This window comes from Arachis hypogaea, chromosome 1 (assembly GCF_003086295.3).
Source record: "Arachis hypogaea cultivar Tifrunner chromosome 1, arahy.Tifrunner.gnm2.J5K5, whole genome shotgun sequence".
NCBI classification, from domain to species: Eukaryota; Viridiplantae; Streptophyta; class Magnoliopsida; order Fabales; family Fabaceae; genus Arachis; species Arachis hypogaea.
This window is the reverse complement of record NC_092036.1, coordinates 85,065,108-85,137,196: the sequence shown is the minus strand read 5'-3', so window position 1 is coordinate 85,137,196 and position 72,089 is coordinate 85,065,108. Positions and strand designations below refer to the sequence as shown.

General features: G+C 39.7%; 1 non-coding gene across 1 annotated transcript; it reads left to right on the top strand.

The window, feature by feature from the left end:
* The first annotated feature begins 38,520 nt into the window (after window positions 1–38,520).
* On the top strand, window positions 38,521–38,624 carry LOC112714254 (small nucleolar RNA R71). The gene has a single exon (XR_003159198.1). It is a non-coding gene; the product is annotated as a small nucleolar RNA R71 (small nucleolar RNA).
* Window positions 38,625–72,089: the final 33,465 nt, after the last annotated feature.

The window sequence follows — 72,089 nt, the reverse complement described above, 5'->3', positions numbered from 1 at the left end:
CCTTGTGTTTAAGGCTCAAGGATATCTCTCTGTAATCATGGATAGGAAGCATGAAGAGCTTTTCTCAAAACAGAGTCAAACAGAGCCTCCACAGTCAAACTCTAAGTTTGGTGTTGGGAGGCCACAACCAAATTCTAAGTTTGGTGTTGAACCCCCACATTCAAACCTAAGTTTGGTGTTGGGAGCTTCCAACATTGCTCTGAGTATCTGTGAGGCTCCATGAGAGCCCACTGTCAAACTAATGACATTAAAGAAGCGCTTGTTGGGAGGCAACCCAATGTTATATTTATTTATTTTTCGTTGTTATTTTATGTTTTCTATAGGTTGATGATCATGGGAAGTCACAAAATCAATTGAAAAAGCAAAAATAGCATGAAAAACAGAAAGAAAAATAGCACACCCTGGAGGAAAACTTGCTGGCGTTTAAATGCCAGTAAGGGCAGCAAATGGGTGTTTAACGCCCAGTCTGGCACCATTCTGGGCGTTTATCGCCAGAAAAGGGCACCAGACTGGTGTTAAACGCCAGGAAAGGGCAAGAAGCCGGCGTTAAACGCCAAAAATGGGCACCAGCCCGGTGTTTAACGCCAGAATTGGCATAAAGAGCATTTTTGCTCGCCACTTGGTGCATGGATGAATTTTCCTTGACACCTCAGGATCTGTGGATCCCACAGGATCCCCACCTACCCTACCACCCTCTCTCTTCTTCACCCATTCACCAATCACCTCAACACCTCTTCCCCAAAACCCCTCACCTATCAAATCCCACTATTCTCTTTACCACTCACATCCATCCTTCATAAAACCTCACCTACCTCACCATTCAAATTCAAACCACTTTCCCTCCCAACCCACCCTCACATGAGCGAACCCTACCCCTCTCTCCACCCCTATATAAACCCATCTTCACTCCTTCATTTTTAAACAACCTAAACACTACTTCTCCCCCTTGGCCGAGCCACAAAGCCACCTCCATCTCCTCTATTTCTTCTTCTTATACTCTCTTCTTTCTTCTTTTGCTCGAGGACGAGCAAACCTTCTAAGTTTGGTGTAGTAAAAGCATTGCTTTTTGTTTTTCCATAACCATTTATGGCATCTAAGGCCGGAAAAACCTCTAGAAAGAGGAAAGGGAAGGCAAAAGCTTCCACCTCCGAGTCATGGGAGATGGAGAAATTTATCTCAAGGGTGCATCAAGACCACTTCTATGATGTTGTGGCCAAGAAGAAGGTGATCCCCGAGGTCCCTCTCAAACTCAAAAAGGGTCAACTTTGATCAAAGGTTGGACCAAGTCCTCATAGACATTTGTGAAGAGGGCGCTCAATGGAAGAGAGATTCAAGAGGGAAGCCGGTTCAACTAAGAAGGCATGACCTCAAGCCCATCACCAAGAAAAGAGTGGAGCAAATAAGAGAACCTCATCAAGAGCATGAGGAAATTCCTCATGATGAAATCCCTGAGATGCCTCAAGGGATGCACTTTCCTCCACAAAACTATTGGAAGCAAATCAACACCTCCCTAGGAGAATTGAGTTCCAACATGGGACAACTAAGGGTGGAGCATCAAGAACATTCCATCATCCTCCATGAAATTAGAGAAGATCAAAGAATCATGAGAGAGGAGCAACAAAGGCAAGGAAGAGACATTGAGGAGCTCAAGCACTCCATAAGATCTTCAAGAGGAAGAACAAGCCGCCATCACTAAGGTGGACCCGTTCTTTAACTTTCTTGTAACTTATTTTCCTATTTTTCGAAAATTATGCTTATGTTTATCTATGTTTGTGTCTTATGATCATTAGTGTCTTAGTGTCTATGCCTTAAAGTTATGAATGTCCTATGAATCCATCACCTTTCTTAAATAAAAAAATGTTCTTAATTGAAAGAGAGAAGAATTGCATGAATTTTAAATTTTATAACAGATTAATTATTTTGATGTGGTGGCAATACTTTTGATTTCTGAATGTATGCTTGAATAGTGCATATGTCTTTTGAATTTGTTATTCATGAATGTTGGCTCTTGAAAGAATGATGAATTTGTTACTGAGGATCTGAAAAATCATACAAATGATTCTTGAAGCAAGAAAAAGCAGTAAAAAAAAGAAGAAGAAAAACGAAAAAACAAAGAAAAAAAGAAAGGAGAGAAAAAGAAATAATAAAGTTGTGATCCAAGGCAAAAAGAGTGTGCTTAAGAACCCTGGACACCTCTAATTGGGGACTCTAGCAAAGCTGAGTCACAATCTGAAAAGGTTCACCTAGTTATGTGTCTATGGCATGTATGTATCCGGTGGTAATACTAGAACACAGAGTGCTTTGGGCCACAGCCAAGACTCATAAAGTAGCTATGTTCAAGAATCATCATACTTAACTAGGAGAATCAATAACACTATCTGGATTCTGAGTTCCTAGAGAAGCCAATCATTCTGAATTTCAAAAGATAAAGTGAGATGCCAAAACTGTTCAGAGGCAAAAAGCTAAAAGCCCCGCTCATCTAATTAATACTGATCTTCATAGATGTTTTTGGAATTCATTGCATATTCTCTTCTTTTTATCTTATTTGATCTTCAGTTGCTTGAGGACAAGCAAAAATTTAAGTTTGGTGTTGTGATGAGCGGATAATTTATACGCTTTTTGGCATTGTTTTTAGTATGTTTTAGTTAGTTTTTATTATATTTTTATTAGTTTTTAGTTAAAATTCACTTTTCTGGACTTTACTATGAGTTTGTGTTTTTTTTTGTGATTTCAGGTATTTTCTGGCTGAAATTGAGGGACCTGAGCAAAAATCTGATTCAGAGGCTGAAAAGGACTGCAGATGCTGTTGGATTCTGACCTTCCTGCACTCGAAGTCGCTTTTCTGGAGCTACAGAAACCCAATTGGCGTGATCTCAACTGCGTTAGAAAGTAGACATCTTGGGCTTTTCAGAAATATATAATAGTCCATACTTTTCTCGAGATTGGATGGCCCAAACAGGCGTTCCAAATCAGCTCAAGAATTCTGGCGTAAAACGCCGGAACTGGCACAAGAATGGGAGTTAAACGCCCAAACTGGCACAAAAGCTGGCGTTTAACTCCAATAAGAGTCTCTACACGAAAATGCTTCAATGCTCAGCCCAAGCACACACCAAGTGGGCCCGAAAGTGGATTTTTATGCCATTTACTCATCTTTGTAAACCCTAAGCTACTAGCTCTCTACAAATAGGACCTTTTGCTATTGTATTATCATCTTTTGATCAATTTAAATCTTAGGATCATCTTTGGACGTCTAGTTCTTAGATTATGGGAGGCTGGCCATTCGGCCATGCCTAGACCTTGTTCTTATGAATTTTCAACGGTGGAGTTTCTACACACCATAGATTAAGGTGTGGAGCTCTGCTGTACCTCGAGAATTACTATTGTTCTTCTATTCAATTCGGCTTATTCTTGTTCTAAGATATCACTTGTTCCTTAACTTGATGAATGTGATTATCCGTGACACTCATCATCATTCTCACTTATGAACGTGTGCTTGACAACCACCTCCGTTCTACCTTAGATTGAGTGGATATCTCTTGGATCCCTTAATCGGAATCTTCGTGGTATAAGCTAGAATTGATGGCGGCATTCAAGAGAATCCGGAAGGTCTAAATCTTGTCTGTGGTATTCTGAGTAGGATTCAAGGATTGAATGACTGTGATGAGCTTCAAACTCGCGATTGTGGGGCGTTAGTGACAGACGCAAAAGAATCACTGGATTCTATTCCAACATGATCGAGAACCGACAGCTGAATAGCCGTGCTATGACAGAGTGCATTGAACATTTTCACTGAGAGGATGGGAGGTAGCCACTGACAATGGTGAAACCCTACATAAAGCTTGCCATGGAAAGGAGTAAGAAGGATTGGATGAAGACAGTAGGAAAGCAGAGAGACGGAAGGGACAAATAATCTCCATACGCTTATCTGAAATTCTCACTAATGAATTACATAAGTATCTCTATCTTTATTTTATGCTTTATTCATAAATAATTCATAAGCATTTGAATCTGCCTGACTGAGATTTACAAGATGACCATAGCTTGCTTCATACCAACAATCTCCGTGGGATCGACCCTTACTCGCGTAAGGTTTATTACTTGGACGACCCAGTGCACTTGCTGGTTAGTTGTGCAAAGTTGTGATAAAGAGTTGAGATTGCAATTGAGCGTACCATGTTGATGGTGCCATTGATGATCACAATTTCGTGCACCAGTAAGCATCTTGTCTATCTTTTCCTAATGAATTTGCACTTAAATTGTGTAGTTTAATTAAGAATTAATTATATTTTAGCCACTATGGATGCTGTTTTGAGTTTTGGGCAATTTTATTTATTTTAGGTAGCATTTGGCGGAATTTGACGGAGTTTCTGCAGCACAAGAATCAAAGGAGATAGCGGCGAGAAGCGACGCGCACGCGTGCCTGACGCGTGCGCGGGATTTGGAGGTATCCACGGCGACGCGTGCGTGTGACTGACGCGTACGCGTGATTTGAAGATTTGCTCAGCGACACGTGTCCATGACCGACGCATCCGCGTGACTTGTGAAGAAGACTAGCAACGCGTATGCGTGACTGACGCGTATGCGTGACCTGCGCCACGTGCAGAAAACGCAGAAAACGCTGGGGGTGATTTCTGGGCCCCATTTTAGCACCCAAGTTAGGCGCAGATCCAGTGAAGCCAAGTGGTCCCCACGTTACAAGACGCGGAGTAGTTAGTTAATTCTGATTTAAATTCAAATTTGATTTAAAATAGGAAAAGATATTATCTTAATTTTAAATATTAGATTTTAAAATTAATTAGGATTAGTTATAAAAAGGGGAGACTTCTCTTCTATTACATGACATTAGGGGGATTCCATTAGGGAATTCTATACAAATTTACATTCTACATTCTATGAGCAACTAAACCTCCACTGTTAAGGTTAGGAGCTCTGTCTATTTGTATAGATTGATTTTATTACTTTTTCTATTTTAATTTATGTTTTGGATTTATATTTAAGAATTGTTTTCGTTCTTTATCTTATGAATTTGGGTGGAACGGAAGTATGACCCTCTTTCTATTTGAGTTCTTGTATAACTTGGAAAAGCTCTATACTTGAACAACAGCTTGAAAACATATTCTCCTAAATTCTAATTATCTGGATTTAACGGGATACGTGACATATAATCCTTTTATTCTTTGGGTAATTAGAGTTTTTGTGGCATGCAAACTGGAATTTGATCATGTACCCTTTAATTGGAATTAATTGACCAAGGAATTGGCAGTTAATGAATTTTAGAGGAGACTAGGAAGGTCTAAGGAATTAGGGTCTAGTCACATATAGTTTGCCATAAATTAAATCCTACATAATTAAAATAGTTAGTAAGAAAAGTTAATCCGAAAAAATAGATAACTCTGAAGTCTTAACTGTTTATCCATATTTCATTCCCAATTTATTTAATTGTCGATACTTTTGATATTTTGAATTCGAACTTAGACCTTTTGAATATCTCAAAACCAATTTCTGTTTGCCTAACTAATCCAATCAATCAATCATTGTTGCTTGATCCATCAATCCTCGTGGGATCGACCCTTACTCACGTAAGATATTACTTGGTACGACCCGGTGCACTTACCGGTAAGTTTGTGGATTGTAAAATATCGCATCAAATTTTTGACGCCGTTGCCGGGGATTGATTGTGATTGACAACTATTAGTTGTTTGACTGCTTAGATTAGACGTTTTTGTTTTAATTTTATTTAAAAATTTTGCTTTAAATTTTCAAAAAAAAAATTAATTTTAATTCTCTTTATTTCACTATTTTTTTTTTCTCTTTCTTCCCGGATTTTGCTTTAAAATTATTTTTTCTTACATTAACTTTTCTTTTTTCCTTTCTTTACGTTAAAAAAATTAAATAAATAAATAGCACCAATATTTTTCTTAATTTCTGAAATTAAGTTTGGTGTTTCCTAGTTAGTTTTATTTTAATTCTTAGAATTCTGTTCTTTCTTCTTTGCTTTCCTGTTTACCACATGGTGCGTTTAATCCTTTTTAGTGTTTTATGCTAAGGAAAAATAATGGAGAGAGATCACATGGGTTGCTACTCAAACCCGATTAGTGATTCATATTATGGTGGATGGAGGAACTATCCAGATTTTGGTTGGCAAAGTCAAAACCAAAGGAACATCAATGCTCCATGTTCCAACTATCAAGAGCCACCACCTCCATATTCATACCACGAACCACCATCTCCATATTCATACCAAGAACCACCACCTTTCTACCCATATCAAGAACCACCATCTCCCTATTCATACCAAGAACCATCCTCTTTTTACACTTATCAAGAACCATCACCTCCTTCTTATGCATATCAAGAGCCACCATATCCTTATTCATCTCAAATACCATCAGATCTTGAGCTCCTCATGAAAGAATGCCTACATGATATAAAGACAAGTGTCAAAAATATAGAGAAACATGTGCAGTCAATTATCAAGTCACAGGAAGAGGAGCAAGCAAATTCCTTCCCGAGAGATATAATGCAAGATCTTATGGAAGAAAGTGAGGAAATCAATTAAAGGAGTTTATACTCCAATGAACTAGAGAACTTTCCATCCTCACACATGGAAGAAAAGGAAGATGCAAAAGCAAAAGAGGAAGATGCACCCATAAAGGAGGAAGATGCACAACCTCACATACCCTTGGGAAGCAATGAAGAAGAGATTGAATTAGAAGACAGCTACCAAGAGGAAGAGGTTGAAATTGAGGAAGCTTGCAAAGAGGTGGAAGAATTCAAAGAAGAATACAAGGGAGTGGAGCTTGCAAGACCTCTTCCAAAGCCATCACCATCCAATACAACATTCAAGTGGGTAAAATTCCTATTCTTAATCCTTACCTTCCCACTTGAATATGGGCTACTAGAGACGGATGGTCAACTTAGAGCTCTTTGTGGCATTAAGCGTAAGAGGAAGATGGCTAGTGGCAAGAGATGTCAAGCAAGGTTCAATATGGTTGCATGCTCCAAATTGAAGTGCAAGGATTGGTGTAGAGCTCACTTGAACGGGTCTAGAAGGTTGCTTGGATGTCTTTGTGAGAATTTAGATTGCTTGCCACCCGGTGGGAATAATGGTGATACACAAGAAGACGGATGTAAAAGCAAGGTCTGGGACCCTAGAATTCATTCCCACAATCAACACTCTTGGGACTTTGTCACTTGCTTCAGCTTGTTCAAAGGCGTTATGCGCCTGGCTTGGGATCCCGGTTGCCATTGGAATTACAAACATTGGTGGAGATTCCTGGATCAGTACAAGCACAATCCACCATAACAAGGAGCTCACCACATGTCCAACTTAAGGACTTTAACTAAAAGTGCTTGGTGGGAGAAAACCCACCATGGTATGATCGTTTCTTTTCAATCTTAGTTGTTTTTCGTAGTAGTAGTTTTCTTATTTGATTTTTATTAAGTTCTTACTAATTTTCTGATCATGCAACTATTTTAGAACAGGAATCGGATAACTTAAAAAAAAACATGCATATGACGCGCAAGCGTTAATGACGCGAACGTGTTGATCACGTGTGAGTGAAAAAGAATAAATTTGACAGAGAGTTACGCAGGAGTGGCGCTAGAATGGAGCATTTCGCATAAATGATCCCATGCGTTCGCGTACCCCACGCGTTCGCGTCGTTTGTAATTTTCGCCATTCACGCGGATGCGTCACTGACGCGGACGCGTGACCTGCAAATTCGATGAAAAAGAGTGTTTAGGCAGAGAGTTGTGCTGGCTTGGGGCAGGAAGTGTGCTAGAAGCACAAATTTTGTCACGCGGACACGTCCCTGACGCAGCCGCGTCAATTGCACATTTAGCCATCCACGCGTGCGCGTGCGTGACGCGAATGCGTCTTATGAAATTTTGGTTCCCAAGCCATGCGAAAAGAAAGTCACACGGACGTGCAGCTGGCTTCGCGCAAATCGCACAAAATCCAGGGCACGCGGACGCGTGCCTGACGGTAACGTGTTATTATGAAGTATTCGCGACCCACGCGTACGCGTGCCATATGCGTACGCGTCGCTTGTGCCGCCCAGTTTTCTTTCTCTCTCCCTCCCAATCCTAATTCTCTCTCATTCGTTTATCCTTTTATTTTTCTCTCCTCATAATCTTCGTATCTTCTATTTTCAGTTCTTCTTTACTTAACGACAAGCAAACCTTTAAGTTTGGTGTTGACGCTGCGCTTATTGGTTTTTTCTGGCACAAAAGGGAGGCGAATCATCTTTACTGAGGAACACATCCTAAAGAATAAAGCGACCGCTAGGATAACTAAGGTGGTTGAGTTCCTTTCATTTTATTCTTCCCCTCTTTTTTCTATATTATGTTCTGGCTCTCTGCTATTTTGCTTTGTCTGTTGCATGATCTTTTATTAGTTAGAATTCTAGGGCTAGTTTTTTTTTAATTTTTTTATGCTGAAAAGATGTTTCATGTACCACTCACTGAACTTGAATCTAAAAAAAAAAGAAAAGAAGTGATGTATTGCATGAGAAATTGAGTCTAATTTTAAGAATAGTCTCATTTACTTAAAAGTGGTGGTATTTTCTGTGATTTTTGAATGCATGATATGAACCGTGCATATTTGAATTTGAATCAAGTGATGTTGATGTATAAGGAACATGAATTTAGAGAATTATTATGACTTCTCTGAAATAAACAAAAATTTAATCCTTGAAGGAAAAGAAATAGCAAAAGAAAAAATATATATAAATTAAAAAAATAATAATAATAAAAGCAAGGTCCAAGGCTCTGAGCATCAATGACTAGTGAGGTCAGATACGATTAAAAGCTCAAAAAGTTGTTTCCCTAGTCATATGCTTGTGGTGTGATTGTGTCAAGTAATCCTTGAGATAGAACACTTAGAGTCGAGATCAATTACATTTAACAGAGTATGCCAAAGGCTTTGAGCACCACTGTCTGGGAGTAATTAAAAGAAAAATCAGAACTCAAAGAGAGTTCCCCAGTTAAGTGCTTGTGGTGTTTCTGTGTCAAGTAAAGATTGAGACAAAACATTTAAAGTCACGGCTAGGCTCAAGGTGCAAAGCACCAAAGAAAAATAAATTAAAGTAAATTTTGATGTGTTCAAGGATTAAACTAAAATATAAATATCAGAGAATTCATAATATTATCCGAATTCTAATTCCGAACGACAATAACATTCTTGATTCAAAGGAGAGTGAGATGCCAAACCTATTCAGGATTACAGTTATAAACCCCACTATAAAAAGAGACACAAGCTTAATCGAACTCTCATTCTCATGCAAATTCACATCCTAAGCTTATATTAGTTTTGGTTGCTTGAGGATAAGCAACAATTTAAGTTTGGTGTTGTGATGTGTGAGCATCTTGTCTATCTTTTCCTAATGAATTTGCACTTAAATTGTTCAGTTTAATTAAGAATTAATTATATTTTAGCCACTATGGATGCTATTTTGAGTTTTGGACAATTTTATTTATTTTAGGTAGCATTCGGCAGAATTTGACGGAGTTTCTGCAGCACAAAAATCAAAGGAGATAGCAGCGAGAAGCGACACGTACGCATGCCTGACGCGTGCGCGTGATTTGGAGGTATCCATGGCGACGCGTGCGTGTGACTGACGCGTACGCGTGATTTGAAGATTTGCTCAGCGACGCGTACGCGTGACTGACGCATCCGTGTGACTTGCGAAGAAGACCAGCAACGCGTACGCATGACTGACGCATACGCGTGACATGCGCCACGTGCAGAAAATGCAGAAAACGTTGGGGGGTGATTTCTGGTCCCCATTTTAGCACCCAATTTAGGCGCGGATCTAGTGAAGCCAAGTGGTCCCCACGTTACAAGACGCGGAGTAGTTAGTTAATTCTGATTTAAATTCAAATTTGATTTAAAATAGGAAAAGATATTATCTTAATTTTAAATATTAGATTTTAAAATTAATTAGGATTAGTTATAAAAAGGGGAGACTTCTCTTCTATTACATGACATTAGGGGGATTCCATTAGGGAATTCTATACAAATTTACATTCTACATTCCATGAGCAACTAAACCTCCACTGTTAAGGTTAGGAGCTCTGTCTATTTGTATGGATTGATTTTATTACTTTTTCTATTTTAATTTATGTTTTGGATTTATATTTAAGAATTGTTTTCGTTCTTTATCTTATGAATTTGGGTGGAACGGAAGTATGACCCTCTTTCTATTTGAGTTCTTGTATAACTTGGAAAAGCTCTATACTTGAACAACAGCTTGAAAACATATTCTCCTAAATTCTAATTATTTGGATTTAACGGGATACGTGACATATAATCCTTTTATTCTTTGGGTAATTAGAGTTTTTGTGGCATGCAAACTGGAATTTGATGATGTACCCTTTAATTGGAATTAATTGACCAAGGAATTGGCAGTTAATGAATTTTAGAGGAGACTAGGAAGGTCTAAGGAATTAGGGTCTAGTCACATATAGTTTGCCATAAATTAAATCCTACATAATTAAAATAGTTAGTAAGAAAAGTTAATCCGAAAAAATAGATAACTCTGAAGCCTTAACTGTTTATCCATATTTCATTCCTAATTTATTTAATTGTCGATACTTTTGATATTTTGAATTCGTACTTAAACCTTTTGAACATCTCAAAACCAATTTCTGCTTGCCTAACTAAGCCAATCAATCAATCATTGTTTCTTGATCCATCAATCCTCGTGGGATCGACCCTTACTCACGTAAGGTATTACTTGGTACGACCCGGTGCACTTGCCGGTAAGTTTGTGGGTTGTAAAATATCGCATCAACGAGCTCATCCTAATCCGAAATGATATCAGAGCAGGTCGGTCAGGAGAAGGAAAGCTAGAAGCCAACTGGAAAGGGCCATAACGAGTCACAGAAGTATTAGGAAAAGGTTATTATAGGGTGGCCGACCTCCAAGGGCAAGTCCTCCCGAGGTCATGGCATGCCTGTAACCTAAGGAGGTACTACAGCTAGAAAAAAGGTCTCAGGCCAAGACGCTCTCATTTTCCCTATGGTGTTTTTTAATGAGGCATCAGGCCAAGACCTAAAAGCTGCCCGACTAATGGGGTAAGTCGTCATATGTACATACTTTTATCTATATTTTTCATTTTACTACTTGAATAAAATTTAAAGATTCCCTAAAAAGTTTCCTACCAAGACGCATTAATTCACGCTCAAAATGCAAAATTCATCGCCAGACCAAGGAAAGGTCGGCAAGGTCAAGCGACAAAAGTCAAAAGTTAATGCAAGAAGTTATAAAAAGTAACTCATACAAAGTGGCCTGACGAGGTCGGACTAAAAATGAGATTACTAAAAATAACTTAAAAAGGCCTGACAAAGAAGTCAGACCAATAAAAGGATCACTGAAAAGGGAACAAACACCACACAAAGGCCAAAAAGGGTGAAAAACCTAGGCTCGAAGTGCTCAGCTATAAGGTACAAGCCCTAAAAAAGGAACACTACTTAAAAAGCGAAAGCACGACCTCAAGACGGAGCTAAAAAGTCGTCCAAATAAACTAAAAAGAAAGGGTTCAATATGAGAACACCACCTAAAAGGTTATTGGAAACCGACTATAAAGCCTAGACGGTAAGCCATAAAGGATGACGTCGCCAGAACAGAAGGTTGACAGCACAACCAAAATAAGGCATAGTCTAAAAAGTAAAGGTAGAAGTTCCTGAAACAAACACTACCTCTGAAGAGGTCGAACCACAGAGCTCCGAACACCTAGATCTCAAGGGCATAAGATCCCGCAGAAGGGTGCCGTCATCAAAACATAAAACCATACAAAGGATAACAGAGCACCCCACCAAAAGCCAATCAATGTACCACTAGATACAAAGGTTAAAACATTAAAGGCTCAAGGGCTGCCCAATGACAACCCAAGAGTCAAATGTGTTTTAATTAAAAAACAAAAGTTGCCAAGGAACCACCAAAATAAGGCTACAAAATAAAAAGTTCAAAAAAGTCCACAGATCGGACCGTATCAAGTATATAATAGAGAAAACATAAGAAAGAGAATCACAAAGGATCCATATTTGTCCAGGTAGCTGCATCTTTAGGAGAAGGAGGGATAATTGAGATCGGGGTAGCTCCGACAACTCCATCCGGGCCATTCAAGATCTCCACATCAGATTTAGGCTCAGGAGGAACCACCTCGGCAGAAGGAGCTGCGGATGATCCAGCTGGAGAGGCTGCAGAAGCCTTAGCTATCGACACGGAAGGAGGAGCCTCATCATCTTCAGGGACAGGCATAATTCTACTGTCCTCCACAATGTTGTCCATGCTAAATAAGGAGAGGTCGACATCGGGAGCAAGAACTTGGACCTGAGCCTTCAAATTTTTGTATAGCACAGTCATACCATTCACCACATGGCCTTGGAGCTTGGCATAATCATCAAAAGCTGACTGAAGCCTCTCATTCATCTCCAACAGCTCGCCATAGGTCCGAGTATAACTCTCCTTCGCCTTCTTGGCCATCACTTCGACCAGATTGGCAGCCGCCTCCATAGCAGTAGCCCGAGCCTTTTCCCTCTTTATAGTAAGCTCTAGCCCAATAGACTTGGCCTCCAACTCGTCCTTCAGCCTCCTCACCCTATCATATTCAGCCTTGGCCTCCTCCAAAAAAGTCTTAGTAGCACGAACAGGGGACTCTTTGACAACCCGAGACAAAGCAGCACTAAGATTGGCCACCCGAATGCTATTACTTGATATAAAGTCAAGGTGGTGAAGGATTGACACGACGTCAGTCAGAACCTTGCCATAAGGAGAAATGAGTTCTGAAGCAAAGGCCACACCATCAAAGTCTTGATCATCCAAATTGTAAATCCCGGGAGTACTCGGTTTCTTAGGAGTAGGACCAGACGAAGTAGGGGAGGGGGCAGCAGCAGAAGTCACCAAGGGAGGCTCAGTAACAACTGTCCGAACCCGAGGGGTCAAGATGCTCTTTCTTGGACCCTGAGGTTCGGACTCCGGCTTCTTTGGGGGAACCTGGCCAGAACCCTCCCACGACGCCTTGTTTTGAATCTGTTGTGCAGCTACCGTTTTCTTGGTCTTTTTGAGGAACATCATCGAGTTAGAATGAGCCACCATCTCTGAAAAAGGGAAAAGGAAACCTTAAAAACAAGTCACACAATAGAAGAATGCAAAATCCAAACAAATAAACAAGAAAAGACTGCCTTATAAATAAGTCGGACACTACCTAGCTCGGAGCAAAAGAGAGCCGAATCCCCTAAAAATTTCTTTGTGTCCAAATGAGGAGGCTTCCCCCAGTGCTCCTCCAAGACACCTACAAAGGCCCTCTCTACCTCATCTAGACTCTCCCACAGATACTTAAGGGTTACAATATCTTTTTGCCACCACAAAAGAAAGGTCGGCTCGTCATTTTCATCCAAAAAGAAAGGACGAACACCCTCAACAGCCCGGACTTTGAAATAAAAGTTATTAAAATCTAGAAAAGCGTTATCAAACATTGAAAAAACTTTCTTCCCCTGAGTAGCCCGGAAGGAGATCCAAGAAGCCTTCTTCCTAGCTATTCCTGGTTTTGTCAACACAAACAAATAAAGGAAGAGGGAAAGGGAATGTCGGACACCCAGCTCCTGACACAACAACTGAAAGATCTTCATAATGGCCCAAGAGTTCAGGTGAAGTTGCGAAGGGGCCACATTACAGTTCTACAGAATTTCGGTCTCAAAGGAAATAAAAGGAAAGGTAATACCTAACTAGGTAAAGAAATAGTCATAGACATAGAAGAAAGGACGCTCTGCCCGACTTCAGGGAGGAAAACTAACCCTCTCCCCAGGGTCGGACGACACCAGCCCGTGGTTCTTCTCATCCTCCCCACTCCCACAAATCCTATGAAATCTCCTAAGCTTCTCACAATACTCTAGGTCAGCTACAGTAACACACATTAAGACTATGGAATCGAACCAGTCAGCCATACCAGCGGGGACCTTTGTAGACATCTCGACAATATTCTTATGAGAAGACATAAGAAACTACACCTACAGCAAGAAAAATATAAGAATGTCACTACCAAACAACTTGGATAGAATCAAAACCAAGACGAAAAAAGTGAAGCAAGCACACAGCAAATGAAAGGGTGCCCCAGGGTTCTCAAGAAACAAAAATCATCACCAAAACCCAGGAACGCCCTTTGGAGGCAACAATACAGATACGGCAAAGGAAGAACACGGGGAATCAAAATCCCTAACCCCTTCACCAAAAGAAAAAAGCGCAACTGAAAACATTTCACCCAAGCGCCAACATTTCTGCAAATAAAGCGACAAAGATAAAAGGATTTTAGCTTTACTCAAAATAAACAAAGACATGCAATAATCACCAGAAGCCAACACAAAGGAAAATAGCAGCTATTAGCAATGCCAGAAAAATACGAAAGGTGTAAAGTAGAAGTACCAACCTGTGAAGAGGAGAAAAGCGGAAACGATGGATGCACAGTGAAAGCACGGACGACACAAAAGTGCCGCTCAAAAAACCCTAGAAAAGAAGAAAGCTCGGGGCAAAATCGAAGGGACCAGACGAATGAAGTTTTTTGCAGAGAAGCAAAGAAGCAGGGAAGCAGAAGAAAGAAGGAAACTGAAAAAGTAAAACCTCTTCTTTGATTTCAAACAAAGTTTAAAGAGGGAAAAGAAACAGCAAAACAAAATAAAAGCCCAATCAGTAGGCTTTAAAACGTTCGCACACTCCCAAGGAACTGATATCCTCGAAAGTAATGCCACAATTAAGGAGCGCAAAGTAAAAACGCTTTACATTTTTAAAATGGCATTTAAAAGAAGAGAAGCCCGCATAAAGAGAAGCAGACCGGACACGAACCAAATGAGATGCCCGAACACGACTTCTCAAAGAGGTCGAAGCTTAGAAGCACGTCCTCATGAGAAGGTCGAAGCTCAAGCAAGGGCACTGTTCATACCTTGGACCGAGCTATAAGGTCCAGGATGTACGAGAACAAAAGGCCGACCTCTTTAAAGGACGACCCATTACAAGAAAAGTTCAGATAAACCACAAAGAGGCCCAAGAAGGCCCAAAAGTGAAAGAACCACCACCTAATGAAAGGCAGCCAACCAAAAGATAAAGATCTCACCCGCAAAAGATAAGAGATGATAACAAACTTATCTCAAAGGAAGGTCATCAAGCACTACTATAAATATACTGGAGCACCCAGGTATAATTCATACTGCAATTCTACAAAAAACCTGCCTAAAGCCCGTACTGACTTAAGCATCGGAGTCTCTTGCAGGTACCACCCCACCCTCCGGTGAACGAGGACCAACACCGGCTCCCACTCCAATAAGTCGGACGTGGCAGCCTTGACCAATCCAGAAGATCTCGTCCAAGATCGACCTTTCAGTTTCATGTAACCCTCGGAACACTATCATATATGGATGCTTACTCGGGATACAATCAAATCCCGATGTATAAGTCAGACTAGGAGACAACGTTGTTCATCACACAAGAGCGAATTACTGCTATGTGGTTATGCCATTTGGATTAAAAATGCAGGGGCCATATATCAAAGGCTGATGAACAAGATGTTTGTACCTCACCTCAGAAACTTAATGGAGGTATATATGGATGACATGTTAGTAAAAACCAAAGATGAGGCCAGTCTTCTGTCTGACCTCTCACAAGTCTTTGACACCATAAGAAGACATGGGATGAAACTAAATCCCACCAAATGCACCTTTGCAGTAGAGGCAGGAAAATCCTTGGGTTTTATGCTCACACAAAGGGGGATTGAGGCTAACCCTGACAAGTGTAGAGCAATCCTAGAAATGAGGAGTCCAATTTGTTTAAAAGAAATCCAACAACTGAATGGCCGGCTTGCAGCTTTGTCTAGATTTTTGGTAGGATCCACCTTGAGATCCTTGCCACTTTTTTCATTACTTAAAAAAGGATGCCAATTTGAGTGGAGCTCTAAATGCGAAGAGGCCCTTCAAGAATTCAAGAAATTCTTAAGTGAACCACCCATCCTTATCCCGCTAAAAGCGGGAGAAGAACTGGTGTTATACCCAGCTATCGGTGAGAAGGCAGTAGCGTCAGCACTGATACAAGAAGATGACGGCGAATAGCATCCCATTTATTTTACTAGAAAATTCTTACAAGGGCTAGAGTTAATGTATCAAAAAATAGACAAATTTGCATACGCCTTAATCGTGGCATCTAGGAGACTTCGACCTTACATCCAGGCACACACCATAAAAGTTCGGACAAATCAATCCATGAAGCAGATATTCCAAAAGACAGACATAGCAGGTCGGATGGTGCAATAGGCTATAGAACTATCCGAGTTCGACCAGAGATACGAAGCTCGGACAGCCGTCAAAGCTCAATGCCTCACTGACTTTGTCGCAGAGTATAAAGGTGATCAGATTGAATCCTCCATAACCTAGGAACTCTATGTGTTCATACCATGGGTTGAGCTAGGCAAACCGACTTGAATAAAGACAGAAACGACCGACCTCTTATAAAGGTTGGTCGACACCTACCTCTTTCTAAAGGGCTCGGCCAAAATCACCATAGAGGCCCAAACAGAAGGACGCAGCCTACTCTAAAGGCAGCTAAGCCTAAAATAATAAAGTGGCTAGCTTAAAAGATAAGATGACTTCACTCAGAGATAAGATAAGATAACTAACATATCTCAAGAAAGGTCACTCCACACTACTATAAATACACTGGAGCACCCAGGTATAACTCATACTCTGATTCTACACAAAATCCTGCCTAAAGCATGTGCTAACTTAAGCATCAGAGTCTCTTGCAGGTACCACCATCCTCCGGTGATCAAGGATTAGCAACATCACTAACTCTACCAGATCAGACACAACAATACTGACCAGTACAGAAGATCTCGTATGAGATCGACCTTTGGTTTCAGGTAACCCTCGAAATATTGGCGCCATTGCCAGGGACCTGGAAGTCATCCCATTACCATGGCGAACAACCTCAACAACAATCACAACTCAGGTTTAGAAGAAAGAACACCACTTAAAAACACGGATAACACATCTAAGGAAGCATTTCAACCTAAAGGAGACAAGCAGTCTCCGAATGCAGAAATTCTAGATGCCCTACAAACTTAACAGGATCATCTTAAACAGCTCAAAAAAGAGGCCGAGCATAAACGGGAAGCCGAGAGAGACTTCCGGAGAGAAATAAGGCGACGCCGAGAACTAGCGGACAAGCTCCTAAAGCTCAAGGCCGATCTCAAAGCTAAAAACCGTTCAATCCAGTCACAAAGATAGTTCCCACAAGGACCAAGATCCATTCACCAAAGAGATCATGAAAGCTAAACTCCCAAAGGACTTTAAAGCTCCTGACATGACCCCATACGACGGAACATCTGACCCAAGCCATCATCTCAGTAATTTCAGAAGCAGGATGTATCTAACTGACACCTCGGAAGCCATTTAATGCAAAGCTTTCCCAACTACTCTAACCAAGACGGCAATAAAATGGTTCGACAGTTTGCCACCAAGCTCCATAGTATGCTTCGATGTCCTCACCAAGAAGTTCCTAGCTAGATTCTCCATCTAGAAAGACAAAGCCAAGCATGCCCCTAGCCTATTAGGGATAAATCAAGAAGATCGAGAAAGCCTCCGCAACTACATGGAAATATTCAACAAGGCATGTCTGGATATACAAAATCTGCCAACAGAAGCAGCCATCATGGGTCTCATCAATGGCTTGCGAGAATGACCTTTTAGCCACAAAATATCCAAAAAAACACCCAACATCTCTAAAAGAGGTTCAAGAAAGGGTTGAAAAATACATCAACAAGGAGGAGAACTCCCGATTAAGAGATAGCTCAAAGGCTGGATTCTCTTACCCACCTTGGGACAAGGATCAAGAGTCTAGGAAGATAGGAAACCAACCCGCTGAAAAACCTAGAAAATACCACAACTACACCCCTCTTCGGGTGTCTTTTGTGGATGTTTACCAGGAAATATACAACACTGAGAAGATCGCACCACCTTGCTCAAAAAAATACAAAAGAGGAGGGGGAAGTTGGATAGAGTATTGTGAATACCACCGAATCTATAGACATTCTACCAACGAGTGCTTCGACCTAAAGAATGTCATAGAGAAATTGGCAAGAGAAGGGCGACTAGATCGGTACTTAGCCAATAAAGCGGATGAACCGAGAAAAAGAAGAAGGGATGAAGAGATCGGACGAGTTGAATGCCCACTTCACACCCCTAAGAGACATGTTCATATGATAAATGGGGGATTCGCAGGAGGAGGGATCTCTAAATCATCTCACAAAAGATACCTCAAAGAGGTATATCATGTCGGAGAAGGGGAGGTCACCCAACCTCCCCACTATTACCTTTACCCAAGAAGACGCAACAGGCATCATCCCGGGGCATGATGATCCCATGGTCATTACCATCATACTCGCCAACACTAATCTCCACCGAACGTTGGTAGACCAAGGGAGCTCCGCAGATATCTTGTTCAAATCCGCCTTCGACAAACTCGGCCTGCAGGATAAAGAGCTCAGAGCATATCCGAATAGCTTGTTCGGCCTCGGAGACACCCCAATTCAACCGTTAGGATACATCTCACTGCATACAACCTTTGGAAAAGGAACTCGGTCAAGGACATTAAACATAGACTACATCATAGTCAACGTGAGCTCGGCTTATAACGCCCTTATAGGTCGGACAACGCTGAATCAGCTCGTCGCAGTAGTTTCCACTCCACATCTGTGCATGAAGTTCCCAACTCCAGAACGGAATGCCACAACAAAAGGAGACCAAAGGCTTGCACGACGCTGTTACAAAAAAGTCTGAACCTTAAAGGAAACCCTAGAGGAGAGAAAATCAACACCATTGAATTCAGGGGAGTTTGAGCTCGCGAAGACCTTTGTCCGCAACCTGAAGGTGAAACTGAAGAAGTCCAGATCGGGGATGCTCAGGAGAAAACAACAAATATAGGGGCAACCTTGAAAGGAGACTTAAAAGGGCCACTGATACAGTTCCTAAAGGATAATGCCGATCTCTTTGCATGGAAGGCCACAGACATGCCCGATATAGATCCCAAACTAATGTGCCACAAACTAGTGATATACCCTGGATCTCGACCCGTACAACAAAAGCGCAGGAAGCTTGGTCCAGAAAGGTCCCAAGTTGTGGAAGAGCAGGTACAAGCCTTGCTAGAGGCAGGATTCATAAGGGAGGTCAAGTACCCGTTATGGCTAGCCAACGTTGTCTTGGTATAAAAGTCAATTGGCAGGTGGAGAATGTGTACCGACTACACCGACCTCAATAAGGCCTGCCCAAAAGATATCTACCCGCTCCCGAATATAGACACTCTAGTGGATGCCTCTTTCAGATACAAGTACTTCTCCTTCATGGATGCTTATTCGGGATACAACCAGATCCTAATGTACCTGCCCGACCAAGAGAAGACCTCGTTCCTAACCCCAAAGGCAAATTATTGCTACATAGTCATGCCGTTTGGACTAAAAAACACAGGAGCTACATACCAAAGATTGATGAACAAAGTCTTTGCCGACCACATCGGAAAGCTAATGGAGGTTTATGTAGACGACATGCTGGTAAAAATAAAAAGTGAGGAATTGCTGTTATCCGACCTCACCAAAGTGTTCGACACCATAAGAAAGCATGGTATGCGACTTAATCCCGCAAAGTGCACCTTCGCGGTAGAAGCTGGCGAATTCCTGGGCTTCATGCTCACCAAAAGAGGCATTGAAGCAAACCCAGATAAATGCCAGGCTATACTTCACATGAAAAGTCTGACCTGCGTCAAAGAGGTACAACAGCTCAATAGAAGACTAGCAGCCCTGTCCAAATTTTTAGCTGGATCAGCCATAAGATCTCTCCCCTTTTACGTAACATTAAGGAAGGGAAAGAGGTTTGAATGGACAACAGAGTGTGAACAAGCTTTCCAAGATTTCAAAAAATTCTTGGGGAAACCACCCATTTTCACCCGACCATGGGAAAGTGAAGAACTCATATTATACCTCTGATGAGCGGATAATTTATACGCTTTTTGGCATTATTTTTAGTATGTTTTAGTTAGTTTTTATTATATTTTTATTAGTTTTTATTTAAAATTCACTTTTCTGGGCTTTACTATGAGTTTGTGTATTTTTCTGTGATTTCAGGTATTTTTTGGCTGAAATTGAGGGACCTGAGCAAAAATCTGATTCAAAGGCTGAAAAGGACTACAAATGCTGTTGGATTCTGACCTTCCTGCACACGAAGTAAATTTTTTAGAGCTAAAGAAGCCCAATTGGCGCGCTCTCAATTGCGTTGGAAAGTAGACATCCTGGGCTTTCCAGCAATATATAATAGTCCATACTTTGTCCAAGATTTGATGGCCCAAACCGGCGTTCCAAATCAGCTCAAGACTGCCTGGCGTTAAGCGCCGGAACTGGCACAAAAATGGGAGTTAAACGCCCAAACTGGCACAAAAGCTGGCGTTTAACTCCAAGAAAAGTCTCTACACATAGAAGCTTCAATGCTCAGCCCAAACACACACCAAGTGGGCCCGGAAGTTGATTTTTATGTCATTTACTCATTTTTGTAAACCCTAAGCTACTAGTTCTCTATAAATAGGACCTTTTTGCTATTGTATTAAGAATCTTTTGATCAATTTAGATATTAGGATCATCTTGGGATGTCTAGTTCTTAGATCATGGGGCTGGCCTCTCGGCCATGCCTAGACCTTGTTCTTATGTATTTTCAACGGTGGAGTTTCTACACACCATAGATTAAGGTGTGGAGCTCTGCTGTACCTCGAGTATTAATGCAATTACTATTGTTCTTCTATTCAATTCAGCTTATTCTTGTTCCAAGATATTCATTCGCACTCAAGAACTTGATGAATGTGATGATTATGTGACGCTCATCATCATTCTCACATATGAACGCGTGCCTGACAACCACTTCCGTTCAACATGCAAACAAGGCTTGAATGTGTATCTCTTGGATTCCTTAATCAGAATCTTCGTGGTATAAGCTAGAATTGATGGCGGCGTTCTTGAGAATCCGGAAGGTCTAAACCTTGTCTGTGGTATTCTGAGTAGGATTCAATGATTGAATGACTGTGACGAGCTTCAAACTCGCGATTGTGGGGCGTTAGTGACAGACGCAAAAGAATCACTGGATTCTATTCCGACATGATCGAGAATTGACAGAAGAATAGCCGTGCTGTGACAGAGCACGTTGAACATTTTCACTGAGAGGACGGGACTGTAGCCATTGACAACGGTGATGCCCAACATACAGCTTGCCATGGAAAGGAGTAAGAAGGATTGGATGAAGACAGTAGGAAAGCAGAGAGACGGAAGGGACAAAACATCTCCATACGCTTATCTGAAATTCTCGCCAATGAATTACATAGGTATCTGTATCTTTATTTTATGTTTTATTTATCATTTAACCATTAATCCTCCATAACCATTTGAATCCGCCTGACTGAGATTTACAGGATGACCATAGCTTGCTTCATAGCAACAATCTCCGTGGGATCGACCCTTACTCGCGTAAGGTTTATTACTTGGACGACCCAATGCACTTGCTGGTTAGTTGTGCGAAGTTGTGATAAAGAGTTGAGATTGCAATTGAGCGTACCATGTTGATGGTGCCATTGATGATCACAATTTCGTGCACCAAGTTTTTGGCGCCGTTGCCGGGGATTGTTTGAGTTTGGACAACTGACGGCTCATCTTGTTGCTTAAATTAGGTATTTTTCTTCAGAGTTCTTAAGAATGAATTCTAGAGTTTCAGATGATGTTTTCATCATCACCAAAGCTGATTGATTCTCATCAATTTAGCTCTTGAATGTAATGTCCTGCTGAAGCTTGGCTAGCCATATCTAATCTTTTTAGACTAAAGCTTTAGACTAACATTGCATGATTCCTGGAATTCTCATTAAGAATTTTGAATCCTTTATTTTACTTCTCCATATAATTTTTGAAAAAGCACAAAAAAATTATAAAATCATAATCAAAAATATTTTATGCTTCTTGTTTGAGTCTAGTGTCTAATTTTAAGTTTGGTGTCCATATCATGTTTTTAGTCTTCTAATTTTTGAAAATTACAAGCATTATGTTCTTCATTGATCTTCAAGATGTTCTTGATGATTTCCTTGCTCTGATCTTTAAATTCTCTTGTTTTGTGTGTTTTGTTGTTTCTCATATGCATTCTCAATTTGTTAGTGTCAGTAGTATACACACTTCTAAGTTTGGTGTCTTGTATGCATTGTTTATTTGATCTTAGTTGCATCTTGATTGTTCATAAAAAAAATCCAAAAAATTTTTAAATTGTGTCTTTTCAAGTCAATAATACAGAGAATTGAATATTCAGAACATACAGCAGAGGAATTACATAGAAAAAGCTGGGCTTTCAAAACGCCCAGTGAGGAAGGAAAATTGGCGTTTAAACGCCAGCCAGGTACCCTGGCTGGGCGTTTAACGCCCAAAAAGGTAGAGTTTTGGGCGTTAAACGCCAGAATGGATACCATTCTGGGCATTTAACGCCAGAATGGCACAAGAGGGAAGATTTTGTTTTTAATTCAGATTTTTTTTCAAGTTTCCATAATTTTTCAAAATCAAATCTTTTTCAAATCATATCTTTTCAATCATATATTTTCAAAATCAATTTCTTTCCATTTTTCAAAAATACTTGCTAACAATTAATGATTTGATTCAAAATTTCAAGTATGTTGCCTTTTCTGTTGAGAAAGGTTTAATGTCTGAATCATATCTTTTAAATTTCTTGTTAGCCAAGTCATTAATTTTAAAAATAAAATCTTTTTAAATTGGTTTTCAATCATATCTTTTTAATCACATCTTTTTCAAAATAGTTTTCAATCATATCTTTTTGATTTCTAATTTCAAAATCATTTTCAAAATCACTTTATTTCTTTCCCAACTTTAATTTTCGAAAATCATCAATCAAATTTTCAAAATTTCTTTTAATTATTTTAAAATCTTTTACTTTAATTTCAAAAATTCTTCCCTTCTTCTCACATCCTTCTATTTATGGACTAATACTCCTCCTCAATACACAATTTGAACTTTATCCCTCTTTATAAGTTCGAATTCTTCTACCTCCTCTTTCTATTCTTCTTTTCCTCTGACATCTCAAGGAATCTCTATACTGTGACATAGAGGATTCCATATTTTCTTGTTCTCTTCTCTTTCATATGAGCAGGAGCAAAGACAAAAGCATTCTTGTTGAGGCTGACCCTGAACCTGAAAGGACCTTGAAGTGAAAGCTAAGAGAAGCTAAAGCACTACTCTCTGTAGAGGACCTAACAGAAATCTTCAAACAAAAAGAAGACATGGCAGCCGAAAACAACAACAATGCCAACAATGCAAGGAAGGTGCTGGGTGACTTTACTGCACTTACTCCCGACTTCTATGGGAGAAGCATCTCTATCCCTGCCATTGGAGCAAAAAACTTTGAGCTTAAGCCTCAATTAGTTTCTCTAATGCAACAGAATTGCAAGTTCCATGGACTTCCATTGGAAGATCCTCATCAGTTTTTAGCTGAATTCTTGCAAATTTGTAACACTGTCAAGACCAATGGGGTTGACTCTGAGGTCTACAGACTTATGCTATTCCCTTTTGTTGTAAGAGACAGAGCTAGGATATGGTTGGACTCACAACCTAAAGAAAGCCTGAACTCTTGGGAAAATCTAGTCAATGCCTTCTTGGCAAAGTTCTTTCCACCTCAAAAATTGAGTAAGCTTAGAGTGGATGTCCAAACCTTCAGACAGAAGGAAGGTGAATCCCTCTATGAAGCTTGGGAAAGATATAAACAATTGATCAGAAAGTGTCCTTCTGACATGCTTTTTGAATCGAGCATCATAGGTATCTTCCATGATGGTCTGTCTGAACTGTCCAAGATATCATTGGACAGCTCTGCTGGAGGATCTCTTCATTTGAAGAAGATGCCTGCAGAAGCTCAAGAACTCATTGAAATGGTTGCAAATAACCAATTTATGTACACTTCTAAAAGGAATCCTGTGAACAATGGGATGAATCAGAAGAAAGGAGTTCTTGAGATTGATACTCTGAATGCCATATTGGCTCAGAACAAAATATTGACTCAGCAAGTCAATATGATTTCTCAAAGTCTGTCTGGAATGCAAGCTGCACCAAGCAGTACTAAGGACGCTTCATCTGAAGAAGAAGCTTATGATCCTGAGAACCCATCAATGGAAGAGGTAAATTACATGGGAGAACCTTATGGAAACACCTATAATCCTTCATGGAGAAATCATCCAAATCTCTCATGGAAGGATCAACAGAGACCTGAACAAGGTTTCAACAACAATAATGGTGGAAGAAACAGGTTTAGTAATGGCAAGCCTTTTCCATCATCTTCTCAGCAACAAACAAAGAATTCTAAGCAGAGCCACTCTGACTTAGCAACCATGGTCTCTGATCTAATCAAAACCACTCAAAGTTTCATGACTGAAGCAAGGTCCTCCATTAGAAACTTGGAGGCACAAGTGGGTCAGCTGAGTAGGAAAGTTACTGAAATCCCTCCTAGTACTCTTCCAAGCAATACAGAAGAGAATCCAAAAGGAGAGTGTAAGGCCATCAACATGGCCAAATTTGGAGAGGAGGAAGAGGCAGTGATCGCCACTGAGGAAGACCTCAATGGACGTCCACTGGCCTCCAATGAGTTCCCTAATGAGGAATCATGGGAATCTGAGGCTCACACTGACACCATAGAGATTCCATTGGATTTACTTCTGCCATTCATGAGCTCTGATGAGTATTCTTCCTCTGAAGAGGACAAAGATGTCACTGAAGAGCAAGTTGCTAAGTACCTTGGAGCAATCATGAAGCTAAATGACAAGTTATTTGGTAATGAGACTTGGGAGGATGAACCCCCTTTGCTCACCAAAGAACTGGATGATTTGACTAGGCAGAAATTACCTCAAAAGAGACAGGACCCTGGGAAGTTCTCAATACCTTGTACATTAGGCACCATGACCTTCGAGAAGGTTCTGTGTGACCTAGGGTCAAGCATAAACATCATGCCTCTCTCTGTAATGGAGAAGCTAGGGATCTTTAAGGTACAAGCTGCAAGAATCTCACTAGAGATGGCAGACAATTCAAGAAAACAAGCTTATGGACTTGTAGAGGATGTTCTGGTAAAGATTGAAGACCATTACATCCCTGCTAATTTCATAGTCCTAGAGACTGGGAAGTGCATGGATGAATCCATCATCCTTGGCAGACCCTTCCTAGCCACAGCAAAGGCTGTGATTAATGTTGACAGAGGAGAATTGATCATTCAAGTGACTGAAGAATCCTTTGTGTTTAAGGCTCAAGGATATCCCTCTGTAACCATGGAGAGGAAGCATGAAGAGCTTCTCTCAAAACAGATTCAAACAGAGCCCCCACAGTCAAACTCTAAGTTTGGTGTTGGGAGGCCACAACCAAATTCTAAGTTTGGTGTTGAACCCCCACATTCAAACTCTAAGTTTAGTGTTGGGAGGTTCCAACATTGCTCTGAACATCTGTGAGGCTCCATGAGAGCCCACTGTCAAGCTACTAACATTAAAGAAGTGCTTGTTGGAAGGCAACCCAATGTTATATTTATCTATTTTCCTTTTGTTATTTTATGTTTTCTGTAGGCTGATGATCATGTGAAGTCACAAAAACAATTGAAAAAGCAAAAGTAGAATGAAAAATAGCACACCCTGGAGGAAAAACTTGCTGGCGTTTAAACGCCAGTAAGGGCAGCAAATGGGCGTTTAACGCCCTGTCTGGCACCATTCTGGGCGTTTAACGCCTGAAAGGGGCACCAGACTGGCGTTTAACGCCAGGAATGGGCAAGAAGCTGGCGTTAAATGCCAGAAAGGGGTTGCAGCCCGGCGTTTAACGCCAGGATTGGCAGAAAGGGTGTTTTGGCACGCCACTTGGTGCAGCGATGAGCTATCCTTGACACCTCAGGATCTGTGGACCCCACAGGATCCCTACCTACCCCACCACTCTCTCTCTTCTTCACCCATTCACTAATCACCTCAATACCTCTTCCCCAAAAATCCCTCACCTATCAAATCCCACCATTCTCTTCACCACTCACATCCATCCTTCATAAAACCCCACCTACCTCACCATCCAAATTCAAACCACTTTCCCTCCCAAACCCACCCATAATGGCCGAACCCTACCCCTCCCTCCACCCTTATATAAACTCATCTTCACTCCTTCATTTTCACACAACCTAAACACTACTTCTCCCCTTTGGCCGAAACACAAAGCCCCCCATCCATCTCCTATCTTTCTTCTTCTTCTTCTACTCTCTTCTTTCTTCTTTTGCTCGAGGACGAGCAAACCTTCTAAGTTTGGTGTGGTAAAAGCGTTGCTTTTTGTTTTTCCATAACCATTTATCGCACCTAAGGCCGGAGAAACCTCTTGAAAGAGGAAAGGGAAGGAAAAAGCTTCCACCTCCGAGTCATGGGAGATGGAGAGATTCATCTCAAGGGTGCATCAAGACCACTTCTATGAAGTTGTGGCCATGAAGAAGGTGATCCCTGAGGTCCCTTTCAAACTCAAAAAGAGTGAATATCCAGAGATCTGACATGAGATCCAAAGAAGAGGTTGGAAAGTTCTTACCAACCCCATTCAACAAGTCGGAATCTTAATGGTTCAAGAGTTCTATGCCAATGCATGGATCACCAAGAACCATGATCAAAGTGTGAACCCAGACCCAAAGAATTGGCTTACAATGGTTCGGGGGAAATGCTTAGATTTTAGTCCGGAAAATGTAAGGTTGGCATTCAACTTGCCCATGATGCAAGGAGATGAACATCCTTACACTAGAAGGGTCAACTTTGATCAAAGGTTGAACCAAGTCCTCATAGACATTTGTGAAGAGGGTGCTCAATGGAAGAGAGATTCAAGAGGGAAGCCGGTTCAACTGAGAAGGCATGACCTCAAGCCCGTGGCTAGGGGATGGTTAGAGTTTATCCAACGCTCAATCATTCCCACTAGCAACCGGTTCAAAGTTACTATAGACTGGGCTATCATGATTCATAGCATCATGATTGGAGAGGAAGTAGAAGTTCATGAGGTTGTATCCCAAGAACTTTATAAGGTGGCGGACAAGTCCTCTACCTTGGCAAGGTTAGCCTTCCCTCATCTCATTTGTCACCTCTGTAATTCAGTTGGAATTAACATAGAGGGAGACATCCTCATTGATAAGGACAAGCCCATCACTAAGAAGAGGATGGAGCAAACAAGAGATCCCACTCATGGGCATGAGGAAATTCCTCACCATGAAATCCTTGAGATGCCTCAAGGGATGCACTTTCCTCCACAAAATTATTGGGAGCAAATCAACACCTCCCTAGGAGAATTGAGTTCCAATATGGGACAACTAAGGGTGGAGCACCAAGAACATTCCATCCTCCTCCATGAAATTAAAGAAGATCAAAGAATCATGAGAGAGGAGCAACAAAGGCAAGGAAGAGACATTGAGGAGCTCAAGCACTCCATAAGATCTTCAAGAGGAAGAACAAGCCGCCATCACTAAGGTGGACCCGTTCTTTAATTTTATTGTTCTTTATTTTTCTGTTTTTCGAATTTTTATGCTTATGTTTATCTATGTTTATGTCTTATTACATGATCATTAGTGTCTTAGTGTCTATGCCTTAAAGTTATGAATGCCCTATGAATCCATCACCTTTCTTAAATGAAAAATGTTCTTAATTGAAAAAGAGAAGAATTGCATGAATTTCAAATTTTATAATAGATTAATTATTTTGATGTAGTGGCAATACTTTTGACTTCTAAATGTATGCTTGAACAGTGCATATGTCTTTTGAATTTGTTGTTCATGAATGTTAAAATTGTTGGCTCTTGAAAGAATGATGGAAAAGGAGAAATGTTACTGAGGATCTGAAAAATCATCAAATTGATTCTTGAAGCAAGAAAAAGCAATGAAAAGCTTGCCAAAAAAAAGAGAAAGTATATGCGAAAAAAAAGAAGAGAGAAAGAAAAAGAAAGAGCAAGCAGAAAAAGGCAATAGCCCTTTAAACTAAAAGGCAAGGGTAAAAAAAAAAGGATCCAAGGCTTTGAGCATCAGTGGATAGGAGGGCCTACAGGAATAACATCCTGGCCTAAGCGGCTAAACCAAGCTGTCCCTAACCATGTGCTTGTGGCGTGAGGGTGTCAAGTGAAAACTTGAGACTGAGCGGTTAAAGTCGTGATCCGAAGCAGAAAGAGTGTGCTTAAGAACCCTGGACACCTCTAATTGGGGACTCTAGCAAAGCTAAGTCACAATCTGAAAAGGTTTACCCAGTTATGTGTCTGTGGCATGGATGTATCCAGTGGTAATACTGGAAAACAGAGTGCTTTGGGCCACGGCCAAGACTCATGAAGTAGCAGTGTTCAAGAATCAACATACTTAACTAGGAGAATCAATAACACTATCTGGATTCTGAATTCCTATAGAAGCCAATCATTCTGAACTTCAAAGGATAAAGTGGATGCCAAAACTGTTCAGAGGCAAAAAGCTAAAAGCCCCGCTCATCTAATTAATACTGATCTTCATAGATGTTTTTGGAATTCATTGTATATTCTCTTCCTTTTTTATCCTATTTGATTTTTAGTTGCTTGGGGACAAGCAACAATTTAAGTTTGGTGTTGTGATGAGCGGATAATTTATACGCTTTTTGGCATTGTTTTTAGTATGTTTTAGTTAGTTTTATTATATTTTTATTAGTTTTTATTTAAAATTCACTTTTCTGGGCTTTACTATGAGTTTGTGTGTTTTTCTGTGATTTCAGGTATTTTCTGGCTGAAATTGAGGAACCTGAGCAAAAATCTGATTCAGAGGCTGAAAAGGATTGCAGATGCTGTTGGATTCTGACCTCCCTATACTCGAAGTGGATTTTCTGGAGCTACAGAATCCCAATTGGCGCGCTTTCAATTGCGTTGGAACGTAGACATCCTGGGCTTTCCAGCAATATATAATAGTTTATACTTTTCTCGAGATTTGATGGTCCAAACCGGCGTTCTAAATCAGCTCAAGACTGCCCGGCGTTAAACGCTGGAACTGGCACAAAAATGGGAGTTAAACGCCCAAACTGGCACAAAAGCTGGCGTTTAACTCCAAGAAAAGTCTCTACATATAGAAGCTTCAATGCTCAGCCCAAACACACACCAAGTGGGCCCGGAAGTGGATTTTTATGTCATTTACTCATTTTTGTAAACCCTAAGCTACTAGTTCTCTATAAATAGGACCTTTTTACTATTGTATTAAGAATCTTTTGATCAATTTAGATCTTAGGATCATCTTGGGAAGTCTAGTTCTTAGATCATGGGGCTGGCCTCTCGGCCATGCCTAGACCTTGTTCTTATGTATTTTCAACGGTGGAGTTTCTACACACCATAGATTAAGGTGTGGAGCTCTGCTGTACCTCGAATATTAATGCAATTAGTATTGTTCTTCTATTCAATTCAGCTTATTCTTGTTCCAAGATATTCATTCGCACTCAAGAACTTGATGAATGTGATGATTATGTGACGCTCATCATCATTCTCACTTATGAACGCGTGCCTGACAACCACTTCCGTTCTACATGCAAACAAGGCTTGAATGTGTATCTCTTGGATTCCTTAATCAGAATCTTCGTGGTATAAGCTAGAATTGATGGCGACGTTCTTGAGAATCTGGAAGGTCTAAACCTTGTCTGTCGTATTCTGAGTAGGATTCAAGGATTGAATGACTGTGACGAGCTTCAAACTCCCGATTGTGGGGCGTTAGTGACAGGCGCAAAAGAATCACTGGATTCTATTCCGACATGATCGAGAACCGAAAGATGAATAGTCGTGCTGTGACAGAGCGCGTTGAACATTTTCACTGAGAGGACGGGACTGTAGCCATTGACAACGGTGATGCCCAACATACAGCTTGCCATGGAAAGGAGTAAGAAGGATTGGATGAAGACAGTAGGAAAGCAGAGAGACGGAAGGGACAAAGCATCTCCATACGTTTATCTGAAATTCTCACCAATGAATTACATAAGTATCTCTATCTTTATTTTATGTTTTATTTATCTTTTAATCATTAATCCTCCATAACCATTTGAATCCGCCTGACTGAGATTTACAAGATGACCATAGCTTGCTTCATACCAACAATCTCCGTGGGATCGACCCCTACTCGCGTAAGGTTTATTACTTGGACGACCAAGTGCACGGGCTGGTTAGTTGTGCGAAGTTGTGATAAAGAGTTGAGATTGCAATTGAGCGTACCATGTTGATGGCTCCATTGATGATCACAAAATGGAATAGACTATTTCACAAAATGGATTGAGGCAGAACCCTTAGCTACCACCATCGCCCAAAGAAGTCGGAAATTTCTATATAGAAACTTTATCACAAGGTTCGGGGTTCCTTACTCCATTACCATAGATAATGGCACTCAAATCACTGCTACAGGTTTTAGGAACTTGGTAGCCGACCTAAAAATAAAGGTCTAATTCACATCCGTAGAACACCTACAGGCCAACGGACAGGCAGAAGCTGCCAACAAAGTCATACTGGCTAGTTTAAAACGGAGACTACATGACGCAAATGGAGCTTGGGATGAAGAGCTTCCACAAGTCCTATGGGCATATCGGGCAACCCCACATTCAACCACATGAGAATCACCCTTCCGACTTCCTTATGGAATGGAGGCAATGATTCTATTGGAAATAGAAGAAGGATCTCCCAAAAGGATCCTCTACAATGAAGAGGCCAACTCCCAAATTCAAAGGGAGGAGCTCGACTTACTTCCAGAAGTTCGAGAAAGAGCTCGAATTAAAGAGGAAGCACTAAAGGGTCGGATGGCCTTAAGATATAATCAGAAGGTAGTCCAACAAAGCTTCGCTACCAACAATCTCATCTTAATCCGAAATGGCATCGGAGCAAGTCAATCAGGAGAAGGGAAGCTAGAAGCTAACTGGAAAGGACCTTACCGAGTTGCAGAAGTATTGGGAAAAGGTTACTACAAGGTGTCCGATCTCGAAGGGCGAGAGCTGCCAAGGTCATGGCATGCCTAAAACCTAAGAAGGTACTATAGTTAGAAAGTAATAAAGATCCTAGGTCAAGGTGCACTCTTTTTCCTGAGAAGGTTTTTTAATAAGGCACTAGGCCAAGGTCTAGAAAATGGCCCGACCTAGAAGGGTAAGCACTCATAAGTATATACTCCTGTTTATATTTCTATTTTTTATTAGAATAAAGTTTTCAGATTCCCTAAAAAGTTTCCTACCAAGACACATTAATCTAAGCTCATAAAACACAAAAATTCATCGCCCGATTACGAAAATGTCGGCAAGGTGAAATCCAAATTCATCGCCCGATTACAAAAAAGGTCGGCAACATGAACACCAAATTCATCGGCCGATTACAAAAAGGTCGACAAGGTGAAAACCAAATTCATCGCCCGATTACAAAGAAGTCGGCAAGGTGAAAACCAAATTCATCGACCGATTATAAAGATGTCGGCAAGGTGAAAGTGATAGAAGCAGATTAATGCAAGAAGTTATAAAAAGTAACCCATAGAAAGCGACCCGACGAGATCTGACTAAAAATAGATTACTAAAAATAACTTAAGAAGGCCCGACAGAAAAGTCGGACTAATGAAAAGATCACTAAAAAGGGTCAAAGACATCTCGCAACGGCCAAAGAAAGGCCAGATGTGCTTTGCTGAAAGGTACGAAGTCTTGAAAAAAGACACTACTTAAAAAGTAAAAGCACAGGTCAAAATGGCGCTAAAAAGTCATCCGAACAAACTATAAAGAAAATGTTCCCCTTGGAACACTACCTAAAAAGTTGTTGGAATATGACTAAAAAGCCCGGACGGTGAAGGCAGATAGATCGACATCAAAAGCTAAAAAGGTTGAAAACAACTTAAGGCTCAAAGACGCTTGGCTGAGAGGGGAACAACTCCGCTCAAAATAGGGCAACAAAGAAGTCGTTCAAACTAAAAAGGTTCTAAAGAATACTAAAAAGTTGTGAAACGAGTCATTGAAAGCCCGAACGCCTAGCCGCAAGGATCACTTCGCTAAAGCAAAGGACGGACAATGCATGACCCAAAGGGCAAGGACAAGGAGGTCGGACGAGAAAGTACCTAACCTCTATAAGCCTTAAAGGGTCGCAAAAGTAAAACCTCCAAGTATCGAGGGTTCAACAGGCACATCATTCAAATTAAAACATTAAAGGCTCAAAGGCTATTTAAAAGACAGCCGAAGAGTTTAAATATTTGTTTTTCAAAATAAAGGTTGCAAAAAAGCAACCAAACGTCAAAAAAGTCAAGCATGAGCAAACTAGCAGAAACATAAGCAAGTTCAAAAGTCCACAAGTCGGACTGTAATAAAAACACAGGAAAAGTAATAATGGATTCAAATCCTCCCTAGTAGAAGCATCCTTGGCTGAAGAAGGAGGAATGGTCGAGATTGTGACAGCATCAACAGTTCCATCCGACCGGTTCAGAATCTGCACATTAGGCTCGGACTCTAGATGATCGACTTCTGAAGGGACAGAAGAAGCTGAAGTTGCTGAGGCTTTCCCTGAAGGCACAAGAGGAGGACCCTCATCTTCATCGTCTGGGGTGGGCACAATCTTGCCATCCTCTACTATATTATCCAGACTAAATAGAGTTAGATCAAGCTCAGGGGTAAGAACTCGGACTTGGGTCTTCAAGTTCTCATACGCAACAGTCACACAGCCCACCAGATGGCTTTGAAGCTCGGCGTAATCAGCTTGGATAGACTGAAGCCTCTCCTTAGTCTCCAACAACTCGGCATACGTGCGGGTGTAGCTCTCTTTGGACTTCTTGGCCATTTCCTCAGCTAAATTGGCCGATGCCTCAGCAGTAGTAGCTCGGGATTTCTCCCTCTCCACATCCAACTCCAGCTTAATCACTCTGACATCAAGCTCATCCTTCAAACCCTTGATTCTGTCAAATTCAGACTTGGCATTTTCCATGAAAGCTCTAGTGGCACGAACGGGAGACTCCATAACAACCCGTGATAAAGCTACACCAATATTGGCCATCCGAATACTATTACTTGTAACAAAATCAAGGTGATGAAGAATAGACACATCATCCAAAGGAATCTTACCATGAGGTGCAATTAGCTCGGTAGCAAAACCCACACTATCAAAATCCTTGTCATTCAGATTATAAGAACCAACAATTTTTTGTCGTTTTGGGGGAGGACCGACAGCAGTAGGAGAGGAGGTAGCACCAGAGGTCGGCTGAACTGGGTCAGATGGAATCGTCCGAACTTGTGGGGTCAGGATGATCTTCCTCGGCCCGGCAGTATCAGAAGTCGGCTTCTTTGGAGGCACTTGAGAGGACCCCTCTCCCAAGGTCTTTGCCGACATATTTTGTGCAGTGGTCGCCTTCTTTGCCTCATGAAAGGCCATCATGGGGTCTGTAGATTTCACCATCTCTGAAAACAGAAACCAAGAAAACAAGTTACAAGTAAGGAAGGGATAAATCAGCAAATAAACAAAAAGAAAGCTATCAGAAAAAGAAGTTGGCCACTATCCAGTTCAGCACGGAGGAAGGAAGGATCTCCTAGAAACCTCTTCGTGTCCAGATGAGGAGGCTCCCCGCAATACTCCTCTAACACACTCACAAAGGCCTACTTGACCTCATCCAAACTTTCCCAAGAATACTTAGTCACTACTACATTTTCTTGCCAACATAAGGGGAAGGTGGGCTAACCTCATTGTTCTCATCTAAGAAAAAAGGGTGAACACCCTCAACAGCTTGAACTTTGAAATAGTAATTCTTAAAGTCCCTAAAGGACTCATCAAACATAGAGAACACTTTCCTCACTTTAGTAGCTCGGAATGAAATCCAGAAGGCTTTCTTCTTAGCTACCCCAGGCTTTGTCAACACGAAAAGATATAGAAAGAGAGTTTGGGTAGGTCAGACACCCAATTCCTGACACAACAGTTGAAAAATCTTTATGAAGCCCCACGAGTTCGGATGAAGCTGAGAAGCGTCCACATTACAAGACCACAACAGGTCGGTCTCTGATGCTCCACTATTTTGTGATACATCTTGTTCTTAATTGAGTGGATTTTATCCACTAATCTCACACTTCTTCATTGAATTCGCATGTTTTACATTTTCCTTCCTGATTTTGTGCTATGATTGAAAATATGTTTCTTTGGTCTTAATTTAGCTATGTTTAATCCTCTCTTATTACCATTCAATGCCTTGATATGGGTGTTAAGTGTTTTTAGAGATTACAGGGCAGGAATGGCTTAGAGGATGCAAAGGAAGCATGCAAAAGTGGAAGGAATACAAGAAATTGAAGGAACTACAAGGCTGTCAACACTGACCTCTTTGCACTCAATCAATCATAACTTGAGCTACAAAAAACCAAATGAGGCGGTTGTAGTTGTGTTGGAAAGCTAACATCCGGGGCTACACAACAATATATAATTTTCCATAATTGACCTGGCCTTTAAGGACACGCACGTGCAAAGCACACGCACGTGCACATTGGCCAAAAGTCCATCGGCGCGCACGAACACCTGGCGCGTGTGCGCGACATGCGTTGGGCTATTTTTGACCCAGTTTTCGACCCAGAAAACACAGATTAGACGCTACAGAGTGGGCAAATCATTCATTCAACACATAACTTCTCATTCACTCACCATTATTCATAATTTTAGGTTTTGGATATAGATTCTAGAGAGGGAGGCTCTCTCCTCTCTCTAGGTTTTAGGATTAAGGATTTAGACTTTCTTCTTTTAAATTCTTCTCAATTACAGGTTCAATGTTCCTTTAATTTATTAATACAAGGAGTATCTTTCCATTTAATCTTATTATTTATTTAATTGCTTCCATTTAATTTTAATTGCCATGTTCCCTTTTCACTTCTTTTATGATTTATGAAAATGGCATTTATGTTAACCAGGTAGATCTCAACTTGACTTTGGAGTTGATTAATATTTGGAGACCCTTGAGTTGGAAGACTCCAGAGTTAAATAATAATTGGAGTTTGTTGGCTAGCTCTCTAGTTGCAATGCTAATCCTTCCCAAGAGAGAGAATTAGGACTTGTGAATAGAAGTAGGCTCTTAACTTGACTTTCCTTCATTTGTTGAGGGTTAACCAAGTAGAAAGAACAACCTATTATTATTAATCTTGGGAAATCCAACAAGGATAGAACTTCCAATTAATCTTCTCCTTGTCAAGGCTTTTTAAATTAATTACATAAACATCTCGTTTATTTTCATTGCTTTAATTTATAGTTAATTATTTTATCATTCCTGACTTTAAAAATTATTGGAAAAACCCATAACCAATAATAACACACCTCCCTACAATCCTTGAGAGACGACCCGAGGTTTAAATACTTCGGTTTATTTTTATTGGGTTTGCTTTAGTGACAAACAAGTTTTTGTACGAAAGGATTCTTATTGGTTTAGAAAATATACTAGCAACGTGATTATTTTTGTGAATTCTTTACTAGCAATAATCCGTTCGTCAAAATGGCACTGTACCGGGGAATTGCAAGTGTGTGCCTTATTATTGGTTATTGTAAATATTTGCTTTTTGCTTGTTTGCTAGTTTTTATTTGTTTAGGAATTAGTTGCTTATTTTATTAGTTTTTGTTTTTATTTGTGGTGGACGAAATTGTGATCATCAATGTTGTACTCTTTATTGTTGTATGGAATAATTATAATGGCTCTTTGCTATGTGTGGACACAACTCCGTTCAACTAACCAGCAAGTGTACTGGGTCGTCCAAGTAATAAATCTTACGTGAGTAAGGGTCGATTCCACAGAGATTGTTGGTAGGAAGCAAGCTATGGTCATCTTGTAAATCTCAGTCAGGCGGATTTAAATAAATTATGGAATTTGGAAAATCAAATAATAGTAATTAAACATAAAATAAATATAAATTTACTAATGTAATCCAATGATGGGGATTTCAGATAGGCGTATAGAGATGCTGTGCTCCTCCTGAATCTCTGCTTTCCTACTGCTTTTATCCAATTTTATCACTCCCTTCTATAGCAAGCTGTATATAGGGCATCACCATTGTCAATGGCTACATCCCATCCTCTCAGTGAAAAAGGTCCAAATGCTCTGTCACAGCACGGCTAATCATCTGTCGGTTCTCAATCACGTTGGAGTAGAATCCCTTGATTCTTTTGCGTCTGTCACTAACGCCCAGCCTTCAGGAGTTTGAAGCTCGTCACAGTCATTCAATTCCGGAATCCTACTCGGAATACCACAGACAAGGTTAGACCTTCCGGATTCCCATGAATGCCGCCATCAATTCTAGCTTATACCACGAAGATTCTGATTAAGGAATCCAAGAGATATGCGCCCGGTCTAGGATAGAACGGAAGTGGTTGTCAATCACGCGCGTTCATAGGTGAGAATGATGATGAGTGTCACGGATCATCACATTTATCAAGTTGAAGTGCAACGAATATCTTAGAATAGGAATAATTCGAATTGGATAGAAAATAATAGTAATTGCATTGAAACTTGAGGTACAGCAGAGCTCCACACCCTTAATCTATGGTGTGTAGAAACTCCACCGTTGAAAATACATAAGTGAAAGGTTCAGGCATGCCCGAATGGCCAGCCCCCCCCCCCCCAAAACATGATCAATAGTCTCCTCAGATGAAGAATAAAATAAAACTGAGACCAAAGATGTCTAATACAATAGTAATTTATCCTATTTATATCATACTAGCTACTAGGGTTTACATGAGTAAGTAATTGATGCATAAATCCACTTCTGGGGCCCACTTGGTGTGTGTTTGGGCTGAGCTTGATCTATCCACGAGCTGAGGCTTCTTTTGGAGTTGAACGCCAAGTTGTAACATGTTTTGGGCGTTCAACTCCGGGTCGTGACGTGTTTCTGGCGTTTTACTCTAGACAACAACATGGAACTGGCGTTGAGCGCCAGTTTACGTCGTCAATTCCCGAATAAAGTATGGACTATTATATATTTCTGAAAAGCTCTGGATGTCTACTTTCCAACTCTGTTGAGAGCGCGCCATTTGGAGTTCTGTAGCTCCAGAAAATCCATTTCGAGTGCAGGGAGGCAGATTCCAACAGCATCAGCAGTCCTTTGTCAGCCTCCTATCAGAGTTTTGCTCAAGTCCCTCAATTTCAGCCAGAAATTACCTGAAATCACAGAAAAACACACAAACTCATAGTAAAGTCCAGAAATGTGAATTTAACATAAAACCTAATGAAAACATCCCTAAAAGTAGCTTGAACTTAAAAACTACCTAAAAACAATGCCAAAAGCGTATAAATTATCCGCTCATCACAACACCAAACTTAAATTGTTGCTTGTCTCCAAGCAACTGAAAATCAAATAGGATAAAAAGAAGAGAATATACTATAAATTCCAAAATATCAATGAATATTAATTCTAATTAGATGAACGGGACTTGTAGCTTTTTGCTTTTGAACAGTTTTGGCATCTCACTTTTTCCTTTGAAGTTCAGAATGATTGGCTTCTCTAGGAACTTAGAATTTCGGATGGTGTTATTGATTCTCCTAGTTAAGTATGTTGATTCTTGAACACATCTAAGAAGGAGATTTAGTGGAATCTCTATGGTCTCTATATGAGCCTCAGATTCCTTTAGGTCCTCAATGGGGAACTCCTTCTTGTTTGAGAGACGTCCCAGGAGGTCTTTCTCACTAGGATTTACGTCCTTCTCCTCCCTTGTGCATTCGGCCATATTGATTACTTCAATGGCCTTGCAATCTCCTTTTGGATTCTCTTCTGTATTGCTTGGGAGAATACTGGGAGGAGTTTCAATGACTTTCTTACTCAGCTGGCCCACTTGTGCCTCCAGATTTCTAATGGAGGACCTTGTTTCACTCATGAAACTTAAAGTGGCTTTTGACAAATCAGAGACTAAGTTTGCTAAATTAGAGGGACTCTATTCAGAATTTTTTGTCTGTTGCTAAGAAGATGATGGAAAAGGCTTGTTATTATTGAGCCTATTTCTTCCACCATTGTTAAAGCCTTGTTGAGGCTTTTGTTGATCCTTCCATATGAAATTTGGATGATTTCTCCATGATGAGTTATAGGTGTTTCCATAAGGTTCACCCATGTAATTAACCTCTGCTATTGCAGGGTTCTCAGGATCATAAGCTTCTTCAGAAGCTTCCTCTTTAGTACTGTTGGATGCATTTTGCCATCCATTCAGACTTTAAGAGATCATGTTGACTTGCTGAGTCAACACTTTGTTCTGAGCCAATATGGCATTCAGAGTATCAATTTCAAGAACTCCCTTCCTCTGAGGCGTCCCACTATTCACGGAATTCCTCTCAGAAGTGTACATGAATTGGTTATTTGCAACCATGTCAATAAGTTCTTGAGCCTCTTCAGGCGTTTTCTTTAGGTGAATAGATCCACCTGCAGAATGGTCCAATGACATCTTAGAAAATTCAGATAGACCATAATAGAATATATCTAATATGGTCCATTCTGAAAACATGTCAGAAGGACACTTTTTTGTCATCTACTTGTATCTTTCCCAAGCTTCATAGAGGGATTCACCATCTTTTTGCTTGAAGGTCTGAACATCCACTCTAAGCTTGATCATCTTTTGAAGAAGAAAGAATTTATCCAAGAAGGACGTGACCAGCTTATCCCAGGAGTCCAGGCTATCTTTAGGTTGTGAGTCCAACCATGTTCTAGCTTTGTCTATTACAGCAAAAGGGAAAAGCATGAGCCTGTAGACTTCAGGATCTATTCCATTTGTCTTAACAGTCTCACAAATCTGCAAGAACTCAGTTAAAAACTGGTAAGGATCTTCAGATGGAAGTCCATAAAACTTGCAATTCTGTTGCATTAAAGCAACTAGTTGAGGCTTAAGCTCAAAATTGTTGGCTCCAATGGCAGGAATGGAGATGCTTCTTCTATCAAATTTGGACGTTGGTTTTGTGAAGTCACCAAGCATTCTCCTTGCATTATTGTTGTTGGGTTCGGCTGCCATCTCCTTCTCTTGTTCAAAAATTTCAGAAAGGTTGCCTCTGGATTGTTGTAGTTTAGCTTCTCTTAGTTTCCTCTTCAGAGTCCTTTCAAGTTCTGGATCAGCTTTAACAAGAGTGTCTTTTTCCTTGTTCCTGCTCATATAGGGAAGAAGAGAACAAGAAAAGAAAGAGGAATCCTCTATGTCAAAGTATAGAGATTCTTTTATGTTAGTAGAAGAAAAAAGGGCAGAGTAGTGAAGAAGAATGGGTAAGGATAGAGGTGGTGATCTGAGATGAAGAGAGGTGAAGAGAAGTGTTCGTAAATAAATAAATAAATAGAAGAAGGAGAGATAGAGAATTTCGAAAATAATTTTGAAAAAGTGGTTAGTGATTTTCGAAAATTAAAGATAAGATATAATTAAAATTAGAATTTAAAACAATTAAAAAGAATTTTTGAAAAAGAGAGAGGTATTTTCGAAAATTAGAGAGGGATAGGTAGTTAGTTGGTTTTGAAAAAGATAAGAAACAAACAGAAGTCAAATAGTTAGTTGAAAAAGATATTAAAATCAAATTTGAAAAGATCAGAAGATTTAGATAAGATATTTTGAAATCAAATTTTTGAAAAAATAAAATTTTGAAAAAGATATGATAAAAAGATAAGATAAAAAGATAAGATAAAAAGATAAGATTTTTAAGAAAAAGATATTTTGAAAAAGATTTAATTTTTAAAATTAAAATTGATTAAAAGATAAGATTCTTGAATTTAAAGATTGAACCTTTCTTAACAAGAAAGTAACAAACTTCAAATTTTTGAATCAAAACATTAATTATTGATTATATTTTCGAAAATATGATGTAAAAGATAAGAAAAAGATTTCGAAAAATTTTGAAAAATATTTTTTTTTGAAAGTTTTCGAAAAAAAAAAGATAAAGTTGAAAAGATATGATTTTTGAAAAAGATTTTGAAAAGATAAGATTTTTAAAATTGAAAATTTGACTTGACTTGTAAGAAACAACTAATTTTAAAATTTTTTGACTAAGTCAACTCAAATTTTTGAAAATTTGGAGAAAAATAAGGAAAAGATATTTTTTTATTTTTGAATTTATAATGAGGTGAGAGAAAAATTAAAAACGTCATTTTTGTGTTTTTCTCTTTTCTTTATGGATCAAAACAAAGAATGCATGCAAGGACACTATGAATGTCAACATGAACACCAAGAACACTATGAAGATCATGATGAACATCAAGAACATAATTTTGAAAGATTTTTGATGCAAAGAAAACATGCAAGACACCAAACTTAGAAATCTTTAATGCATGGACTCTAACAAACAAACAAAAATGCATATGAAAAACAACAAACAACACAAAACAAGAAAACATCAAGATCAAATAAGAAGACTTGTCAAGAACAACTTGAAGATCATGAAGAACACCATGAATGCATGAATTTTCGAAAAATGCAAGAAAAATTTTTTAAAGCATGCAATTGACACCAAACTTAAAAGTTGACTCAAGACTTGAACAAGAAACACAAAATATTTTTTATTTTTATGATTTTATGATTTTTTTGTATTTTTATTATTTTTTTCGAAAATTATATTTTAAGAAAACGACAATAAAGAAAAATTTTTGAAAGATTTTTGAAAACTTTTTTGAAAAGAAAATAAAAAGAAAATTACCTAATCTGAGCAACAAGATGAACCATCAGTTGTCCATACTCGAACAATCCCCGCCAACGGTGCCAAAAACTTGGTGGACGAAATTGTGATCATCAATGTTGTACTCTTTATTGTTGTATGGAATAATTATAATGGCTCTTTGCTATGTGTGGACACAACTCCGTTCAACTAACCAGCAAGTGTACTGGGTCGTCCAAGTAATAAACCTTACGTGAGTAAGGGTCGATTCCACAGAGATTGTTGGTATGAAGCAAGCTATGGCCATCTTGTAAATCTCAGTCAGGCAGATTTAAATAAATTATGGAATTTGGAAAATCAAATAATAGTAATTAAACATAAAATAAAGATAAAGTTACTCATGTAATCTAATGATGGGATTTCAGATAGGCGTATGGAGATGCTGTGCTCCTCCTGAATCTCTGCTTTCCTACTGCTTTTATCCAATTTTATCACTCTCTTCTATGGCAAGCTGTATGTAGGGCATCACCATTGTCAATGGCTACATCCCATCCTCTCAGTGAAAAAGGTCCAAATGCTCTGTCACAGCACGGCTAATCATCTGTCGGTTCTCAATCAGGTTGGAGTAGAATCCCTTGATTCTTTTGCGTCTGTCACTAACGCCCAGCCTTCAGGAGTTTGAAGCTCGTCACAGTCATTCAATTCCGGAATCCTACTCGGAATACCACAGACAAGGTTAGACCTTCCGGATTCCCATGAATGCCGCCATCAATTCTAGCTTATACCACGAAGATTCTGATTAAGGAATCCAAGAGATATGCGCCCGGTCTAGGGTAGAACGGAAGTGGTTGTCAATCACGCGCGTTCATAGGTGAGAATGATGATGAGTGTCACGGATCATCACATTTATCAAGTTGAAGTGCAACGAATATCTTAGAATAGGAATAATTCGAATTGGATAGAAAATAATAGTAATTGCATTGAAACTTGAGGTACAGCAGAGCTCCACACCCTTATTCTATGGTGTGTAGAAACTCCACCGTTGAAAATACATAAGTGAAAGGTTCAGGCATGGCCGAATGGCCAGCCCCCCCTAAAACGTGATCAATAGTCTCCTCAGATGAAGAATAAAATAAAACTGAGACCAAAGATGTCTAATACAATAGTAATTTATCCTATTTATATCAGACTAGCTACTAGGGTTTACATGAGTAAGTAATTGATGCATAAATCCACTTTCGAGGCCCACTTGGTGTGTGTTTGGGCTGAGCTTGATCTATCCACGAGCTGAGGCTTCTTTTGGAGTTGAACGCCAAGTTGTAACGTGTTTTGGGCGTTCAACTCCGGGTCGTGACGTGTTTCTGGCGTTTTACTCCAGCCAGCAACATGGAACTGGCGTTGAGCGCCAGTTTACGTCGTCAATTCCCGAATAAAGTATGGACTATTATATATTGCTAGAAAGCTCTGGATGTCTACTTTCCAATGCCATTAAGAACGCCCATTTGGAGTCCTGTAGTTCCAGAAAATTCATTTCGAGTGCAAGGAGGTCAGATTCCAACAGTATCAGCAGTCCTTTGTCAGCCTCCTATCAGAGTTTTGCTCAAGTCCCTCAATTTCAGCGAAAAATTACCTAAAATCATAGAAAAACACACAAACTCATAGTAAAGTCCAGAAATGTGAATTTAACATAAAAACTAATGAAAACATCTCTCTAAGTAGCTTGAACTTACTAAAAACTACCTAAAAACAATGCCAAAAAGCGTATAAATTACCCGCTCATCAATTTGCTACTATGAATTCTCACTCCTTTGGCTATGAGTTTGGTTCCAATTATGTTGCAGGAAGAGGAGATTACAATGAGAACATGCATCAAGGTTGGGACAACCAAAGATGGGAAGAGCCACAAGGATTTAATCAACCCTCTTGGCAACAACCTCCACCAACATACTATGACCAAGAGCCCTTCCAAGAGGCTTACCAAGATAATGGCTATGGTGAACACCCTTTTGATTATCAACAATCACCACCAAATGCCTATGGACCCCCTCCTCAACATAGCCCTCAACCCTACACACAAGCCCCTTTTCACCATTCACCTTCATATGACCCTTGATGCCAGGGCATCTAGGCCAGTTTCGCTGACCTTTTCTCTACTGTTTTAGGGTAGTTTCATGCATTTTCTTAGTGAATAAGGCAAGTTTTGGTTGAAAATACACTTACACCTTGATTCAAGCAACTATTGTGAATTTTACATTATTTCATGAAGATTTTGCAAGGATTGAATGATACATTGATGATGCATAATCTCATGACTTGGGCTAGAGCTTTGATGCACTTTATTTGCTTGATTTTAGGACAAAGGAAGCAAGGAAGAACCACGTTAGTAGCCACGTTAATCTAATTAACGTGACCATTAACGTGGAATGGGGACGAGCTTGCAACGTTAATGAGAAAGGTGGTCGACAATAATGCCCGCGAAGCCATCATAAGCCCACATTAATTGCCACGTTAACTACATTAACGTGGTAGTTAACATGGAGATAAAGAGAGCTCCAGCGTTAGTGGTAAACGTGAACACCACTAACGTGAACACCACCAACGTTAGTGACACTCACCTTTGTCACTAACGTTGGATCAAGCTAGCATTGCTCACATTAGTGGTCACGTTAAGACCACTAACGTGAAAGTTAACGTGGAGTTAAGATTGATGAGCCAACGTTAGTGTCACTCACCTTTGTCACTAACGTTGGAGATGGCATTCAGTACCACGTTAGTGGCCACGTTAACCTAGTTAACGTGAACTCTAACGTGGGGAGGAGGGGCGTTTGGAGCGTTAGTGACAAAGGTAAGTGTCACTAACGCTCTCGAAGATAGGCATGCCCACGTTAAGAGTCACGTTAGTTATACTAACGTGAACTCTAACGTAGGGAAAGAGGGGCACAAGGCAACGTTATTGGAAAAGGTGATTCCCAATAACGCTTGCGAAGGATCATAAGGCAACGTTAGTGGTCACGTTAATGCCACTAACGTTGAAGTTAACGTGGACTATTTTGGGGTTGGAACGTTAGTGAAAAAGGTGATTGCCACTAACGTTCTCGAACTCACATTCTCACTTAACGTTAACATCACTAACGCTCATGCCTAACTCACACTTTTCTGCAAGCTGAGCCCACTGAAGATTCTAACTGCTTCAACTCAAGATCTCAGGCCAACATCCAAGACTTGAAGAACTCACTAGAAGATCAAGAAGAGTAGTATATATAGGAGTAGTTTTGAACTATAGAGAAGCTTGGCATTTTTGAGAACTACCATCTGTATATTTACTTTTCTGCATTTTCTAGCTAAGCATGTATTCCTTTCTGCCATTTTCCATTTCTAGAGCTATGAACAACTAAACCCCTTTCATTGGGTTAGGGTGCTCTGTTGTAATTTGATGGATCAATTATAGTTTTCATTTTTCTTCTTCTTTCTTTTCTCTTGATTTACTAGAAAGCTTTCAATCTTAATTTAATTGGTTAGTTGTCTTGGAAAAGAAACTCTCTATAATTGGATCTCCGTTGAGCCTTGGAAAAGGGATGAAGAGATCATGCTAGAAATGCTTTTTCATGTTGGACCAAATTGGGGTCTGGGCGGATATAGTGACATGTAATCCTCCCAACACTTTGATTTGGAAATACATGTGGTATAATCAGTGACCATACTTCATCTCTTCCCATGAGCAATTAAATCAAGGAATTGGGCAATTGTTCAAGCTTAGAGAGATTGGGTTGCCAAGGAATTGGAACCCAATCTCTTAAGATTGCCAAGGAGATCAATAGATGCTTTGATTGAGGAAGAGATGAAAATGAATTTGATCCAGAGAATACAACATCTCCTGAGCCCAATAAATTCCCCATCTCCCCGATTCCCCATTTAAGATTCTGCACTTTATTTTCTGCTATTTACTATCCTGCCATTTAATTTTCTACAATTCTCAAAATATACTCTGTTTAGCTCAACTAGCATACTCTTCCAACTAAAGTTGCTTGACCAATCAATCCCTGTGGGATTCGACCTCACTCTATTGTGAGTTTTTACTTGACGACAATTCGGTATACTTGCCGAAGGGAAATTTGTTGAGAGACAAGTTTTCATGCATCAACCCTAATCCTTATCCACCATACCAACCACCATATGAACCATACATAGAACCACTACCTCAATATACACCATCTCCATATCCTTATCAAGAAAAACCACCTCTGTATTATGATCCCTTTCTCCCAACAAATAAACCCTCCTATCCACCCCAAACCTCCATGGAGAACACACTTACCTCTCTCATTGGTCTCACCTCTAAACTCCAAAATCTTATATCTCGCATGGACCAACCCTCTACCTCCAATATTCAACCCTCAAGCTTCACTACACCACCACCTTCTGTGCAAGAATACTCATATCCATCAACCCAAGAGCAACACGATCCCAATTATGCTAGTGACATGGAACAAGAGAGAAGGGATCGCCTTAGAGTCGTAATGCATCGGTTACACGAAGCTTTATTTCCAGAGGAGCAAGAGGAGGCCCAAAATGTGGAGGTAGGAGAGACCCTTGAAGATGAAGGGGTAGCTAAAGAAAGTTGTCATGGAAAGGAAATCATTTAGAAGGAGTACGATTTTATACTAAAACAACTGGACGAAGTAGTAAGTATTGAAGAGGAGGAAGTGGTTGAAGACCTAGGATATGCGGAACCTCCATGGGAAAGTCCAATTATAGAGCCTCCTTCCAAGGTGTCTAATGTTGATGTTGAGAAGGGTGTACAACCTCCAAGGCATATCATGGTTGAAGACTTTGAAGAGGTTAATCAAGAGATGGAGATCAAAGAAGAAGAGGCATAACCTCCCATGCCCTTGGTAAGCAATGAAGAAGAGATTGAGTTGGAAGAAAGCTACCAAGAGGAAGAGGTTGAATTTGAAGAAGCTTGCAAACAGGTGGAAATTGTCAAGGAAGAAACAAGGGAGTGGAGCTTGCAAGATCATCAGAAACACCTCCCCCAAAGCCATTACCATCCAATACAACATTCAAGTGGGTAAAATTCTTATCCTTAACCTTTACTTTCCCAATTAAATATGGGCTACTAGAGACAGATGATAAGCTTAGAGCTCTTTGTGGCATTAAGAGTAAGAGGAAGATGGTTAATTATTGGAGTTGTCATGCAAGGTTCAATATGGTTGTATGCTCCAAGTTGAAATGCGAAGGTTGGTGTAGAGCTCGATTGAATGGGTCTAGGAAGTTGTTTGGCCACTTCAGTGAGAATTCAGATTGCTTGCCACCTGGTTGGAACAATGGTGATCAACACAAAGACGGGTGCAAAAGCAGGTTTGGGACCCCAGAATTCATTCTAGCAATCAACACTACTGGGGCCTTGTCACTTGCTTTGACTTACTTGAAGGTGGTATGTGCCTAGTTTGGGATCCTGGAGGCTATTGGAATTGCAAATATTGGTGGGGATTCCTGGATCAATACAAGCATAAGTCGCCCTGACAAAGTGCTCACCAAATGTCCAACTTAAGGACTTTAACTAAAAGTGCTGGGTGGGAGAGAACCCACCATGGTATGATCGTCCATTTTCATTCTTAGTTTTATTTTGTTTATTTTTATTAGTGTTCATTAATTCATTCATTCTGCATATTCACATGCATTCTGCATTTATAAAAAAAGAGGGGATTGACGCGTCGGCGTCTAATGCGCGTCCGTATCCCTTATGGATGCGATTTGGGTTAGATTGAACAGAGAGTGGCATGGGAGCTGGGCAAAAAATGTGCCTTAGGCACAATCCAGTCCACGCACATGAGTACGGTACGTGTGCATGCCGTTTCCACTTTTGGCGACCCACGCGTCTGCGGCCTTGGCCCGTCCTCGTGGCTGGGAGAATCAGCGTAAAACCCTCTTTTTGCCGAAAGTTGTGCTGGTCTCGCGCTGGATTCGTGCTAGAGGCACCACCTCGATCACACGTCCGCGCACTGGACACTTACGCGTCCCTTCACTTTTGCGCGACCCACGCGTACTACGTGCGCGTCGCATGCACTGCCTAGTTCCGTCTTCTTACTTCTTTCTCCTTACCTCTTTCGTCTTACATTCTCACTTTCTTCTCCCCCCCATCCTTCTTCCCTTTCTTTTCTTCTATTTTACATTTGCATACTCACATTCATGGCATTTTAATTTCATTGTTTCTTCTCCCTTCCTTTTCTATATTTGTTGTTCTCACATTGGTGTTAAAAATTTTCTTACTCAACTGTTTCATATTTCTTACATTATTTTGGGTGCTCCTTGACTTGTTTGCTATTTAGTTGCCATGCCCTATGCTTCTTTTATTTTTTCACTTACATGTTGTAGCTACCATGAAGTTGAAAACCTTATTATTTGGCACTAGCCCACATATATTTTATTTCTTTTCATCTCTTTGCTTGTGGGATCTTCCCCTTCCTTTTTCTCTTCTTTAAGGATGGCCACCAAGAGGAAAAAGGAAAAGTTTCTAACTGGAGCAATAAACAAGTCTGCTCTAGAATCTTTGGAGAAAAGCATCAGTTGGAGCCACCCGTCCACTTGTAGATCTCTGCATGCACCGAGGACGGTGCAATCTTTAAGTGTGGGGAGGTCAATGCCGACTTCCGCGGGTTAGTTAGTTCCTTCTCAACACCAATAGAGATTTCCTCTGTTAGTTCCTTGTTGCATTTGCTTATTTGATTGCATGTTTGTTACATTTTGTGCATATTTTACCAATTACTTTGTTGAAGTAATATTTTCTTTTTCAAGAAATTTTTTTATAGCATTTCACTAATTTGAATTAAAATTTTGTTAAACTTGTTTGAAGAAATTTTATTTTGGAACATGGTTTTAGAGCTCGAACACACAAAACCAGTGAGATTTTGAGCCTATTTGATTGGTTGCATTTTATCAACCAATATTTTGTCTTGGTGTGTGTTGTTCTCTCTAAAATTGTGATCTATATCTTGCTTGATTCTATATTTCCATGGTTTAATGTATGCATATACTTATATGATTGAGGCCTTTGTTTCTCTGAGCTTACATACCCATATGGCCTTACCCTTTCATTATCCCTTGCAAACCAATCTTGAGCCTATTTTACCCCATTTATTCTTTACTTTACCACATCACTAACTCTAAGAAAAAAACTATAATGTCCCTAATTTGAATCCTTGGTTAGCTTAGACTAGTGAGAGTGCTCACGAATTAAGTGTGGAGAAATTAGGTTTGGAAATATTTGGTTTGAGAATTGGGTGTTGTGTAGTCTTGAGAGAATATGAACAAGAATGTTAAGCAGATGTTTATGCATGCAATACTTTAATCATATGCATTGAGAAAAACATAAGAAAAGAAAAGAGAAATGAAAATAAAAAAATGAGAAAAAGAAAAGAAAAAAAAGAGAGCAAATAATAAAAAGGGGACAAAATGCACCAAGTTAAGTAATAATATCAATGCATATGAGTTGTACTAAAACTGGGATGCATGAATATGTGGCAAAACATAGTTAATGGGTAGTTAGATTTTATATTATGATTAGATGGATTGTCCTAAGTTAGGTGAGAAGTTTAGGTTAATTAAGGACAGATTTTAGTCCACTTGACCAAATACAATCCTACCTTGACCCTAACCCCATTACAACCCTTAAAAGACCTCTTAATATGTGTATCTGTATATTAATTCTTTATTGATTGTTAGATGAAGAGTAAGCCTTAGAAGACAAGATTAGTAGAGAATTGAGAGAATCAAACCTTAAACACTTGAGCGATTAGAGTGTATACACTTCCAGTGAGGGTTCGATGCTCGATTCTTTGTTCCCTGCTTTCATGAACTATTTTCTTCTGCAAGTCTATTTGTACTTCGTTTTTGTGATTTGAATTAGTGAAATCCAGTTTATATGTGTTCTTAAAAGATTTATTTACTTTTAACCAAGTAGGTAGAAACATTTTGCATGTAGTTGCATTCATATAGATAGGTTGCATTTCATATTTTCCACCATTCCTCTTCACTCTTATTGTTTCTCTTGAGCTTAGCATGAGGACATGCTAATGTTTAAGTGTTGGGAGATTTGATGCACCACTCATTCGTGGTACATCTTGTGCTTAATTGAGTGGATTTTATCCACTAATCTCACATTTATTCATTGAATTCGCATGTTTTACATTTTCCTTCCTAATTTTGTGCTATGATTGAAAACATGTTTTCTTGGTCTTAATTTAGCTATGTTTAATCCTCTCTTATTACCATTCGATGCCTTGATATGGGTGTTAAGTGTTTTTAGAGATTACAGGATAGGAATGGCTAAGAGGATGGAAAGGAAGCATGCAAAAGTGGAAGGAATACAAGAAATTAAAGGAACTACAAGGCTGTCAGCCCTGACCTATTCGCACTCAATCGATCATATGAGGTGCTTCCAGTTGTGTTGAAAAGCTAACATCCGGGGCTTCACAATGATATATAATTTGCCATAATTGACCTAGCGTTTAAGGATGCGCACGCGCAAAGCACACGCACGCGCACATTGGCCAAAAGTCCATCGGCGCGCACGCGCACCTGGCGCGTACGCGCGACATGCGCGACGTACTGTCACTGTAGAAATCGCTGGAGGTGATTTCTGGGCTATTTTTAACCCAGTTTTTGGCCCAGAAAACACAGATTAGAGGCTACATAGTGGGCGAATCATTCATTCAACACACAACTTCTCATTCACTCACCATTATTCTTAATTTTAGGTTTTAGATGTAGATTCTAGAGAGGGAGGCTCTCTCCTCTCTCTAGGTTTTAGGATTTAGGATTTAGGACTTCTTCTCGATTCCAGGTTCAATGTTCCTTTAATTTATTAATACAAAGAGTATCTTTCAATTTAATCTTATTATTTGTTTAATTGCTTCCATTTAATTTTAATTTCCATGTTCCCTTTTCACTTCTTTTATGATTTATGAAAATGGCATTCATGTTAACCAGGTAGATTTCAACTTGAGTTTGGAGTTTATTAATATTTGGAGACCCTTGAGTTGGAAGACTCCAGAGTTAAATAATAATTGGAGTTTGTTGGCTAGCTCTCTAGTTGCAACGCTAATCCTTTCCAAGGGAGAGGATTAGGACTTGTGAATAGAAGTAGGCTCTTAACTTGACTTTCCTTCATTCGTTGAGGGTTAACCAACTAGAAACAACAACCTATTATTATTAATCTTAGGAAATCCAACAAGGATAGAACTTCCAATTAGTCTTCTCCTAGTCAAGGCTTTTTAAATTAATTACATAAACCTCTCGTTTATTTTCATTGCTTTAATTTATAGTTAATAATTTTATCATTCCTCACTCTAAAAATTCTTGGAAAAACCCATAACCAATAATAACACTCCTCCCTACAATTCCTTGAGAGACGACCCGAGGTTTAAATACTTAGGTTTATTTTTATTGGGTTTGCTTTAGTGAAAAAAACAAGTTTTTGTACGAAAGGATTCTTGTTGGTTTAGAAACTATACTAACAACGTGATTATTTTTGTGAATTCTTTACTAGCAATAATCCGTTCGTCAGTCTCGAAAGAGGTAAAAGGGATGGTGATATTCAGCTGACTAAAAAAGTAGTCATAAGCATAGAAAAAGGGCTGTTCTCCTTGAGTTAAGGAAGGAACACAAACCCTCTCCTCAGGGTCAAGCGACACCAACTCATAATTCTTCTCCTCGTCCCTATCACTACAAATCCTATGGAACCTCTTAAGCCTTACACAGTACTCGGGATCAGCTACGGTCACACACATTAAAATGATCAAATCCAGCCAATCGGTCATACCAACAGGAACTTTCCAAGACATCTCGACAATATTTTTTCGTGAAGATATAGGCCAGCTATCCCTACAGTAAGAAAAAGAAAAAACGGTCACTACCAAACAACTCGGACAATAAGAAAATGCCAAAAGAAGCAATCAGCAAGTGTCAGATATGGCAACGAAAGGGAAAACCCAGGACTCGCAGAAAGAGCAGGACCAACACTAAAGTCTAGGGGCACCCTTTCGAGGCAAAAACAGAGCAAGAATCCAAAAAAAGGAACTAGACGCCAAATCTGTGCCTTAACCAACCCTAACCTTCTCAATACAAGAAAGATCAACCATTTTAAGCAAGACAAACGGAAAAGACCATAATTAGGGAAACAGACCACCAGAGAATCATCAAGAAAGTTTCAACCTTTTCTATCAATAGTTCAACAAAGACCAAAACGTCGTAAAGAGAAAGCATGCAAGAAGCGATAAGAACAGTAAACAAACAAAAGTAGAAAGCGTATAAGCACTGATGCACCACTATTTCGGGGTACATCTTGTGCTTAATTGAGTGGATTTTATCCACTAATCTCACACTTATTCATTGAATTTGCATGTTTTACATTTTCCTTCCTGATTTTGTGCTATGATTGAAAACATGCTTCCTTGGTGTTAATTTGGCTATGTTTAATCCTCTCTTGTTACCATTCGATGCCTTGATATATGCGTTAAGTGTTTTCAAGCTTTATAGGGCCGGAATGGCTTAGAGGATAGAAAGGAAGCTTGCAAAAATAGAAGGAACGCAAGGAAATAAAGAAGCTGACCAGCGAGGAACGGTGCGGGCGCGCACCTGGCACGCACGCACACATCGGCGCAACCACACATCAACGCGCATGCGCACCTGGCGCGGATGCGCATCAAGAAAAAAGCACAATCGACGCGCGCGTGCACCTGGCACGCACGCGTGACATGCGCGACCTGCAGAAATCGCTGGGGAGCGATTTTGGTCAAATTTTTTACCCACTTTTCGGCCCAGAAAACACAGATGAGAGGCTACAGAGTAGGGGAATCCATTCATTCAACATACACAACTTCTCATTCACAATTTTTAGGTTTTAGATATAGTTCTCTAGAGAGAGAGGCTCTCTCCTCTCTTTTAGGTTTTAGGATTAGGATTTCTTCTTCTTTTCAATTCCAGGTTTAATGTTCTTTTAATTTAGTTTCTCTTTTATTTTTTTATAAACTCCATGTTAGATTTGATTTATTTATTTAATGCAAATTGAAGTATTTCATATTTATGATTTTAATTTAGCTTTTTACATTCTTAGCTTGTGTTGAGTAATTGGAGACACTTGAGTTATCAAACTCCTTGTTGATTGAAAATTGGAATTCTTTGCTGATTGATTTAAATTCCCCTAGCTCTAGTCTTTTCTTAGGAATTGACTAGGACCTGAGGAATCAACTTGATATATCCACTTAACATACCTTCATAGTTAGAGGTTGACCAAGTGGGACCAAAAGCCAATTCTCATCACAATTGATAAGGATAACTAAGATAGGACGACCAGTTCTTATACCTTGCAAGGGTTTTCATGATAATTAATTTACTTCCTTGTCATTTACATTCCTTGTTCAAACCCTTCAAAAACCCAAAAAGATACTTTTCTCATAACCAATAATAACACACCTCCCTGCAATTCCTTGAGAGACAACACGAGGTTTGAATACTTCGGTTATCAATTTTATTAGGGGTTTGTTACTTGTGACAACCAAGTTTTTGTACGAAAGGATTTTTGTTGGTTTAGAAGCTATAATTTCAATGAGAGCTTTTACTTGTAAAATTCTAGACTGCGCGAGAATTTCCGATCGTCAAAATGGCGCCGTTGCCGGGGAGTTGCAACAGTGTGCTAATTTATTGGTTGGAGTTTATTTATTTACATTTTATTTTACTTTGCTACTATGAGCTGTATGTTTCTTTCATTGAATGAAGTGTTCGCTACCTGATCCGAGCTTACCCGCATTTGACCCTGAAATTGAAAGAACTATTTCATGTATAAGGCAAGCTCGACGTCGGTTAGTCCTATCTGAGGACAAATCTGAAACATCATTTAAGGAAGAAACAAGCTCCCTTTTTACTGATTTGGTTGAATTACGGACAGAGAACATTGCGGCTCCCAGGAGGATTACTCTTCAGAAAGCAGGAGCTCCGGACTTCACACTACCACCTTTCCAAGCACGTCATCCAAATCTGGGTGCAGATATTAAACTGAAGACTGTACTAATCAATCTACTGCCGAAGTTTCATGGCTTACCTGCTCAAGAGCCTCTCAAGCATCTCATAGATTTTCAAACAGCCTGTTCTATTATCAGGCGTAATGGTGCAACTGAGACTTCTATTCTGCTGGCCGCCTTTCCATTTTCTCTTGAGGGAAAGGCGAGGGAATGATATTATACTCAACCTGAAGCAGTTGTTACTAACTTAGACACGCTTAGAAGAGAATTCCTAGAAAAATACTTTCCAGCTGAAGTTATTGATAGACTGAGGAAAGAAATTTCAATGATTATTCAAGGCGAATCAGAGACTCTTTACGAGTATTGGGAGCGCTTCAACAATCTCCTAGACGCGTGCCCCCACCACATGATTGACAAGTTAGTGTTGATCAGCTACTTCTCACAAGGCATGAAACCTCAGGACAAGACTACATTAGATGGTGCGAGCAATGGTTCTCTGAAAAAGTACAAGACCACGGATGAAGCATCGCAACTGATTGCCGACTTGGCTGAGTCTGCTCGGAATCACACAACTTCTCATTCACAATTTTTAGGTTTAGATGTAGGTTCTAGAGAGAGAGGCTCTCCTCTCTCTCTTATGTTTTAGGATTAGGATTTCTCTTCTACTTATAATTCTTCTAGTACTCTAGTTTATTGATTTTCCCTTGTTGATTATTTGATGTTGCTACTTGGTTTATGAATTCTCATGTTAGATTTGATTTCTTTATTTAATGCAATTTGAGGTATTTCATATTTATGATTTTAATTTAGCTTTTTACATTCTTAGCTTGTGTTGAGTAATTAGAGACACTTGAATTATCAAACTCCTTGTTGATTGAAAATTGGAATTCTTTTCTGATTGATTTGAATTCTCCTAACTCTAGTCTTTTCTTAGGAATTGACTAGGACCTGAGGAATCAAATTGATTTATCCACTTAACATACCTTCATAGTTAGAGGTTGACCAAGTGGGAGTAAAAGCCAATTCTCATCACAATTGATAAGGATAACTAGGATAGGACGACCAGTTCTTATACCTTGCAAGGGTTTTCATGATAATTAGTTTACTTCCTTGTCATTTACATTCCTTGTTCAAACCCTTTAAAAACCCAAAAAGATACTTTTCTCATAACCAATAATAACACACCTCCCTGCAATTCCTTGAGAGACGACCCGAGGTTTGAATACTTCGGTTATCAATTTTATTAGGGGTTTGTTACTTGTGACAACCAAGTTTTTGTACGAAAGGATTGTCGTTGGTTTAGAAGCTATACTTTCAACGAGAGCTTTTATTTGTAAAATTCTAGACCGTGTGAGAATTTTCGATCGTCAAGCACCAACCAGCAAGATGAGAACTAACGGTGAAGGCGTAGCAAAGAGGCGTGAATGATCCGACAAAAGCACCGAAGCTTCAAAGAAGAAAAAGCTTGGGGCAAAACTGTGGCAAAATGGTGATCTTTCCCAGGAAGAAACGAAAGTAGAAGGAACAGAACGAAGGAGGCTTCCTCTTTCTGGCAAAAGCAAAGGACGAATGAAGAAGGAGGTTTTCACAGAGCAAATGAAATGAATAAAAGCAAAGAAACTGAAAAGCAAGAACCTTTTTTTTTCAATTTTCAAAATAAAACACAAATAGGGAAAAAGAAATGGCAAAGGGAAATTAAGCGAACCTTTAAAGCCCTCACACATTCCCAAAAAAGCGCAACGCGTGCTACATTTAAAAACGCTCTGCATTCAAAGAAGCAATCCCAACAGGAGTTATACAAGAGATCGACCAAAAGGCAAATGCTCGAGCACAACTTCCTCAAAGGGGTCAAAGTCTAAAGACACGACCTCAAGAGAAAGATCGAGCTCGAGCAGGAGCACTGTTCATACCATGGGTCAAGTTAGGCAAACCGACGTGAATAAAGACAGAAACGACCGACCTTTTTCTAAAGAGCTCGGCCAAAATCACCATAGAGGCCCAAACAGGCCCAAACAGAAGGACGTAACCCACTCTAATGGCGTCTAAGCCTAAAAAGATAAAGCGGCTGGCTTAAAAGATAAGATGACTTCACTCAAAGATAAGATAAGATAACTAACTTATCTCAAGAAAGGTCACTCCACACCACTATAAATACACTGGAGCACCCAGGTATAACTCATACTTTGATTCTACACAAAATCCTACCTAAAGCACGTGCTAACTTAAGCATCGGAGTCTTTTGCAGGTACCACCACCCTCTGGTGATCAAGGATCAACAACATCTCCAACTCTACTATATCAGACACAGCAATGCCGACCAGTACAGAAGATCTCGTCTGAGATCAACCTTCAGTTTCAGGTAACCCTCGGAACACTATGTAGATGGGTCTTCCAATAATGTTGAAAGTGAAGCGAGCATAATACTGGTAAAAAATGAACTCAAACAGAAATTTCCTTGACATTTGAGTTTCTCGCTTCCAACAACCAGGTAGAGTACGAAGCCTTGATTGTAGGACTGAAACTGGCCAAAGAAGTTGGGGCAACTAAAGTAATAGTCTACAGTGACTCTCAGATAGTAACCTCACAAATCAATGGAGAGTACCAAGCGAAGGATTCTAATATAAAGATATACCTAGAAAAAAACGGTTGAGCATCTTCAACAATTCAGTGATACTGAGGTCCGACACATAACTTGGGAACTTAATAGCAGAGCAGACGCTCTTTCTAAATTGGCAAGTACCAAACCAAGGGAAATAACAGAAGCCTAATACAAGAAACTCTCAAGGAGCCCTCCGTTATCAAGGTAGATAATAAATCGGACGTTCTGCCTATTTCTGGTTTAAACGTCGTATAAATGACTCCCTTTATCAAATATTTAAAATTCAACATCCTTCCCGAGGAACAGAAGGAAGCCAAGAGAATTTGGAGGGAAGCACAAAACTACACTTTGGTACAGAATGTCCTTTATAGAAGGGGAGTATCCACACCTTTGTTGAAATGTGTTCCGACTTGTAGAACTGAAGAAGTCTTGGGGGAAGTACATAATGGCATCTATGGAAACCGTCTCAGAGCCCGATCTCTAGCTAGAAAGGTGATCTGAGCTGGATTCTTCTGGCCAACCTTACAAAAGGATGTGACCAACTTTGTCAAGAAGTGTCTGCCTTTCCAGATGCATGCCAATTTCCATATTGCTCCCTTTGAAGAGCTCATTAGCGTAACCGTTCCATGGCCTTTTGTGAAATGGGGGGTTGGACCTACTTGGACATTTTCCCCAAGCCCCTAGATAGGTTAAGTACCTAATTATGGGAGTGGATTACTTTACTAAGTAGATAGAAGCAAAACCACTAGCTACTATCACAGCTTTGAGAAGTAAAAAATTCCTGTACAAGACTATCGTTACTCGATTTGGAGTTCCTCACTCCATTACCACAGATAATGGCACACAATTCACCGACTCTATATGTAGGAATTTAGTAGCAAGTATGAAGAACAAGCACCAGTTAACATCGGTAGAACATCTCCAAGCTAATGGACAAGCTGAAGCAGCCAATAAAGTCATATTAACTGGGTTAAAGAAAAGGCTACAAGATGCAAAGGGACCTTGGGCAGAAGAGCTCCCATAAGTACTATGGGCTTACCGAACAATACCTCATTCCACGACTGGAGAAACACTCTTCCGACTTGTTTACGGAGTAGAAACCATGATCCCAGTAGAGATCAATGAACAAAGTCCAAGGGTAAGATTTTATGATGAAGTCAGGAATGTTCAAGCCCAAAAAGAAGAACTTGAACTTCTCCCAGAAGTCCGAGAACAAGTCCAGATAAGAGAAGCAGCACTGAAGCAAAGGACGTCGGCCAGATATAATAAAAAGGTCGTATGAAGAAACTTCCCTACAAATGACTTGGACCTGATAAGAAATGATATCGGGGTAAACAAGTCGGGCGAAGGAAAACTCGCTGAAAACTAGAGGGGACCTTACAAGATCTCTAAAGTCTTAGGGAAAGGTTATTACAAAGTGTCTGACTTAAACAGAGCCAAACTCCCAAGATTGTGGCACGCATGTAACTTGAAAAGATATTATAGCTAAAAGCACACCTCGCTCCCTGATGTACTCTTTTTTCCGACTTCAAGGTTTTTTTCCCGAGAAGGGGTTTCCTAAAGGGGGTTTTAACAAGGCATCAAAGCGGGGACTAGGGGCAAGAAAGTTATCCCCTGGTAGAAAAGAATTTTTGTAAATTACACTTCATCAATAATAATGTCTTTTTCTATTTACTCCATTACAATTTTCTATGATACGCATTGACTTATGCTAGAAAAAGCGCAAAAATCTGTTGCCCGACCTACGTGGTCGGCTGATGAGCGGATATTTTATACGCTTTTTAGGGGTAATTTCATGTAGATTTTAGCATGTTTTAATTAGTTTTTAGTAGAATATTATTAGTTTTTAGGCAAAAATCATATTTCTGGACTTTACTATGAGTTTGTGTGTTTTTCTATGATTTCAGGTAATTTCTGGCTGAAATTGAGGGAGCTGAGCAAAAATCTGAGTTAGGCTGAAAAAGGACTGCTGATGTTGTTGGATCCTAACCTCCCTGCACTCGGAATGGATTTTTTGGAGCCACAGGAGTCCAATTGGCGTGCTCTCAACGGCGTTGGAAAGTAGACATCCAGGGCTTTTCAGCAATATATAATAGTCCATACTTTGCGTGAAGATAAATGACGTAACTTGGCGTTGAACGCCAAGTACATGCTGCTGTCTGGAGTTAAACGCCAGAAACACGTCATGATCCGGAGTTGAACGCCCAAAACATGTTATAACTTGGAGTTCAACTCCAAGAAAAGCCTCAGCACGTGGATAGCTTTAGTCTCAGCCCCAGCACACACCAAGTGGGCCCCAGAAGTGGATTTCTGCACCAATGGCTACTCAAAATCCCTCTGAGGATAATTAGAGCCCAGAGAGGAATAATGCTGGCGTTGAACGCCCAGACCATGCTCATTCCTAGTGTTCAACGCCAGAAACAAGCATGAATCCGGCGTTGAACGCCCAAGGGAAGCATAGTTCTGGCATTCAGATGCCAGTAACAGATAAGGAGATGGCGTCTAACGCCACTCCAGTTTCCACCCCTGGCATTCAAACGCCAGTGGGAGATCAGTCACATACAAGTGCTGATAACAACCCTTCTAAAAAGGCTTCCCAACCCACTTCTACAGGTAATAAACCTGCAGCAACTAAGGTTGAGGAATACAAAGCCAAAATGCCTTATCCTCAAAAACTCCGCCAAGCGAAACAGGATAAGCAATTTGCTCGCTTTGTAGACTATCTCAGGACTCTTGAAATAAAGATTCCGTTTGCAGAAGCACTTGAGCAAATACCTTCTTATGCTAAGTTCATGAAAGAGATCTTAAGTCATAAGAAGGATTGGAGGGAGACTGAAAAAGTTTACCTCACTGAAGAATGCAGTGCAGTCATTCTGAAAAGCTTACCTGAGAAGCTTAAAGATCCCGGGAGCTTTATGATACGATGCACATTAGAGGGTACTTGTACCAAGCAAGCTTTATGTGATCTTGGGGCAAGTATCAACCTAATACCTTCATCTACTATCAGAAAGCTTGGTTTGACTGAAGAAATCAAACCAACCAGGATATGTCTTCAACTTGCTGATGGTTCCATTAAATACCCATCAGGCGTGATTGAAGACATGATTGGCAAGGTAGGGCCATTTGCCTTTCCTACTGACTTTGTGGTGCTGGAAATGGAGGAGCACAAGAGTGCAACTCTCATTCTAGGAAGACCTTTCCTAGTAGCTGGCCGAACCCTCATTGACGTCCAAAAAGGGGAAGTAACCTTGAGAGTCAATGAGGAGGAGTTCAAGTTGAATGTTGTCAAAGCCATGCAACATCCAGACACCCCAAATGACTGCATGAGTGTTGATATTATTGACTCTCTGGTAAGAGAGGTCAATATGGCTGAGAGTCTTGAATCAGAGCTAGAGGACATCTTTAAAGATGTTCAGCCTGATTTGGAGGAATCAGAGAAAATAATAGAACCTCTGAAAATCCCTCAGGAAGAGGAGAAACCTCCAAAACCTGAGCTCAAACCATTACCACCATCCCTGAAATATGCATTTCTGGGAGAAGGTGATACCTTCCCTGTAATCATAAGCTCTACCTTAGAGCCACAGGAAGAGGAAGCACTAATTCAAGTGCTAAGGACACACAAGACAGCTCTTGGGTGGTCCATCAGTGATCTCAAGGGCATTAGCCCAGCCAGATGCATGCACAAGATCCTATTGGAGGGTGACGCCAAACCAGTGGTCCAACCACAAAGGCGGCTGAATCCAGCCATGAAGGAAGTGGTGCAGAAGGAAGTCACTAAATTACTAGAGGCTGGGATTATTTATCCTATATCTGACAACCCATGGGTAAGCCCTGTCCAAGTCGTCCCTAAGAAGGGAGGCATGACAGTAGTTCATAATGAAAAAAATGAACTGGTTCCTACAAGAACAGTTACAGGGTGGCGTATGTGTATTGATTATAGAAGGCTCAATACAGCCACCAGAAAGGATCATTTTCCTTTACCATTCATAGACCAGATGCTAGAAAGACTAGCAGGTCATGAATACTACTGCTTCCTGGATGGATATTCAGGTTATAATCAAATTGTAGTAGATCCAAAAGATCAAGAGAAAACGGCATTCACATGTCCATCTTGAGTATTTGCATACAGAAGGATGCCATTTGGTCTGTGCAATGCACCTGCAACCTTTCAGAGGTACATGCTCTCAATTTTCTCTGATATAGTGGAAAAATTTCTGGAAGTCTTCATGGATGACTTTTCAGTATTTGGAGACTCATTCAGCTCCTGCCTTGACCATCTAGCACTTGTTCTAAAGAGATGCCAAGAGACTAACCTGGTTTTAAACTGGGAAAAATGTCACTTTATGGTGACTGAAGGAATTGTCCTTGGGCACAAAATCTCGAACAAGGGAATAGAGGTGGATCAAGCTAAGGTAGAGGTAATTGAAAAATTACCACCACCTACCAATGTTAAGGCAATCAGAAGCTTTCTGGGGCATGCAGGATTCTATAGGAGGTTTATAAAGGATTTTTCAAAAATTGCCAAACCTCTGAGCAACCTACTAGCTGCTGACACACCATTTGTCTTTGATAAAGAGTGTTTGCAGGCATTTGAGACTCTGAAAGCTAAATTGGTCATAGCACCAATCATTTCTGCACCAGACTGGACATTACCATTTGAATTGATGTGTGATGCCAGTGACCATGCCATTGGTGCAGTATTGGGACAGAGGCATGACAAGCTTCTGCACGTCATTCACTATGCCAGCCGTGTTCTAAATGACGCACAGAAGAATTACACAACCACAGAAAAAGAGCTACTTGCAGTGGTTTACGCCATTGACAAATTCAGATCCTATTTAGTAGGATCAAAAGTGATTGTGTACACTGATCATGCTGCTCTTAAATATCTACTCACAAAGCAGGATTCAAAACCCAGACTCATCAGATGGGTGTTGCTTCTGCAAGAGTTTGATATAGAAATAAGAGACAGAAAAGGGACAGAGAATCAAGTAGCAGATCACTTGTCCCGAATAGAGCCAGTAGAAGGGGCGTCCCTCCCTCTTACTGCGATCTCTGAAACCTTTCCGGATGAGCAACTCTTTGCCATTCAGGAAGTGCCATGGTTTGCAGATATTGCAAACTACAAGGCAGTGAGATTTATACCCAAAGAGTACAGTAGGCTGCAATCAAAGAAATTGATTACAGATGCAAAGTACTATCTTTGGGATGAACTATATCTCTTCAAGAGATGTGCAGACGGAGTAATCCGTAGATGTGTGCCTAAGGAAGAAGCGCAGAAGATTCTATGGCACTGCCATGGATCACAATATGGAGGACATTTTGGAAGTGAGCGAACAGCCACAAGAGTCCTCCAATGTGGTTTCTACTGGCCTACTCTCTATAAAGATTCCCGAGCATTTGTACTTAATTGTGACAGTTGCCAAAGATCTGGCAACCTACCTCACAGTTATGCCATGCCTCAACAAGGGATCTTGGAGATTGAGTTGTTTGATGTATGGGGTATTGACTTCATGGGACCTTTCCCACCATCATACTCAAACACTTATATTCTGGTGGCAGTGGATTATGTATCCAAATGGGTGGAAGCTATTGCAACACCTACTAATGACACTAAAACAGTGTTAAAATTCCTCCAGAAACACATCTTCAGCAGATTTGGTACCCCTAGAGTATTAATCAGTGATGGGGGCACTCATTTCTGCAATAAACAGCTTTACTCTGCTTTGGTTTGTTATGGAGTTAGCCACAGGGTAGCTACTCCATACCATCCACAGACTAATGGGCAAGCTGAAGTCTCAAATAGAGAACTCAAAAGAATCCTGGAACGGACTGTAATTAACCGTAGAAGGGATTGGGCAAGAAGCTTGGATGATGCTCTGTGGGCATACAGAACAGCATTCAAGACCCCTATAGGGACCTCTCCATACCAGCTTGTGTATGGAAAGGCATGTCACTTGCCAGTGGAATTGGAACACAAGGCCTACTGGGCAACCAGATTCCTGAACCTTGATGCCAAGTTAGCTGGAGAAAAACGATTGCTTCAGTTAAATGAGCTAGAGGAATTTAGACTCAATGCTTTCGAGAATGCAAAAATATACAAAGAGAAAGCGAAAAGATGGCATGATAAGAAATTGTCATCCAGAGTCTTTGAACCGGGGCAGAAAGTTCTGCTATTTAATTCTAGGCTCAAATTATTTCTTGGGAAATTAAAATCCCGGTGGAGAGGTCCATATGTAATTACAAGTGTATCACCATATGGATACGTAGAGCTTCAGGATAGTGACTCTAACAAAAAGTTCATTGTTAATGGACAGAGAATTAAACATTATCTTGAAAGTAATTTTGAGCAAGAATGCTCAAAACTGAGACTTGATTAGAGCTCAGTAATAGTCCAGCTAAAGACAATAAAGAAGCGCTTGCTGGGAGGCAACCCAGCCATTCACAAAATTTAATTTTATTTGTTTTTGCTAAATTAATTTTTACAGGTATATGTCAAAGTATCTTCAAAAGGTAAAATAGCAATTGATTGGATTCACAGAGTTACAAGGGAATTTGGAAGCTCACTGGCGTGAAAAAGCCGGTAAGAAACATTTTGGGCGTTGAACGCCCAAAAGAAGCACCCACTGGGCGTTCAACGCCAGTAAGGGTAGCCATCTGGGCGTTAAACGCCAGAAAGGAGCATCTTCTGGGCGTTGAACGCCAGAAAGAAGCACCTTCTGGGCGTTTAACGCCAGATTGACAGCATCCTGGGCGTTCAGAAAAACGCCCAGTGACAAAGGACTTCCTGGCGTTCAACGCCAGAAAGAAGCAACAGTTGGGCGTTGAACGCCCAGGAGAAGCAGCAATTGGGCGTTAAACGCCCAAAACAAGTAGCATTTGGGCGTGTAACGCCAGAATGGTGGGGAGGAGGTAAAATTCGTTTTTCTTCACAAATTTTCTAATTTTTATGTTTCAATTCATAATTTCTTGCATAAACATGTTTTAAAATATCATCCTTCAATTCCAAAAATTTTAATCCTAATTTCTAAAAACACTAATTTCTAAAATCCCTTTTTCAAAAATGTCAAATGTATCTTAATTCATAAACACAAATCTTTTTCCAATCCAAATCTTTTTCAAATCTTTTTCAACTCATCATATCTTTTGGATTTCAAAATTGCCTCTCCCTCTATTCCTCTCCTTTCCTTTCTTTTGCTTGAGGACAAGCAAACCTCTAAGTTTGGTGTGAGTTGCCATGATCACTGAGCTAAAACTCATCAAGATCATGGCACCTAAGGGAACAGGAAGAGCAAGGATGTGAACTGAAGGAACTAAAGCGTCAGAAGCTATTCCTTGAAGGACCAAGCACCCCACAGACTAGAGGAACATCCACTTCCCAAAATACAGGTTGTTAAGTTCTAATTTTAAGCTTTAACTTTGTGATAGTATTTTTATAGAAATTTACCTTAGAAGTTATATAGGAGTAGTAGTAATTAGTATCTCTATTTTGATTTTATCTCCAATTAAGCTATAATTTATTTTTCTCATCATTATCAAACATGAATAAATTAGTAGATTCTTAGAATAAAGAGGCAATATTTTTTTTCGAGTTCTTAATAAGGAAAATTCTAATTATTTATATGTAGTGGCAATACTTTTTGACTTCTGAATGAATGCCTGAACAGTGCATATTTTTGATATTGAATTTTATGAATGTTAAAATTGTTGGCTCCTGAAAGAATGATGAACAAGAGAAATGTTATTGATGATCTGAAAAATCATGAAATTGATTCTTGAAGCAAGAAAAAGCAGTGAAAAACAAGCTTGCGAAAAAAAATAGTGAAAAAAAAATTACAAGCAATCATTGGATCAAGAAAGGGAATAAAAGCCAACAACCCCTTAAAACCAAAAGGCAAGGGTGAAAAGGATCCAAGGCTTTGAGCATCAGTGGATAGGAGGGCCCAAGGAAATAGTTCTAGGCCTAAGCGGCTAAATCAAGCTGTCCCTAACCATGTGCTTGTGGCATGCAGGTCCAAGTGAAAAACTTGAGACTGAGTGGTTAAAGTCGTGATCCAAAGCAAAAGGAGTGTGCTTAAGAGCTCTGGACACCTCTAACTGGGGACTTTAGCAAAGCTGAGTCACAATCTGAAAAGGTTCACCCAGTCATGTGTCTGTGGCATTTATGTATCTGGTGGTAATACTGGAAAACAAAGTGCTTAGGGCCACGGCCAAGACTCATAAAGTAACTGTGTTCAAGAATCAACATACTACACTAGGAGAATCAATAATACTATCTGAATTCTGAGTTCCTATGGATGCCAATCATTCTGAATTTCAAAGGATAAAGGGAGATGCCAAAACTATTCAGAAACAAAAAGCTACTAGCCCCGCTCATCTAAATTAGAATCTGAGCTTCACTTAAAACTCAGAGATTTTATTACTCCTTAAATTCTTTTTATCCTATTTTATTCATCTAGTTTCTTGGGGACAAGCAACAGTTTAAGTTTGGTGTTGTGATGAGCGGATATTTTATACGCTTTTTGGGGGTAATTTCATGTAGATTTTAGCATATTTTAATTAGTTTTTAGTAGAATATTATTAGTTTTTAGGCAAAAATCATATTTCTGGACTTTACTATGAGTTTGTGTGTTTTTCTGTGATTTCAGGTAATTTCTGGCTGAAATTGAGGGAGCTGAGCAAAAATCTGAGTTAGGCTGAAAAAGGACTGCTGATGCTGTTGGATCCTGACCTCCCTGCACTCGGAATGGATTTTTTGTAGCTACAGGAGTCTAATTGGCGCGCTCTCAACGGCGTTGGAAAGTAGACATCCAGGGCTTTCCATAAATATATAATAGTCCATACTTTGCGCAAAGATAAACAACGTAACTTGGCGTTGAATGCCAAGTACATGCTGCTGTCTGGAGTTAAACGCAAGAAACACGTCATGATCCGGAGTTGAACGCCCAAAACACGTTATAACTTGGAGTTCAACTCCAAGAAAAGCCTCAGCACGTGGATAGCTTTAGTCTCAGCCCCAGCACACACCAAGTGGGCCCCAGAAGTGGATTTCTGCACCAATTATCTTTGTTTACTCATATTCTGTAAACCTAGGTTACTAATTTACTATTTAAACAACTTTTAGAGACTTATCTTGTACCTCATGACATTTTCAGATCTGAATTTTATACACTTTGACGGCATGAGTCTCTAAACTCCATTGTTGGGGGTGAGGAGCTCTGCAGCATCTCGATGAATTAATGCAATTGTTTCTATTTCTCCATTCAAACGTGTGTGTTCCTATCTAAGATGTTCATTCGCGCTTAATTATGAAGAAGGTGATGATCCATGACACTCATCACCTTCCTCAATCCATGAACGTGTGCCTGACAACCACCTCCGTTCTACATCAGATTGAATGAGCTTCTCTTAGATTCTTTAATCAGAATCTTCGTGGTATAAGCTAGATTGATGGCGGCATTCATGAGAATCCGGAAAGTCTAAACCTTGTCCGTGGTATTCCGAGTAGGATTCTGGGATTGAATGACTGTGACGAGCTTCAACCTGATTCTATTCCAACCTGATTGAGAACCGACAGATGATTAGTCGTGTTGTGACAGAGCATAGGAACGTTTTCACTGAGAGGATGGGAAGTAGCCATTGACAACGGTGACACCCTACATACAGCTTGCCATGGAGGGAACTTGCACTTTTCCATGGATGGAATATTACATTACAGGAATAAATCAAGATAAAGCATCTCCAAAACTCCAACATATTCTCCATTACTGCACAACACGTAACTATTTCACACTCTTTTATTTTTTTAATAATTCCAACTGATAATTTTAATTAATATCCTGACTAAGAATAATAAAATAAACATAGCTTGCTTCAAACCAATAATCTCCGTGGGATCGACCCTTACTCACATAAGGTATTACTTGGACGACCCAGTGCACTTGCTGGTTAGTGGTACGAAGCTGTGTTAAATAGTCCATTAATATTGGCATACACAAATTCGTGCACCATCGGCAAAATAAAGCGACGACGTACAAGTCGGTGTAAAGAGGTTACAAATGACGATCATATAAACTTGGAATAAAATGATTTACAAGTCGGAAAGTGTTTGAGCAGAATAAAATGCATCGCAAGAATAACCTAAGTTACAAAAACGATTCAATAACTAAACAAATTGGGCGTTCGCACTAAATAATGGAAAACAAAAACCTTTCTTTAAAAACCTAAGGTAAAGGTTAATTATTAAAGGCTTTCATAAAAAGCCTCACATACAGCTCAACAGTATATGAGTTATCCGATATGCAAGCAGGAATACTAAAAGTCTTAAGACAAAAGGAAAACTCACATATACGAAAACCTTTTTAAAGGAAATTATAACTACCCATAGCAAAAAGTTGTTGAAATCCTATCAAAAAGGACTAATATCCACAAACAACAGCCAAAAACAAAAGTTGTTAGGGTCCTTCATAAAGGACCAGAGTCAACAAAAGTGCATAACATTACAAAAAATATAAAGAAGTGTTCATAAAAATGTCCCACAAACCAAGGCTCAACCAAAGTGCTAAATAGGGCCAATAAGAGGATTTTGATCATTAACAGAAGAGTCAGGTTCAATGGACGAAGTCGAAAGGACCTCCTCGGTTGGAGCGACCTCTGGCTGAGAGGAAAAAGTCAGAAGGTTCTCCTCGGAGGCGACAACTTCTTGGGGAGGAGACTCAACAAAATGTTGTCCAGAAGTTTTGAGCTCGGACTCGGTAGGATGGCGAGGATGAGAGATGATCTTCCCGTCGATCACAATCTTGTCGGGATGAAGAAGGGACAAGTCTAAGTCAGGAGCAATAACCTGAACTTGTTTCTTTAAAATTTCAAACACCTCTTCAGTACCCTTAGCGACTGACTCCTCCAAGTCAACATAATCCTCCTTGAGCTGCTCCAACTTCTCCTTCAACTACAAGTTTTCCCCAAAAATTCTGAAATAATTCTCCTCAGCCTTCTTCAGCAACCCTTCGGCCAAAGCACGGGAAGCCGCAGATTGTCTTTACCGATCATGAGCTTTAAAGAGCTTTGCTACTAGGCTTACCTTCTCCTCCTCTAACCCCTTCTTGGGCTCCCGAAGCATGGCCACCTCGGCCTGAAGGGCCTCTAGAGAATGCTGAGTAGCATTCAGAGGAGTCATCTCTAACTCTTTTAGCAAGGTAGAGCATACTATAGCAGTTTGGATCCTCCCTTGGATAAGGACTTGGAGGTGATTTTTGATAGAAGCATCATCCATAGCAATAAAGCTATGAGGAAGGATATGCTTGATGAGCGGATAATTTTTACGCTTTTTGGCATTTTTTTAGGTAGTTTCTAGTAGGATCTAGCTACTTTTAGGGATGTTTTTATTAGTTTTTATGCAAAATTCACATTTCTGGACTTTACTATGAGTTTGTGTATTTTTCTGTGATTTCAGGTATTTTCTGGTTGAAATTGAGGGACCTGAGCAAAAATCTGATAGGAGGCTGAAAAAGGACTACAGATGTTGCTGGATTCCGACCTCCCTGCACTCGAAATGGATTTTCTAGAGCTACAAAACTCCCAATAATGCGCTCTCAATTGCGTTGAAAGTAGACATCCAGGACTTTCCAGCAATATATAATAGCCCATACTTTATTCGAGTTAGACGATGCAAACTGGCGTTCAACGCCAGTTTCATGCTGCATCCTGGAGTAAAACAACAAAAACACGTCACAAACCAGAGTTAAATGCCAAAAATACGTTACAACTTGGCGTTTAACCCCAAGAGAAGCCTCTGCACATGTAAAGCTTAAGCTCAGCCCAAGCACACACCAAAGTGGGCCCCGGAAGTGGATTTCTGCACTAAGACTTATTTATGTAAACCCTAGTAACTAGTCTAGTATAAATAGGACTTTTTACTATTGTATTTTCAACTTTTAAATCAATCTTTGGACGAGCTTTTGGAACATCTTTGATTATTGTTAGTCCTTAGACATTGGGGGCTGGCCTCACGGCCATGCCTACCTTATTTTCGCTTATGTATCTTCAACGGTGGAGTTTCTACACACCATAGATTAAGGTGTGGAGCTCTGCTGTTTCTCGAGTATTAATGCAATTACTACTGTTTTCTATTCAATTCATGGTTATTCTCATTCTATGATATTCATTCGCACTTTAACCTGATGAATGTGATGATCCGTGACACTCATCACTATTCTCACTTATGAACGCGTGCCTGATAAACACTTCTGTTCTACCTGCAAAAGCTAGAGTGTGTATCTCTTGGATTCCTGACCCACGACGCATGGTTGCCTCGCTTGACAACCGAGCCTCCCATTCCGTGAGATCAGAGTCTTCGTGGTATAAGCTAGAATCCATTGGCAGCATTCTTGAGATCCAGAAAGTCTAAACCTTGTCTGTGGTATTCCGAGTAGGATCTGGGAAGGGATGACTGTAACAAGCTTCAAACTCGCAAGTGTTGGCCCTAGTGACAGACGCAAAAGGATAGTAAATCCTATTCTGACAAGATCAAGAACCCACAGATGATTAGCCGTGCTGTGACAGCGCATTTGGACCATTTTCACTGAGAGGATGGGAAGTAGCCATTGACAACGGTGACGCCCTACATACATCTTGTCATAGAAAGGAGTAAGAATGATTGGATGAAAGTAGTAGGAAAGCAGAGATTCAGAAGGAACAGAGTATCTTCATGCGCTTATCTGGAATTCCCACCAATGAATTACATAAGTATCTCTATCTCTATTTTATGCTTTATTTATCTTTATATTCGAAAACTATTATAACCATTAGAATCCGCCTGACTGAGATTTACAAGATGACCATAGCTTGCTTCATACCGACAATCTCCGTGGGATCGACCCTTACTCACGTAAGGTTTATTACTTGGACGACCCAGTGCACTTGCTGGTTAGTTGTGCGAAATTGTGAAAAAGAGTTGAGATTACAATTGTGCATACCAAGTTATTGGCGCCATTGAGATCATAAACTTCGTGCACCAATGCTTCTCACAAAACTTCACCCTATCAAATCCAACATCATAAATATTGAGGGTGCTGGATTCTGAGGTCTTCCTCTTCTTAGAACTAGGTTCCGATAAGGGAGGAACTGGAGGAGTAAGAACCAGAGAAGGAGAAGAAGGAGTAGGAGTAAGAGGGTTTACCGCCTTGAAATTAGAAGAGGTACCCAAGTCAGACTTGGATGGTGAAGGAGTACCCGACTTACCCCTATCTTAAAGCTGAGCAGCCTAAGCTCTGGCGTTCCTCTTGGCCTCCAGAACCTTTTGGTAAGCCTTGGAACCGCTTTTCATTTTTTCTTCAAAAAGAATAATAGACGTCAACAAACAAGTAGGAAAAACCAATAGTTGTCTATAAAATAGTGGCAAAAACTACCTAATTCTGTACGAACATAACTCGGAGTCCCGAAAAGAAACTTTTTTGTGTCAAGGTTTGGAGCTTGTCCCCAAGCCTCTCGGAAGAACTCAACTACAATCTCTTCTACCTCATTCAAGTCTATCAAATTATATTTCTCAACAGGGACCACCTCTATCCAGTACAATGGGAAACGGGGCTCATTACTTTCATTCAGAAAGAAGGTATGGTGACCCTCAATAGCACGGACTTTGAAATAGAAGTTTTTAAAATCATGAAACGACTCGTCAAAAATGAAAAAAACTTTAGACCCTAGATAGCTTGGAAGGAAACCTACTGCTGTTTATTTTTATTCGAAGTAGTGTTGAAGGGTTTGGTGAGATGAAATAAAAAGAAAAATATCTTTAAAGAAGTCGAAAAATCAAGCTCGCGACTCACAAGTTGGTAGATCTTCAAAAAACCCCAAGAATTTGGGTGCAGTTGGGAAGGAGCAACTTTATAGTAGGACAAAACTTTAGTTTCAAAATCGGAAAAAGGAAACGTCACCCCAAGTCTGGTGAAAAGACAATCATACATAAAAATAAAATGTAACTCTGAATTAGCAACTCAGCCAAAGCAAACTCAATCTTCAGGGTCAGGGGCAACTAACTCATACTTCACCTCATCATCTTTAAAACTACAGAGCCTATGGTTTTTGCGAAACTCATCTACAAAAATACTATCTACCATAGGATCCACACAAAGAACCGAAGAGTCTACCCATCTCAATAGATCCTTAAGAACCCTTGAAGACATTTTTGAAACAGTTGAGTGAGACATTTAAAAAGATATACCTACATTATGGAAAAAAGAAGGTTTCACTAGCAATTGTACGTAAAAGAAACCCTTTTCAAATGGCAAACACGAGGAAGTATTCTTGAAAAAATGATAATATGTTGGAAGTAGTCACAACAAAAGTCATTTAGGAGCATTTTCACACACAAAGAAGACCATGGCAGTATCATAACAACAAAAATAAACTAACCAGCAAAGAAGTTAAAAAGAAATAGCTTCACCAACAAACAGAAACCTACCACCAAAGAGTCTACGTGCAAGCAAAGGTCCTTCAAGGCGACAAAGAAATACTACACTACACAAGAAAGGCTAACCATTGAGAAAACCAAAAACAGCGAAAACACTATGTAAACAGAAAGAAAAACTAACCTTTTTTCCGAAGAAGGTGAAGAAGGTCAACAGCGTGGTAGGAGCAACAAACAAGTTTCCTCAAATTCTCCACATTCTTCAAAGCTCTTCAGAGAAAGATCAATATCCTAGAACAAAGGAGGTTTCAAGAGGAAAGGGTTGGAAAGAATGAAAGCGCGTAAGTATCACAGAAGATTCGGAGAGACGAAAAGAAAGAAAAAGAAAAGAGGAGGAGTATTTAAAAGACCCAAGGGACAAAAATGTAAAAAACCCTCCTCATTAAATAACGTGCATGGTTACAAACGTAACCGCATCTTACGTGTCCAAAGGGAGAACCAACAGGTGCAACGGTTGACGTTCTGAAATCACGTCGGTTTTTTTTACTTAAACGTAGAAACCGACCTGAAAGGTTCCGACTTCACACATACTTGAATCCGGCTTAAGCAAAAGATCATACTCAAGTAGGGGCACTATTCATACCTGGCCCAAAACATAAGCCAAGCCCAAAAGTAGAGAAAGCCCAAAACGCAGCTGTCCATAACCTACTTCTTCTCAGGTCAGACTGAAGCGTTGCATGGTAATTCCTTCACTCCAAATGAGTTATAACTAACCCCTTATATCTCTCACCCACTTCTAGAAGAGAGATCTCAACAACACTAAGATAAAGGACGGTTATCCACCACCAGAAGTAGAACTACTCCAATGGTGGTTATTGGCTCATCCCCTATAAATACACTGATACTCTTCAAGTATACTTAAGTTTCAATACACATAAACCTGCTAAGATCCTTACTAACTTAGCCATTAGAGTGTTTTACAGGTACCTCCTTTCTCCTCATGAACAACTCGGACGGTAGTTGCTTGACACAGGACAAGTTGGGGATCACTTCACTAGGAGCTTGGACCTTACATTCAAGTCCTAGCCCACTCAACATTTCAGGTAACTCTCAGAACAAGTTCCATATCATAAGAATTAAATTTTAATTTAGAAGATTGTTGGACATATGACTCAGATAATAGAAAAAAAATTTAAATTGGATTCAACGTCAGTATAAATAAAAAAAATTAAGTTCGATGAATCTGAAAACTGCTACTATGAATAAATATATTGAACTTGAAGACTATTTATATGAAAGATCTATGTAATGAACAGACTGCTCTACGAAGTAAATACGATAAAAAAAAATATAAAGGTAGTTATTATGAGTTTGTATATTAACAACGACATATCATTTTTTAGGGATATATAGGCAAGCATAAACCACTATAGGGATAACGTGGTTTATGCATTTTAAGCATTTTATCAGAAACTGTTAGAGGGGTGTAGTAGTTTTTTCTCACATGCAACCAACGTAAACCGTTACACCTCTACTGCGATTTACGTCCAAATCATAATCCACCTTACCCCTATTGCGGTTTGAAATAGGAAAGATGCATTTGCGGCTTTAATATATAGATGTTGTATTCTGGTAATATTAAAAGGCAAACAATTTATTTTGGTAACTTACCCCTATATAAACGTTTATTTTCTTGAGAATTAATTTCTTGAGATAGCTAAGTAATATGGAGTAACGCTAGATAGCCAAGATATTATAGATAATAAATAAATATATATGATCAATAATATTTATACATTGTAAATCACTCTCCTAATTTAATCAATACAATTAATTTCTTTCTATAACTATTTTCTCTCATTAATTACACAAAAGTCAATTCCAAATATAATGTAAATAAAATCTCAAAAAATTCTCTTTTATTATTATATTTATAATTCTACAATTTTTTTCTCAAATAAAAATTTTAAATTCTAATACTTTTAATCCTAAAAACAATATCAAATTACCTCAATATATTTTATAAAAAAAATAAAAGTATCTTAAATTTGATTAATCTCTATTTATTAAAAATAAAAAACATCCAAAACTATTAGATTTTATTGACCTGCAAAATAAAAGAATAAATAATAAATTAGTACCAATTCATTGATTATAAAAATTATGTGTTTAAAATTATAGATGTTATACCTATATGTACGGACACTGATACAGACACGAAACACGACACGACATGAGACACATCGACACGCGAATTTTAAAATATTATAGGACACGAGGACATGCACACATATAAAATATAAAGTATTTTTTAGATAAATCGTAATGATATTTTGATATTTTATTGATACTAATATATAAATTAATTTTTTAATAATTTTTAATCTCTTATTTTAATGATATAAAGTATTTAAAATATTTTTTGTAA